This window comes from Papaver somniferum, unplaced genomic scaffold (assembly GCF_003573695.1).
Source record: "Papaver somniferum cultivar HN1 unplaced genomic scaffold, ASM357369v1 unplaced-scaffold_117, whole genome shotgun sequence".
Taxonomy (NCBI): domain Eukaryota; kingdom Viridiplantae; phylum Streptophyta; class Magnoliopsida; order Ranunculales; family Papaveraceae; genus Papaver; species Papaver somniferum.
The window spans coordinates 8,598,048-8,670,136 of NW_020620714.1; the positions used below are offsets into that span (position 1 = coordinate 8,598,048).

Genomic DNA, 72,089 nt, shown 5'->3' on the forward strand with positions numbered 1-72,089 from the left:
TATTAGTACTCTATAAATAAAGAGTCATAATGTAATTGTAAATCATCTCAGAATGTTCTGATGATCAATATTATTATTCACCCTACGGGGTTGCTTGTGGACGTAGGTCGAGTTGACCGAACCACGTTAAACATCGTCTCCATTATTGTTTTGGTATGTAGATTATTTATTCTTTATTGATTTATTTTATCATTGATTTGTTTTTATTATTTATCTAACATCAATGATATCCATCTTGAATTTGATCTACATATCAAAATTTAAGAATAGAGGTAGACCAATTGAGCTTGAAGATAAGATTAAGAAATCTAAGAAGAAGAATAAGAAACCAAGGAATGATGATTATTCGAGAGATGGTAAGTTACGCTGTATTTTGAATGTCCAAGACATTGATGCTTACTGGCTTCAGAGGAAGATATCCCATGCCTATGAAGAGATTGACCCACAGAAACTTGCTGAGGATGTACTTCAAATACTTGCTGAAGGTGACGACAGAGATGTAGAGAACAAGCTCGTGGTGCTTCTAGATTTTAAAAAGTTTGAACTAATCAAGTTTCTTTTGCAGAATAAGTTAAAGATTGTGTGGTGTAGTCGCCTTGCAAGGGCAGTAGACCAGCAAGATAGGGAAAAAATCCAGGAAGAAATGATGGGATTGGGTCCTGACTTGGCATCCATTCTTGAACAGTTGTATGCTGCAAGAGAAACTGCTAAAGAACGACACAAGAACATGGAGAGAAGTATCAGAAAAGAAGCTAGGCGATTGAAAGACGAGAGTAGCGATGGATTCGAGGATGGAGACAGGGTGAGGAGAGGTCCAGTGATTGATGAAGATTCAGCCAGTGGCTGGATGAAGGGCTCGTACCTCCGTATCCTTGAGTTCTAAGGAGACAGGAACCTAAGTCTGGTTGATGAATCAGGACCGTGGGTTCAGACTATGCAAGCAGAATTTTCTTAGTCTATAAATATATCTGAACACAAGGTTTTGGCTTCAACATATATTTTAGTTTTCAGTGTCCCTTACAGGATTCGAACCTGCTACCTTCTAATGGTATATATGTGGTATTCTCACCCAAGGGGATTCGGAGGAATCCAGACCCTCTTCTCATTTTCTTAGTCTGTGAAATTTGCAAACTGGGAAATGGACTCTAGCTTATAGTCTGTGAAATTTGCAAACTGGACAGGACCTTACTTGAACAGGATCTGTTCTATAGGCTCGTACCTCTGTATCCTTGAGTTCTCAGGAGACAGGAACCACGGTCTGGTTGACGAAACAGGACCGCGCGATCAGAGCGTGATTAATGGTCACAGGCCTATGATATAGGCTTTGTGGCTGTAGATGATCGTTCTCGGCTTGGCTTTGGCCTGCTGTGATGATCGTGCGGTTGTCTGACAGACTCCAAAAATCTTTTTGTTTAGTTTGTTGTTGGACTCGGCTAATGGGAGTAATGAAACTGGGGAGAAAGTTGGTGGCAATTTTTTTCTGCATATTAAGAGCTTGTTTGCCTGACCGTGCGTTGATAATTTAGGTCCGTTTCATACCATTTAACCTTACGTGGCTTAGAACAGAAAAAGAAAGAGAAGAAGAAAAATAAATTCATTAAAGTAAGAATTCGATATATTCGAAGGTTACGTAACAAGCATTGATGAGATCACAGAACAGATACCGGCCAGTAGTTTCAAATCTGTATTCCTCCTAGTCAATTCGGAATGTAATGATGAAGATATCATCTTAGTTGCATTCAAGCTATGCTCGCAGTGTACTGCGGACTGAGCAGCAACAGCCGCGTACTGTCCAAGCTCATAAGTATCCGAGTCCAAGTCGGCTAGGGCTGCCTCAAGTGCATTCTCTGCCTTTTGGTAATCAAGGCTACATTGTTTCAGACCCTCCTCCTGTGTTACACCGTGAGACCCATTGTTTGGATTATGATGATCAGTAATGAAGGATAGTGTGTTTGTAGCGTTGGTGCTTGCTAAACGGAAAGAGATATAAGCCAGTGCAACTATATTAGCGTCTGAAGCACTAGGATCGGTGTATATGGCATCGACACAGAACTTTGGATTTGGGGTTTGATTGCAGACTGAATCCACTTGCTTGTTCGATTGTTCCCCTGCAGTGCTATTAAACAGAGAGATTATAATGATCAGAGGAAGCACGAAAACAAAATTATGATTGCAGTTACCCATCTTGGACGAGTACTCTTAAGAATTCTATTATTTATTTATTTTTCTTAAGAAATTTTTTCTTTTCTTGAAGCACTCTTATAGAGTTCTGAATCTTATATTATTGTTGTTGGTCTTTTTTATCCTCGCGTTTTTAGGGGCCACCCGAAAGGATTTAGGGGCCATCAATTTATACCCAGCCAAAGACTCTAGTTAAGGGGTACCCTATATGATATTGAAGTTACATAAATGCCCTTCTGGTAAAACTGTATAAAAACCAAATCAACAAAAATTCTACTCATTTCAACTCTTCTTCTTCCAGTTTCATATTATCTTCCGATTGTGGAAGAAAAAAAAACTTTCCCTCGTTCTTGTGTTCAACCGAAACATCGTCGCGAATCGTAAAATCAAAACATCGTCGATTCGTTTATAAAACAATGGATAAGGGAAATGAAACCCACACACCTATAACCAAAAACGTTGCTCGGGGTATCGATCCAAAGATTGGGATTTTAGCAAGAAATAAAGAAATTGTTGCTGCAAATAAAGAAGAACGCGAAGAAGAAGTACCCGTCGATGTAGTCGGTGGTTGCGATTCCGATAATCAAACACTTCGTCAACTTCAAATATCCCCAATTAGGTAAGAATCTATCATTTTTGGGGTTTATTTCGCTTTAATTCGACGAATCGAGAAAAAAAATTTCTAGGGTTTTCGGTTATTTATCCAGATTCGGGCGATATTCATGCTTATTTACTTCCGAGTGTAGTCGTGTTTACATTTCTCAAGAACATCGACAGTATTCGGGAGAAATATTTGATGGTTATCGGCCGAATATTGTTGGCCATATCTTCCTGGATACAAACTGGTAATAATCGGTAGTTTAATGAATTTTTTGGCTCCCGAATATATTTAAGTAGACACACAGTATTCGAAAGTACACTCACTACCGAATATATATATATATATATATATATTGAAAAAATCTTAAAATTTCTAATATAGGAAAAATCGCATTTTGGGGTCAGTATTTATTCGGAAGACAATATAATGTTTTATACCTCCGATTGTGTAGGATAAAATTTTAGAGTTTCTGAACTTCAGTTGATAAATATTCGGTTGTAAACATGTTTAGTTATATTCCGATTGTTTTTCATTCGGGAAAAATATGTGTCTTCTTACTTTCGAATTTGTTCATTCGGGTTATAGTTTTGTACTTTTTCTTCCGATTATGTAGGATGAAAAATTTAGAGCTTCTGAACTCCAATTGATGCATATTCGGTTCTAAATATGTTTAGTTAGCTTTCGATTGTTTTGTATTCGGGAACAGTATGTGTCTTCTTACGTCCGAATGTGTACATTCGGGTTATATTTTATACTTTGTCTTCCGATTGTATAGTTTGTAAATATTGTTCCTTTCTTTGTTGTTTAGACAAAGTTGAGAAAGGAGGAAGAAAGTGACAGCTAGTGCTAGGAGGGAAAGGAGTGCCAAAGATAATTCAAGTGATCAACAAAGCTTACAAGAACAAAGCAGTCAACAAGGAGTGCAACCAAGTGCTGAACAAAGTGTAGAACAACAAGGCAGTGAACAAGGGGTGCAACCAAGTGTTGAACAAGCCGCTCAACAAAGTGCAGAACCAACTGCTCCACAAGTTACACCCCACCATGAAATTGAACCAGTTGATCCAGTGCCAAGAGTAGAAGAAGAAGGACAACCAAGTGGTACCCAAAAAGCCAAAAAAGGAAAAGATGGTGTAAGGAAGGATATTGATAAGAAAGCATCACATCTTGTCCCTCAGCACTTGAAGAAAAAGGGTATTCCAGCAGGCACAATCCTTGGGCTACCGACGGATGGAGGAAAATTGCTATTTGGATACAAAGACTCATGGGCCAGAGAAATATACGAAAACGAGGTAATAAAATTATTATTTTTTATGTATCGTAATATTTGTATTAAGGATTTTTTTATGTACTTTAATAGGATCATCAAGATGCGGTCCGTCTACTCAAACCTACCGCCGCACCAAAAAAAATGCTTGCGTGGCCTTTATCCGGTGAATGTGAATGGTTCAAGTCAATTGTTGCCAACTCGGGGTTAGCTAATGCCGCCGAGAATTCATTGTTGGAACATGATCGTGTGGCCATATCGGCGTTCGTGGAGAGAATGTATCCTGAGACCGATACTTTCCATATGCCGTTTGGGGAGATGACGATTACCCCGGATGATGTTGTGCAGATTCTTAACTTTCCCGACCAAGGCACAGCTGTGAAGTTTAACTACACAAAGCAGTTAAGTTGGGCACAACTTTATGCTCTATCTAAAAAGTGCTTAGGTTGGGATGAATAGACAACAACAGCAGAGTTTAGGAGGCATGCAAGTTACAGAACAAGACAGATCAACATTACAGCTTTGATGAATATGTTCCGAGGCACCTTGGAGAAGGAAAAGAATGGAGCGTTAACTGATGAGCAAGTGAACCACGCTGCCACCGCATATCTCCTTTGTGTATTGGGATGTGTCATATTCCCCAATACTTCTGGAAACCGGATCGACGCCAACCTTATACAACTTTTGGATCCTCTCCATGAAGTCGGTGACTATTCTTGGGGCACGGCATGCCTAGCATTCTTGATGGAAGAGTTGAGAAAGTCTTCGAGGCTAGGAACCTGCCAAGTTGCCGGGAACGTGGCTCTATTGCAGGTTTTTTCTTTAACTCTATAACTCACTCTATAGTTATTCGGTAGACAATACATATGATGCATATTCATAACTCCAAATGACGCATATTCGGTAGGAAATGATCCATCTCTTTTTCTGAATGTCGGGTATTCGGTGGCTAGGTACTTATTTTGTTTTCCGATTATATATAATCGGAAATATTATTTTGATATTAGAACCGAATATACATGCCAGAAAAACTATAGGTTACTGAACTCCAAATGACGCATATTCGTTAGGAAATGATCCATATCTATTTCCGAATGTTGGTTATTCGGTGGATAGGTACTTAGTTTTATTTCCGATTATATATAATCGGAAATAATGTTTGGAAATTACTACCGAATATACACAATCTATTTACTAAAACTTGGTTTCTTATGTATATAGGCATGGATCTATGACCACTTCCCTATCCTGAAGTTGGCCGGAGAGAACCCGGGGTGGTGCAAAGGTACTCATAGAGGAACAAAGTATATATTTGAAGACAACCGTTCTAGGACAAAAGAGCAGCAGTTGATTCGCATGAGGGAGATTTTGGACCAATTGAAGGCCTCATACGTATGCTTTGATCCATACAAGTAAGATTTATCCAGTGGGCATATAAATGTTCGGTCGGACTTGTCCCTTTATTTTGGACCATTGTGGCACCCCACAGGATATGTGATGTATAACCCCTCTAGGGTGATGCGACAACACGGGTATATACAACATCAACCTGTGGAGGAAATGGAGGATTACTACAAATTGGAGTTGGAGTTGTGCTCTTCTAGTGGTGACAATCTCATGATTGTTCACACAGGCCCACCTACTGTTCTTGATAACTGGGATAAGAGGAATGACTTCATTATCGACACTGGTAGACGAACCACCCGAGGTGATGAAAATTCTCCAGACTATATGAGTTGGTATAACAACGTATCACATCCTTTGGTTATCCGTGAAATCAAATCCAACACTACTGCGGCAGGTTCAAGTTATAATTGTATTATCAAAGACAAACCAGCTGGTTATGATAGACTGGTGCGCGTTCTTATATTTTTGTTCATTTTATACTATTCCTACAAATATTAGGTAATTATCGTTTGATGTTAAGTCATTACGTATAAAAAACAGGTGAATAGGTTCAAGCGTGTTTCCAAAATGTTAACTGCATGCCTAAAGAGCGGAGATCCCATGCCAACTGAGAAGATCAAAGAGGCTAGCGACCTAGTTGATAATATAGATAACGCAGATTATGCTGTCCAGTTTGGGGAGAAAGTCACGAAGAGGCATCCGCCCAAGGTGGAAGTATCAAAGACGGGTTAAAGAACTCGAGCTTCATCGAGCGCTGAAGGTGCTCCAACTGAAGGTGCTCAAACCCGTGGTCGTGCAGGAATGAGAGGTAGTCACGGTCGTAAAGTAAAGAAGAGCAGATAAATGACAATGATTTGTGTTGTACATTCGGGACTTTACAAGGGCCAATATAGAAGGTTAGACAACCCATATTCGGAAGTTTGGGTAACTGAGTTGACTTCCGATTATTTCAAGTTCAAAATTTGAAAAGTATCAGTTTTTCCCAAATTCTGATTTTTGGTCCATCGTACATTCGGGACTTTACAAAAAAAAAATTATCCTCCGAATATTAAAAGTTCAAAACAAACCATGCCATGGCTCTAGGTGGTTCCAAGGGCCAATATAGAAGGTTAGACAACCCATATTCGGAAGTTTGGGTAACTGAGTTGACTTCCGATTATTGCAAGTTCAAAATTTGAAAAGTATCGGTTTTTCCCAAATTCTAATTTTTGGGCCATCGTACATTCGGTACTTTACAAAAAAAATTATCCTCCGAATATTACAAGTTCAAAACAAACCATGCCATCGCTCTAGGTGGTTCCAAGGGCCAATATAGAAGGTTAGACAACCCATATTCGGAAGTTTGGGTAACTGAGTTGACTTCCGATTATTGCAAGTTCAAAATTTGAAAAGTATCAGTTTTTCCCAAATTCTGATTTTTGGGCCATCGTACATTCGGGACTTTACAAAAAAAATTATCCTCTGAATATTACAAGTTCAAAACAAACCATGCCATGGCTCTATGTGGTTCCAAGGGCCAATATAGAAGGTTAGACAACCCATATTCGGAAGTTTGGGTAACTGAGTTGACTTCCGATTATTGCAAGTTCAAAATTTGAAAAGTATCAGTTTTTCCCAAATTCTGATTTTTGGGCCATCGTACATTTGGGACTTTACAAAAAAAAATTATCCTCCGAATATTACAAGTTCAAAACAAACCATGCCATGGCTCTAGGTGGTTCCAATGGCCAATATAGAAGGTTAGACAACCCATATTCGGAAGTTTGGGTAACTGAGTTGACTTCCGATTATTGCAAGTTCAAAATTTGAAAAGTATCAGTTTTTCCAAAATTCTGATTTTTGGGCCATCGTACATTCGGGACTTTACAAAAAAAAATTATCCTCCGAATATTACAAGTTCAAAACAAACCATGCCATGGCTCTAGGTGGTTCCAAGGGCCAATATAGAAGGTTAGACAACCCATATTCGGAAGTTTGGGTAACTGAGTTGACTTCCGATTATTGCAAGTTCAAAATTTGAAAAGTATCTTTTTTTCCCAAATTCTGATTTTTGGGCCATCGTACATTCGGGACTTTACAAAAAAAAATTATCCTCTGAATATTACAAGTTCAAAACAAACGATGACATGGCTCTAGGTGGTTCCAAGGGCCAATATAGAAGGTTAGACAACCCATATTCGGAAGTTTGGGTAACTAAGTTGACTTCCGATTATTGCAAGTTCAAAATTTGAAAAGTATCAGTTTTTCCCAAATTCTGATTTTTGGGCCATCGTACATTCGGGACTTTATAAAAAAAAATTATCCTCCGAATATTACAAGTTCAAAACAAACCATGCCATGGCTCTAGGTGGTTCCAAGGGCCAATATAGAAGGTTAGACAACCCATATTCGGAAGTTTGGGTAACTGAGTTGACTTCCGATTATTGCAAGTTCAAAATTTGAAAAGTATCAGTTTTTCCCAAATTCTGATTTTTGGGCCATCGTACATTCGGGACTTTACAAAAACAAATTATCCTCCAAATATTACAAGTTCAAAACAAACCATGCCATGGCTCTAGGTGGTTCCAAGGGCCAATATAGAAGGTTAGACAACTCATATTCGGAAGTTTGGGTAACTGAGTTGACTTCCGATTATTGCAAGTTCAAAATTTGAAAAGTATCAGTTTTTCCCAAATTCTGATTTTTGGGCCATCGTACATTCGGGACTTTACAAAAAAAATTATCCTCCGAATATTACAAGTTCAAAACAAACCATGCCATGGCTCTAGGTGGTTCCAAGGGCCAATATAGAAGGTTAGACAGCCCATATTCAGAAGTTTTGGTAACTAAGTTAACTTCCGATTATTTCAAGTTCAAAATTTGAAAAGTATCAGTTTTTCCCAAATTCTGATTTTTGGGCCATCGTACATTCGGGACTTTACAAAAAAAAATTATCCTCCGAATATTACAAGTTCAAAACAAACCATGCCATGGCTCTAGGTGGTTCCAAGGGCCAATATAAAAGGTTAAACAACCCATATTCGGAAGTTTGGGTAACTAAGTTTACTTCCGATTATTTTAAGTTCAAAATTTGAAAAGTATCAGTTTTTCCCAAATTCTGATTTTTGGGCCATCGTACATTCGGGACTTTACAAAAAAAAATTATCCTCCGAATATTACAAGTTCAAAACAAACCATGCCATGGCTCTAGGTGGTTCCAAGGGCCAATATAGAAGTTTAGACAACCCATATTCGGAAGTTTGGGTAACTGAGTTGACTTCCGATTATTGCAAGTTCAAAATTTGAAAAGTATCAGTTTTTCCCAAATTCTGATTTTTGGGCCATCGTACATTCGGGACTTTACAAAAAAAAAAGTATCCTCTGAATATTACAAGTTCAAAACAAACCATGCCATGGCTCTAGGTGGTTCCAAGGGCCAATATAGAAGGTTAGACAACCCATATTCGGAAGTTTGGGTAACTGAGTTGACTTCCGATTATTGCAAGTTCAAAATTTGAAAAGTATCAGTTTTTCCCAAATTCTGATTTTTGGGCCATCGTACATTCGGGACTTTACAAAAAAAAATTATCCTCCGAATAATATAGTCGTGTTTAGAAATACCTACCTAATCGGTAGATAAAAATTTAAGTTCGCTACCGAATTTCCTATTCGGAGGGAATACGTGTATCGTTAGCAATCGATTGTAGTGCATCATTGATACGAAACCTCAACGGCCATATTTTCAGAAACCTCAACGGCCATATTTTCAAAAATTAGAGCCGTTGGAACTCTAATCTATATAAGGAGGGTAACCCCTCTTAGTTATTATTGAGTAAAAAAATCAGAATTAAAAACCTTTTCAATGGCAAGTCTATCATAAATCGACAACATACTTCGAAGATGCAAGCGAACAACTACATCAATTGCATCAATGGAAGAAGAAATACAAAAAAGGAACAAACAACCCAAAAAAATTAAACCATCGTTAGTGGCAACGAAGGAGGAGGAAGAGGAAATCAAGGCTAAGAAGTGAGGTCAAGAAAAATTCCATCAAAGAGAAAGATTAAAACAAGTTGAGGAAGAGACCGAATGGATAAAAAATTATTACATTGTGAAAGATCTACACAAAGAACAACAGGACGATCGTATATTTTGGATTAACGTTTCATTGGGTCCTTTTTTTGGTAAGTACAAGAAGCCACGCCACAATTATGAACCATCCCATGTTTCTTCAAGGGTGCACCATGTTATAAAATTGTGCACCGAGTAAAACCGTATTCTTGCTAGGCACAGAGACGACAGGTTTGCGGCACAAGATGCTTATTCCAAGTGGAGAGGAGAGTCGTTTCTACATTTCGAAGCCGCGTTGATTGTTGCATCTCGGACTGGCAAAAAAGAATAACATGTGATGTTTGAGTGCTGTAAATTCAAATTTTTAATATTAATCGGCGGTTTGATAAAATATGGAATTCCCGAATATGATTAATCGGATTGAAGTGTTATAATACTGTTGTTCCGATTACACAGTTTCAAAAAAAATTATAGTTGTGCCTCGAAATACCCACCAAATCGGTAGATAGATATTTAAGAGTTCTACCGATTATAATAATCAGAATCAAAACGTGTATCATTACCAACCGATTATAATATTCGGAATCAAAACGCGTATCAAAGAGACTGATTCCTACATTCGGGAGACAACATTGTATTTTTTGCGACCGATTAAATCATATATCTTCACAAAAAAGTTTCCAAAAAACTTGTACAAATTACATGTTCGAAAAAAAACGATCAAACATCGTCATCATCCGAGGGGTTCAATTCGAGTAACTCAGCGGGAAAGTTGTTGTCCATAAAGCGATCCCAATCAACCATGTTGGACTCATATTGTTTCACCCAATCCTTGCAATGGTTCATCGGGAAGTAATCGTGCCACTTACTCAACGGAGGTAACGGACAATCTTTCTTTACTCTTAAACCGATAAAATGCATTTCATTCACAAATGCCATTACGATTCTTCTATCTTTAACCGACTCGTTGCAATCCGTTCTTGTGGGTGCAAACATCATGTTAAGTCCATACATAGGAGGAACAAAGAAATGTACCACGCAATTCAAAACGTCCGCTAGGAGATATCCAAATTTAGGTATTGTCTTCAATCCTAAATATCCAATACTTAGGATCCAATACTTGGATATCCAATACTTGGATCCGATTGTCTTCAATCCCTTTCGGCACTTCACACGCGCAACTAAGTCTTTGAAATCTTGTTTTTTGCCGTATTTATCTCCTCGCCTCATCATCTCCATATAAAAACCCTTGTCCTTCACTAGTTGTACCGCCATCTTATTTCTTAAATATTGGCATTGGGTGGCATCTTCGATATCCGCCTCTCTAAAGTAAACCATTTGTTCCGTAGGAACGTGAAACCCACAATTTCCATCCCCATCAACCTCGTCGGTCGACAAAACAAATGGAATGATAAGTGGAGGGAGTTGTTCCAAATACTCTTTGTATATTGTATATGTGGATCGATTTGGTCTTCCATTAAGATCTCTAGGGCAACGAAGAGTACCTTTGTCCTCTTTTATAGTAAGAATTTCCATTGGTTGGGTTTGTTGCGAGGCGTTCATTTGCTCAACAACTTCTTCGACAACATTAGGTTGACTTACTTGAGAAGGCTGTGTAGAGATCTTTGGCCTTACTTGTCGGGTGGTTGGTTCACTTTGATCATTTCTTTGACGACCTCTTTTCTTAGGTTCCAACTCATTTTCAAATTAGGCTTCCGAACGCTCGTGCCTAGACAATATTCTTTTATTATACAAATACTTCTTCAACTCTTTTCTTTGGATGGTCCTCGACACTTTGGTGTTCGGACTACCGGTGTTATTTTGCTTAATAGGTTCATCAACCTCCCTTAAACAAGGGTGAAGGGCTTCCTCCAAATTATGCATCAATATTTGCATTTTGGTGCCGTTTGATGTAGCGTAGCGCTCGGCTATTCGTGCACACAATTCCGACTCCAAGAAAGACGGACCATCAACTACCGGGGTGTTCGGAGTGAAATTTAATTGGATGGATGAATATCATTGATTTCAATCACTTCAACATACCTACTCAACTTATGACGACACGGGAGTCCAATACCTATCATATCCTTGCAAACACAAACCGTATTCTCGTTATCATAAGTTTTATATAACTTCAATTGTTTCATCATGTGATTTATTGTCCATATTGAAACTTTATGAACAACTCCCCTTAGAAGCAATTTTTCCTTAATATGTTCCATCGGGAATTGGTGTACACTAAATTGCATACATTTCCTAATATTTACGAAATCACGATTGGTGAATTCATGGATTTCTTCTTGGATCGACACAACTCCATTTTGACTACCAATTAGTATTTTCTTTAGTCGACCATGAGACCCCTCCGCAATGCTTGTCTCCTCGTTCTTGAAGTTACGATATTCATATGTCCATGCAAACACAAACCTCTCCTTAATCGTTAACCATTGTTTTTTACAATACTCAACCGGTTTTGGGTAATCCGTGCCATATTCATCCTCAAATTTCTTCAAGTTACATTCGTAAATTTCCTCGGTCATCGACCAAACGATTTTGTCCCATGCTTTCATGAACATTTTCCAAATAATTCCATCCTCCTTCCACTTTTCTTCAAATAACCTATCATCTTCCTTACGTTCTTCCAAGGTTAATTTACTAATGCGCCCATCCTCTTCCTTTGACCTCTTGGTACCCTTCCTTGGTCTTTTAGCTTGGAAATGATGATGGCAATTGGTTGTGAGATTGCATTGAATGTTCCACGTACATTGCAAGTTTTGGGCTTCCGGAAACACTACCGCTATTGCATGCATTAAGGCTTGATCGTTATCCGTTACAATAACCCTTGGAAAATTATCACCTTTATAAATGGACCTCAACGTCTCCAACATCCAAATGAAACTCAAATTATTCTCATGATCCATTAAACCCCATGCAATCGTAAACGTGTTTTTGTCCGAAGTATGGCAAGCAATGTTCAACAACGGCATGTTATACTTGTTTGTCTTATAAGTAGCATATATCAACAAAATTTGATGAAAGCATTGAGCCAATTGGATCATTTCGGGATGTGCCAAGAAAATACGAACCACTATACCATCCTTTTCTTCCCTTCTCAAAGTGTAGCCGTGTAATTCCGCTAACCAATCCGACTGTTGCATGACCGTTCTACCATCCCATTCAGTCCTTTTGATCGTAGCTAGGGCCGACTTAATTGTAGACAAAGAAGACAAGTTGTCGGGGTCGTCCGCCTTTATTTTACTTAAGATCGCACTCGCTTTTTGGATCCGCATAGACCTCACCGTCTGCATTTGATGTGGTTTTAACTTGGCAACCATTACATGTCCAATTAAATCCAACGGATCATCATGGTTGTGACAACCGTTATCAACTTTATACATTTTATACTCTTTATCTTTAATACCATCGGGCTTATAGAAGACAATCTTAAATGGGCATCCTATCTTCTTGGCATTGCTTCAGTATTTCCTATTCGTCTTCCGTACGTACTTACTATTCTTTCCCTCGTGACTCTTTCGCGTCCCACCTCGCTCACAAATCATTTCAAATCGAGTGTCACTAACATGATTATTTTGAACTACCACGCACATGTTATCTTTTGCCTTGTTCATAAGCCATTCCTTTGCCTCCTTCTTACTTCCAAATGTCTAAACGTGCATAAAACAAAACAAATCTAATAAGCATAACTATTTAACATATAAATTTTGAAAAAAAAAATAGTAATGAGTATACCAAATCGTTTGCATAGTATAGGGAAGTGTCGGGCCTCGAATAGAATCATCAACAAACTCTTCAACGTCCTGCATATGAAAGCAACAAATTATTATACAATAATTGGGGGTTATTAAATAAGTCAAACTGCCGAATATACTATATTCGGAATATTATCGGTTACCCAAAACACCCGATTTATGCAAATGAATGTACACAGTTTACTCAGTGCAAAAAATGATATAATCGGAAGCTAAAATATATAGTAAAACAGCCGAATATAAATAACCGGGAGATAACTTTAATCGATAAACATCCGATTTTCAAGTTTTCGGCAGTCAAATAATGTTAAACTATTACCGATTGTAAAGGATAAGAATACTGAGTTTTGAAATTTTTTGAGGAATTCGTTTTTGGTGCCATTCGGGGGTAAATAACTCTACATAACTACCGAATGTAGATTTTTTTGGAAAACCAGTTTGGGGTTTTTCTCATACTCGGCAGTAAACTACTATCTTGGAACTACCGAATATACATATTTGGTACTCTGTGTGTTATATTCGTAAGTTTATTCGAGAAATTATCTACCGAATCTGGGTAGTTCATGGCATTCAATGCATGCAATAATCGGTTTTTCTTGTTTACAAAAGCACACAAACGCATGCAAATCGAGGATTTGAGTTTATTAACACAATACCTGTGTTTTACATGCATCGTTAGCTTCAATATCAGGCGATTCTCCATTTTCTTCCATGAAAGGGTCATCTAGGTTTTCCTCTCCACAAAAGTTTGGATCATTCAACATATGCCCCAAATCGTCTTCGCCATGATTCTCACCTTCTTCTTCATATCCATCCATTTTTGTAGTGATAAAATGGGTTTTCCCTTTTTTCCTTCACCTTCTTCTCTATAACTCTAACAACTCAAAAATGAAAAAGAAATGGAAAAAATGAAACATAAATCATTCTAACACTGCACCGACTACAATCGGAAGTCTGGGTAATATTTTGGCTTCCGATTTCAATCGGAGGATAAAAATGTTATCATATCCTCCGAATATATAAGGGTAATTTTTCCATTACGAATTACGCGAGATAAGGGCTGGCTACATTTTCCCTTTGTGAGACCTTTTTTGTTTTATTGTTGGCCCCTAAATTCTTTTGAGTGGTCCCTAAAAACGCGTTGTTTTTTATAAGATCATTCACCCCTTTTAGACCGCTCATTCATTCACAGCTAATGTGACAGGCAACATATGTGTAGGAATGAGAAGTTTCAGTTCTTATACACATCATCATGAATAATATCCCTGAACTACATTTTTTTTTTGTTTTTGGTCGTTAAGATGTGAAATCCATTCTCAGCCGTCAGAACTTAAACAAACAATATATGTCTTTGGACTCATCAACAAAGACTCAACAATTCTCTTCCTGTTAGTAATGACATGACTTTCACTATCCTTGAAATATGAACTGTACACACATAATGAAAAACCAGAGATTAATTTTTGACCTGGTCTCTGACATAGTGAAAATCAACGCTCAAACTCTTCATTCCCTGATTTGTAGAACGAACTCGTAATATGGTAATTCATTCAGGAAGTTTATTTGAAGAATGAACTCGTAACATTGGCAGTTCATTCCAGCAGTTCCTTTTGTAGCATGATAGTATTTGGTAGTTAATTCTAGCAGTTCATTTTGTAGGATAAAGTCGTAGTATTTTGCAGTACTCATTATAGCAGTTCATTTTATAAAATGAACTCGTAATATTGGTAGTTCACTCCAATGGTTCATTTTGTAGAAGGCTTTCGTGTGATAGTTCATGGTGTACCTTCTATGAAGAAAAAACCAAAAACTATAAGCCTTATTGTTCGGTTTGCAATGACAACAAGCTTTGATCAAATACTTTTTGCATAGTGTACCATTACTTCTATTGGACGTGTATATGTAAACTATAGTCCACCAAAAGCTGCGCCGTCAACACACACCTACGGTTAACCAATAAGAACAAGTATTCGGGGGTCAAGCAGTTGAGTCTGTATAAAGTCCGAGTCCTTTGTTTACTTCCTGTTGTCTTCAACCTATATTATCTGAGTCTTCCTGTATTATCTCTGAATCAGTATAAAAAATTTGTATATCGAGTCTTATAAATTGAATAAGAAAACAAAGAGTCTACACAGTTGTGTAAACTTACCAGTATATCTAGATTCTTAGTTTTAAGATGGTATCCTTGTAGATCCTAGGAACCCTAAATTTATCCCTTCCGCTTCATCTCTGATACACAATCCTTTTATCTAGATTCTTAATCATCATCATCCCTGTTTTATCACAATGCCTGAAACAAATCAATCCACGTCTCCTTCCCCAACTCATCACTCCGAATCATCCAATAACTCTAGGATTCTTGACCCTTATGTCATACATCCTTCTGACAATCCTGCAACAGTTCTCTTTTCTCCTTTAATGCAAGGAGATAATTATGGCGCCTGGGTTAGAGGAATAACCAAATCTTTGAATGCTAAGGGAAAATTAGGTTTTTTCGATGGTTCCTTACCACCTCCGGATGATGATCTCACACATCGCTGCTGGAAACGATGCGATGACTTAGTGGGAAGTTGGCTTCTGAATTCTTTCCACCCAGACATTCGTGCAAGTTGCTTATATGCAGCTTCTTCACATGCAATATGGAAAGACTTGCAGGTAAGGTTCTGTATCTCAAACGCTCCAATTTTGTTTCGTTTGAAGTCTTCCATAGCATCAATCAGGCAAGAGTCAATGCCGGTGTCCCTTTACTATACCAAAATTAAAACTTTATGGGACCAATATGTTTCACTTGTAACTTCCACTGGAGCCTGTATATGTGGTGCTGGGAAACAAATGATAGAACGCCTCGAGAGAGATCGAGCAATGGAATTCTTGCAGGGCTTGCATGACATGTTTTCTAATTTGCGAAGTCAAATTCTCACAATGGAACTCTTTCCAACGGCTTTACGCATTTTCAATCTTGTGCAACAAGAGGAGGAGCAACAACATATTACAGCCTCCCCACTGCCAGTAGTTGATTTAGCTTCCCTTAATACTTCTCGACACCTTTCATCGTCATCTCGTCCTCCAGCTAGCCACAACAAGCGTCCTCAGCCTCACTGTGACTATTGTAACAGACACAGACATGTTAGAGAAAAGCGCTACCGCCTCCATGGTTTCCCAACTCCAAACAACACTATGTCAGTTGTTGCTGCTGCTACAACAATGCCGAGTGAAGCTCAGGACATTCAACCGGCGATTCCAGGTCTTTCCGCTGATCAGTATGCACGTCTGCTGACTTTAATCAATCCCCTTGAACCTGCACAGCTGGAACCACGTGAAAATTTTGCTGGTACAATTCTTACTACCTCTTTTATTACTCCATGGTTTATTGACAGTGGTGCTACGCACCACATCTGCAATTCTTTGCAATTTTTTACTTCGTATTCTCATGTTAAGTCATTGATTCAAATGCAATTACCAGATGGTTCTTTTTCTGTGGTAAAGCATATTGGCGAAGTCGTTTTCTTGCCCACTCTGAAACTGTAGAATGTGCATCACATTCCTAATTTCAAATTTAATCTTATTTCAGTCAGTCAGTTAACTCGCCAATCAAATTGTATTGCTTATTTTTTTTGATAATATTTGTTTCTTTCAGGACCGTGTCACGAGTCAAGTGATTGGTCAGGCTAATTTTCACTCCGGCTTGTATCACCTTCAAGTCCGTCCGCAAATGCCAGAGACGCACATAGCCTTATGTAATAAAGTGTCTTTAGATGTTTGGCATTGCCGACTAGGACATTCTAGTTTAGATCGTTTCAAATTATTATGTGGTACTTTCGATTACGTTAATTCCAGTTCATCTACATTTTGTGATGTTTGCCCTCTTGCAAAACAGAGTCGATTATCATTCAATAAAAATAAAATTTCCTCTACACGTTGCTTTGAATTAATACATTGTGATATCTGGTGTCCATTCTCGACTCCCTCTACCACAGGTGCTCGATATTTTTTGACCATAGTTGATGATTTTTCTCGGTGTACCTGGATTTATCTTATGAATGCAAAAAGTGAAACTTTTAAGTTCCTCAAATTTTTTACTTCTTTCGTTGCAACACAGTATTCACACAATATTTTTTGTGTTTCCACGAATAATTCTGTTCTCTATTTGCCAATATTGTAGCGAGTGCAATCTGATAATGGGACTGAATTCTTATCTCGTGACATACAAGTTTGGTTTGCTGACAAAGGTATCCACCATCAACGTAGTTATGTCTCTACGTCTCAACAAAATGGAGTAGTAGAGCGTAAGCATCGTGATTTACTTAACGTAGCTAGAGCTTTACGTTTTCAAGAACATCTGCCCATTACTTATTGGGGAGAATATATTTTAACTGCAACTTACTTAATTAATAAGATGCCAACTCCGATTCTTTCTCATAAAACTCCCCATGAAATTTTATTTGGAAAATCACCTAACTATCGTCATTTGCGAGTATTTGGTTGTTTATGTTTTGCTCGCAATGCTAATATATCTTCCAAATTTGATCCCAGGGCAATTCCTGGTGTATTCCTTGGTTATCCTTTTAATCACAAAGGCTATATTATTTTAAAACTTGAAACAAAAACTACTTTTATTTCAAGAGATGTTGTTTTTCATGAGCATTGTTTCCCATTTAAAGATGTTAATGTCACTAACAAGGATTTCTTATTTTCCCCTCCACAGGAAGAGGCATATTATGATGATAGTACAACTTTGTCACCTGTCTTACAGCCTCTTATTCCTGTGTCAAACTCTCATCCAAAGACTGTACCTGTTCAGTCTATTTCCATACCTGAAAATACTTTGTCTGCAAGTGACTCTTCACCTTCCAATGCCGAGCAATCATCACCGGAAATATATCCTGCTGCTGTTACTCTACCACTAATGTCGGCAACCTGACCTGATGCTAATCTTCCACTAATACCGGCAGTTGCACCTGACATTTCTCAGTCTTCCAATGACCAACTTGTTAGGAGATCTTCTCGGCAAAGTCATCCTCCACCTTACCTGAAGGATTATATTTGCATAGTAACACAAAGTAAGTCCAATTCTCCTTATCCTCTCACCAATTATATTTCTTTCGATAAGTTCACTCCACAACATCGTGCGTTTCTTTCTTCCGTTATCACTAATGACGAACCTCGCAATTTTACGGAAGTTATTAAAATACCTGAATGGCGTGATGCCATCGTACAAGAACATTCCGCTTTGCAAGCCAATGATACCTTCACTACCACTACTCTACCTCCTGGGAAAACAACCATTAGTTGTAAGTGGGTATTTAAAATAAAATATAGACCGGATGACACGATCGAGCGTCGTAAGGCACGTCTTGTTGCCAAAGTCTATACTCAACAGGAAGGAATAGATTATCATGATACATTTCCCCCTATTGCGAAAATAGTATCTATACGTGTTCTCCTATCTGTTGCTTCCATTAATAATTGGACTTTACATCAATTAGATGTTAATAATGCTTTTTTACAAGGCGATCTCAATGAAGAAATCTACATGAAACTTACTCCAGGTTTTCAGAAAAAGGTGAAACTCGTGTCTACAAGCTTAACAAATCCTCATACGGCCTAAAGCAAGCTTCTCGACAATGGTTTGAAAAATTTTCTTCCGCTTTACCTAATGAGGGATTTGTTCAATCTCGTGCTGATTATTATCTTTTTATTTTTCATTCTGGTAATACATCTATTTATGTTTTAGTCTATGTTGATGACATTGTTATTACAGGTAACAATGAATCGGCAATTCAGGATCTCAAACATAAACTTGAAACCAAGTTTTCTCTCAAGAATCTTGGTCGCTTACAGTATTTCTTGGGTATTGAAGTTTCTCGATCTCCCAAAGGTATTTTTCTATGTCAACGCAAATATATTCTTGACATTGTCCGTGATTCTGGACTTCTAGGTGCTAAGGTTGCTCCTTCTCCTATGGAACAACATCTTAAGATTCTCCCAAATTCAGGTGATTCTCTTCGTGATCCTAGCATTTATCGACGCTTAATAGGTCGCATACTTTATCTTCAGGTAACACGACCTGACATTACCTACTCGGTCAATTATTTAAGTCAATTTATGCAGCAACCATGTTCTGATCACTTGGATGCTGCACACCGGGTAGTTCGTTATCTTAAAGGAACTGTTAGTCATGGCATTTTCCTTTCTGCAACTAGCTCTCTATCTCTTGATGGTTATACTGATTCTGATTGGGCGGGTTGTCCCACTACTCGACGTTCCACTACAGGATATTTCACAATGCTGGGAAATAGTCCTATCTCTTGGAAATCTAAGAAACAACCCACAATCTCTTTATCTTCTGCTGAAGCAAAATATCGTGCTCTCGCCAAATTAACTTCTGAACTTCAGCGGTTACATTATTTATTCACTGATCTTCGTGTTGCTATTCCAAAGCCTATTCGAGTTTATTGCGATAACCAGGCTGCTATTCACATCTCAGAAAATCCTGTTTTTCACGAAAGAACTACACATATCGAAATTGATTGTTATTTCGTTTGTGAAAATATTTTATCGGGTCTAATTAAACCAACTCACATTCCTTCCACAGAACAACTAGCCGATATCTTCACCAAACCACTAGGAGTGGATCATTTTCGACGTCTTACAAGCAAGTTGGGCGTTCGACCTCATTCGTCCACCGCTCCAACTTGAGGGGGGGTATTGGACGTGTATATGTAAACTATAGTCCACCAACAGCTGCGCCGTCAACACACACCCACGGTTAACCAATAAGAGAAAGTATTCCGGGGTCAAGCAGCTGAGTCTGTATAAATTCCGAGTCCTTTGTTTACTTCCTGATGTATTCAACCTATATTATCTGAGTCTTCCTGTATTATCTCTGAATCATTATAACAAATCTGTATATCGAGTCTCATAAATTGAATGAGAAAACAAAGAGTTTACACAGTTGTGTAAACTTACCAGTATATCTAGATTCTTAGTTTTAAGAACTTTTTTTTTTCGAAGCCTGCTTTCATGAGCCCTATGCTAATAAACTTACATACCATATGTACACACCATAAGTGTTAGATTTTACTATGCAAGGCTCTTGTTTACGAAGTTAGTTTGAGGCCTTCCACTAAAAAACAGAAGAAAAAAAAAGAAAAATAGATTCTTTTGAAGTAAAACCAAAAACCCTTTATCCAACTATTTCGTTAATTGCTAATTTGCTCCTCACTTATTAGTTAATTCTGTCGATTAATTGATGTTTAATCTTGTTAATTATGAAATTAACTAATATCTAATACATAATGTTTTTTTTCCTTGTAAGAGACATCGGACAAGATTCATGAACGTTGAGGGGAGAATAGTTCATAAATTGAGCAACCGGATTTCCTGGTCAGCTTGGAGCCTCCTTTTATTGCTTGTTTTAGATTCTGTTAGTGTGGTTTAGTCTAGTTTTATGGAGTTTTTGTTTTTGGTTAGTTTAGTTTATGGTGTTGGTCTAAACTTTGAGTTTGTTTGTGGAGGGCGCGATTGGAGTATTAGAATTAATTGGGGATATAAATTACTTCTCCCAACCAATAGTGTTTGTTAAGGGATGTTTTTTGGGGTGAAAATACGAAACAACCTTTTAAAACAATAAAAGTTAAATCAAACATAAAAAATACCCTACTCCTTTTCAAATTCGAAACATTTCTCACTCTCTTTCAAATTCCCTTCTTCTTCTTTGCGGGCTCCTCACTTTAAATTTTTTATTTTTTTACAATCGGTAGGGATGAAGACCATGCCGGTAGTGATGAATACCATGTCGGTACTGAGTGCCGGCATGATTATTTAGGATGAAGACCATGTCGATACTGAGTTCCGGCATGGTTATTCAGGATGAAGACCATGCCGATACTGAGTTCCGGCATGGTTATTCAAGATGAAAACCATGCCGATACTTGCTATTTCAGGCAAATTTTTTATGTATGTTTTTGTCCTCAAACCGGCATGGTTCATTTGGGAACCGACCATGCCGGCACCACTACCGGCATGCTCGATAATACCTTTACCATGACGGCACTGAGTTTTTCAGGCGTAACAATGGCGGATTCAATGAAAAAAATCAAATTTCAGTACATTAATACCTATACATCGGTAATTGGAGTACTTGTATGTTCAGCTTGTTTACTTTCCTGGGTTGGTTCTTTACCTAAAGCTTCATGATCATAAATATCTTGATTTAATGTTGTTGCATCAACAAATTCAACGTTAATGATTTATACTAATCATCATCAAAGGAACCTATTAACTTAACGAATTATAATTAATCATTAAACATGATTAGTGAGGGGCCGATTAGGAATTAGTTAAAATACATGGATAGGGGTGACCTTGTTTTACTATTTAAATCTCGTTTTTGTCTTTTTTCTCTATCTCCAATTAGTTTTAGTATCTCCCAATCGCGCGTTCTTTTTTGTGTTTTTCGCTTTTGCTTTATTTGTTGGATTTTTTTTGTTGTATTTTTGTTGATCATTTATTTTTGCTTTATTAATTTGTTAAGAAAAAAGAAAAAAATTAGACGATAAATGTGAGATACGGAAGAAGCTTGTGTGGGTTTGTTTTCTGTTTTTCTTTGATTATCAAAAAAAAAAAAAAGGGAAATCTTAAAGGCTTCACAAAAAAAGCGGAATTGATGGGAGTACTAGTACAATCTTCAGAAAAATGATGATAATTTAGGTCCTTAACATTTAACCTTACATGGTCTTAGAACAGAAAAAGAAAGTGAAGAAGAAAAAAAAGTTCGTTAACAAACAATGAGTAATAATTCGCGTGTATCAGAAAGTTATCGAACGAGCTTTGATGAGATGACAGAACAAATTCCAGCCAATAGTTTCAAATCTGTATTCCTCCTGATCAATCGTGAACGTACTGAAATCTGTTTCATCATCCTAGTTGAATTCAAGCTATGCTCGCAACGGTCTGCGGACTGAGCAGCAACAGCCGCGTACTGTTCAAGCTCATAAGTATCTGAATCCAAGTCGATAAGGGCTGTATCAAGTGCGTTCTTTGCCTTTTTGTAAGCAAGGCTACATTGTTTCAGACCAAAGATACCCTGAGGCCCATTGAATCGTTGATATTGAAGTTCTTTAATGAAGGATAGTGTGTTCGTAGCGTTGGTGAATGCTAAGCCAAAGGAGATATAAGCGAGCGCAACCATATTAGCGTCTGGAGCACGAGGATCTGTGTATATGGCATCGACACAGAACTTAGGATTTGAGGTTTGATTGCAGATGGAATCCACTCTCTCGTTCGATTGTTCTCCTGCAGTGCTATTAAACAGAGAGATTATAATGATCAGAGGAAGCACGAAAACAAAACTATGATTGCAATTACCCATTGGGAAGGAGTACTCTTAAGATTTTTTTTTTTTTTCGGAAGCACTCTTAAGATTTCTGAGTCTTATATTGTTGTTGTTGGCCTTTTTATAAGCACATCCACCCCCATTTTAGCCCGCTTATATTTAGCTAATGAGACTGGAAACGTATGTGTAGGAATGACAAGTTTTAGTTTTTATTGTTTGTCGTCGTTATTGGAATTATGATGTGAAATCCATTGGAAGCCGTCAGAACCTAAAGAAACAATGCCTTCGGAAGAAAACTTATAAACAAACACTTTACAACCCTGTTCATGTTAGTAATGACCTGACTTTCACTATCTTTAGAATATGAACAGTACATGCATAATGAACAACCAGAGATTTATTTTTGACCTACTCCCTGACAGCGAAAATCAACGCTCAAACTCTTCATTCTGATGTGCATGATCTTAGATGCCCAATGCAGAGAACCAACATTGTTACAGCTCAACCTAGGAGTTGTAGAGAGAAGGAAATGTAAGTCCTTGAGCAATCAACACACCCAAAATAGTTCAGCAACAGCAATACAGTAAAACATCCACATATCAATGCAGTTGGGGATTTAGAAATTTATTAATATATAAAGGTAATTAATTTACGGGACATATAGCAAAAAATTGTACGTACACCTGAAATAATCTATGCCGTAACGCGAAGATATGAGAAGGAATAATTTTTGCTTATAATAATTTTAATAATTACTGCAAACTATGATAAGACTTAAACTACAAGTGCAGAACAGTCTCCCAATGAAAGAAAGTTTGATTCATAATAAACCCTTTAAAAAATATTTTTCTCAACCAACTGTAGAATAAAATTCTGTTTAATGATCAAGCAAAGCTCATCCACATCCATAGAACTTCTACCAAAATCCATTCAACTCCTCTCTTTCAAAATATGCCACAAGATTACATAAATTAGGTTGTTCCAAATATCCTTCTTTCTCCCGGTCATCTTCACCGCAAACCAAGCTTTAAAATGATTCATGACATTGTCAGACACACTCCATTTTGGATATTATATATCCAAATAATTATAAATTCAGATATACTTGCAATTGATTAAAATAATAGTGTTTGATAAAAATTCAGGAAAATTGTTTTATTTTTCCCTTAAATAATAATCTTTTGTTAGATCATTATTCGATCATTATCCCAAAGATTGATAATCTTTGAACTAGTTTGTGTTGTATTCAGACCATTCTGCTGAATATTCATCTGATGAGCAATAAAGGTAATTACATTTTTCCAGAAATTTTTTCTCGATTGCTAGCACTATCATCATGTGTTCGTTATCCATATGTACTGGTGATTCCTCCGATATTATTTCATGTCGCTTCCATTGTATGTTTCTGCACAACTTCAATCCATTCTCTCATTTTCTTCATGAATCACTAATAGTTCCGCATACAGATGATGCATGAAGCATGGGTTTTCCTTTATTTTCCTCCTCAAAGGAACATAATCGTCTCAATTCCTTACGATATTCTTCAGCAGTCTTGATAAGTTGTGTTATCTGCTTGTCAGCTTTAGACTTAGACCTCCCCAACGGATGTCCAGGTCTAAATTCTGGCAGTAGAATCATTCATTTCGTGCCATCTCGGCTCACGGATTCAAGAGTTTGTATGCTTCATTGTTCACCGCATAATCTGGGCCGTGTACCCGTTGTCAACGTGGTTTCATATTTGACTTTTCCTGACTTCCTTCCGTCATCCAAAACATCTGGTTTGTCTGAGTTTCCGAACTACCACTGGGATCAATTGGTTTTTCCTTAGCTGAGATACACATTAAACGGTAATAGTCACTGTAATAAACCACAAAAATACTATACAAAAAGGATTTTTTTTTGTTGAAAACTTATTCTCTTCAAATTGCATCATCAGAAATAAAATTACCTTAAAAAAATTAAGAACATCAAAAACAAAAAATAAAGAAAACCCATATTGGAATTTTTAGAAAGCGATAGATGAGAAAACTAACCTGATATAGTCTCTGCACAACGACGAAAACATAAAACCCCAAATTGGTTCGAGGTTATGTGTAGATTTCTAGATAAAAGTTATAAATCAAAAAAATCTAGGATGGCCCATGGAGTTACAGTATTGATAATTGGGAAATGGTAAATTAGGGTTTTCCTTTTGATGTCTGAGTGAGATAATTAAAGATTTCGAGTCTTTTTTGTGTGTGATTTAATCTCGTGTAGCTTCCATTAATGAGTTTTTGTTTAAGGTGGGAGAAGATAATTTTGAGAAGAGAATGAGAATCGTTTTGTAGGATTATGAGTGCTTTTCTTTTTCCTATTTTTTTTCGGGAGATAACTAAAAGCGTTTTATCAGAAGATCTGAAAATTCTGGGTGCATTAACTAATTCCCGGGCCTTTTAGTGGGAAATTTTGCTTTCACAAATACTTCATTTTAAGGGGTGATTTAGTTTCAACAAAAAATTTAAGGGAGACTTGGCGCATGATCAATGTAGTCAATTTCCAGATTTTGGTCTATCTCGGTCGGGACCGAGACAGTGGAACAACGTTATATGAGGGATATTCTCGGAGAAAAATCTCGAAGTTACCATTAAAACTTCGTTTCCGAATTTTATACCTATAATATGTATATCAAACATTATTCATATATTTTTCACTCATAATTAATAGTGTATAAATATAATGAAATACCACCAATTTTTATCAAAAAAAAACAAGTCTCTTTTTAAAAATATTAGAAAACCCAATATCCATACAAATTTCAAAACCATTAGCCGAGGTTTCCGGCCGAGTTTACTAACATTTAACCAAAATTTCCGGCCAATTCCGACCAAATTCGGTCTCAGAAAAATTAGAAATTTCGTTATGTTAAATGTCAAAACCGGAATTTTCGGCGAAATTTCTCTTACGATCGTGTGGAGTAAAAGTCAAAAACTAAATGCCAAATCGCTTATCTTTACTGCATTGTTGTTCAGCAGGTTACTTGCAACTACAACTAATACTACCTTCGACGGAAATTGACAACACAAACATTTTTCGTTTAATGAGTCTAATCAATAGTTGGGACACAAGAGCCTGCTTTAGTGAGCCCTATGGTAATAAACATACAGCATGTACTGAACTCGCCATGATTATCAGGTTTTGGTACAGGCCAAGTCTCTCGTTTATCAAACGCTTGTAAACCCATTTCGTCAATAGGTTTGGGAGCCAGCTGGGCTGAATGGACAACTGCCAAGGGTAGTACTACAGCCAGTAGAATTGGGGGTGCGCAATGGATGGTTGGATGCCGATTAGGTGTCACCGGCATTCATGGAGATTTTACTTCTCATGAATCATGAAATGTGGTCCCCCGCTGCTTGGAATTTGTGATTTGCTCACAGCAGAACAACAATTATGGCTGCCGTTTTACCTCATACAGTCCTCTCATTCCAAGAACAGAAAAATAAAGAGAAAAGAAAAACAAAACAAAATTCATTAACAAAACATTAAGTAATAATTCGATATATTCGAAGGTTACATAACAAGCATTGATGAGATGACAGAACAAATTCCAGCCAGTAGTTTCAAGTCTGTATTCCGCCTAGTCAATTCTGAATGTAATGATGAAGATATCATCATAGTTGCATTCAGGATATGCTCGCAATGGACTGCGGACTGAGCAGAAACAGCCGCGTACTCTCCAAGCTCAAAAGTATCCGAGTCCAAGTCGGCGAGGGCTGCGTCAAGTGCATTCTCTGCCTTTTCGTAATCAAGGCTACATTGTTTCAGACCGTCCTCTTGTGTTACACCTTGAGACCTATTGGTTTGATCATGATGATCAGTAATGAAGGACAGGGTGTTTGTAGCGTTGCTGCTTGCTAAGCGAAAACAGATATAAGCGAGCGCAACTATATTAGCCTCTGAAGCACTAGGATCCGTGTATATGGCATCGATGCAGAACTTAGGATTTGGGGTTTGATTGCAGACTGAATCCACTCGGTCGTTCGATTGTTCTCCTGCAGTGCTATTAAACAGAGAGATTATAATGATAAGAGGAAGCACGAAAACAAAATTGTGACTGCAATTAGCCATTTGGAAGGAGTACTCTTTAAGAATTTTTATTATTTTTTTTATCTTTGTTTCTTAAGAATTTTTTTTGTTTTCTTGAAGCACTCAAAGAGTTCCGAATCTTATACTGACATTTACCCATTTTAGACCGCTCATTGGCACAGCTAATTTGATTGGCAACTTATGCGTAGGAATGAGAAGTTTCAGTTTTTATACACATCATCATCATGAATAATATCCATGAACTATATTTTTTGTTTGTTTGTCGTCGTTATTGAATTAAGATGTGAAATCTATTCTCAGCCGTCAGAACCTAAACAACAATATATATCTTTGGAAGAAAACTCATCAACTCTCTTCACGTTAGTAATGGCACGACAACTCTCTCAGAGCCGGGTTTTTTGTGGCCTAAAGCAATTTTTTCTTTTGTGGCCTCCTATTAATCAAAATAAACTATACAAAACAATGGAATGATCACGTATATACAAGCAATACAGAGAACCATATCATGTGGGGTATGATGCCAAAGTATAAAGGAGAAAAACAGACCATGGACTTTCACTTGTGAATATTATTCATTAATATGGAGTACCTGAACAACTTGTATATATCAAGTTATGTAACAAATTTAGCATACAAACTCAATCCAGACAGAGATAATATGATGGGCAACACAATTAAACTTGTGAGGAAAAGGAAGAACACATTTAAGACAACTCCATTTACCAAACAAAATCAACTCCATCATACAATTTTTCTCATAAAGATTTAAGCTTGTAGCATATACCTGCTAAGATCAGGATGATTCAACAAATGGATTAACACTGCCACAAACTCGATCGTTTCTAGGAGCAAATCGATTATACTTGTCCAAAAGTCAATTCTCTTTGTACATTCTTAGTAGCAAACTCATTAATAATATAATTGCTTATTCAATGGACAACATAGCTAACCCATTTAATCTTTCCTGTGACATGTTGGATCGGAGGTAATTTTTGATCAACTTTAACTTAGAAAACGCTCTTTCTGCAGATGCAACGGTAACCGGTATAGTTAACAAGATCCTGAAAGCTATCCACACATTTGGATAAGAAGAAGGGCCATCCATAGTCTTAAGAAAATTCAGCACATCTTTGGGGTTTTTCATAGAAGTTGGAATGATACATGTCAGCATATTCAATTCCAAAAACAAATCCATTACATCGATATCCTTTGAAGAGCCATGTTGCAGATATCCTTCAAGCTTTATACATGATTCTTTTAAGCATTCATCATCAATAGAGTGTATCTTATCCATATCAAATAAGAATCCAAAGTTCTCTTGGTAGATTTCAAATTGTTTAAACCTAGTACTTATTGAAGAAATAGCTTGATTAAATATTTATAAGAAATAGTCAACTCTAAAATATTCTTTAGGTGGTAGACGTACCTCGTTACTCGCACTTTCGCCAAATGGATACTTTTTATAAATGAAACGCTTCTCTTAGAAAACTGGTTGAATGCCCATTTTAGCAGTTTGGGAGGAGTACACTCTTAAGGAATGATAACGTGACTGGCAACATATGTGTTTCAGTTTTTAAACAGAGAGATTAATTACCTCCGATCAACGAACAAGAGGAGTACACTCTTAAGGAATGATAATGTGACTGCCCATTTTAGCAATTTAGGAGGAGTACACTCTTAGCCATTTTAGCCCGCTTATTCATTCACAGCTAATGTGACTGGCAACATATGTGTAGGAATGATAAGTTTCAGTGACCGCCCATTTTAGCCATTTGGGAGGAGTACACTCTTAGCCATTTTAGCCCGCTCATTCATTCATAGCTAATGTGACTGGAAACATATGTGTAGGAATGATAAGTTTCAGTTTTTATACACATCATCATGAATAATATCCATGAACTACATTTTTTTTTTTTGTCGTCGATATTGGAATTGAATCCTGATTTAGGGAGGGAAAGAATACAGATGACTCATCATGGTTATGAGATAGCTTTGAGGCTATCCCTTATAACCCAAAACACAAAACGTTAAATACGACCCCTAAGTTTTTCCGATCCCCTATTCACGAACGCGCGAAACCTTGCTGCTGCCATTGAATCGTTCAAATTCACTACTGTACTTCTTGACAAAAAATAAATAAATAAAAGTTAAAAATCATGAAACCTGAAAATAATTCAAGGGAGTATACAAATTCATACCTCTTTGCAAAGTTAAGATGTCTCAAGTAGAAATGCTCTATTCTAGCTGCAGAGGAAAGGAGATTATATTGAGAAAAGAAAGAGAGGAGACGCAACCAACTACCAGAATACTTGAAGGCTGGAGAGGAGAGGGATATAGACAAAATGCTGTAGTCCAATTTTTAATCAAAGGCTGCTGTAGAGATAGAGACTGACTATTCATCCTTTATCATAACCCATGTTGTCATATGTGTCTTACAGTCAGAATCACTATCCTTTGACTGGAGTTGACCAAACAAGATAAGTAAATAAAACTTAGAGCGAACGCGATGAAAATATGGGGAGGTTAAGGTTTTTGAATCATGCCAAATTTTGAGATGCTAACCAAGATTTTTCTAGTTTAAATTAATGTTGTCGATATCTTCTAATTCAGCTGTACCTTGATGATTACTCTCGTTATTTTATTCCCAATGAAGATGAGGTAAGTTGGTAATTTAATTATTTTGGTCGAACTAATTGTCTTAAATACACAACCACGTTGAAGTTGAAACAAATTTCTACTTGTAGGAATTCTACTCTGAAGAAGATGTTAAAGCTTCGTGTATTGGTAAAGAGCGTCAACAGAATGCAGTTGATGAGTCATTTTGGATCCCTTCTCGCAGTTTTAGTCCAACAGTTTATAGAAGAAGAGAGTGGGAATGCTACATCACCCACTCAAATTTTCAGTTTTAGTGATAGCGTGTGGTGGTTATCTTCTTCTGGGGTCATCCCCTATCGATGTGGTAGGTGTGGGTTTGAATTATTCCCCCACGTAATTCCTTCCCCTAAATCACGATTCAAAAAGAGAGGGGGAAAATTCCTTCTTGTTTTATATAACAGAGCAATGAAAGATTTCTTTCAGAATGTTGTTTTTAGGCATACATAAATCTTTTTAAGCATACTGAATAAAGATAAAAAGAGATGTCAAATAATAAAATTGGAAGTCTCCTTAGCTAATTTTTTTTAATGAAAAATATGCCCTTTATGTATTAGTGTTAGTAATCTGGATTAGAAATTAAAACTTTTATTTAGTGATTAAAATAATTTTTCAGAATTATAAAGGTTTGTGTAGATGAATGGGGAATTTTTTTTTTTTGGGAGGGGGAACAGATGACTCATCATGGTTGTGAGATAAATTTTAAGCTATGCCTTATAACCCAAAACACAAAACGTTAAATACGACCCCACTAAGTTTTTCCGATCCCCTATCAAACACGTTATTCGTCTCTGCATTTCCCAGGAAGAAGCGGCAATTAAAAAATCCTAGGTTAGTTTCTTGAAAACAGAAGAAGAAAACTACTTACCTAGATGCAGTTGAAATACCATCGAAACTAAGCATTAAAACAAAATGAAGTACTCAAAGTTTCGATCACATTAACAGCATCATGTCTTGTAATCGACAATTCTTTCGAATCCACAAAGCCATTACAATGAGTAATTCTGAAAATGTTGGGAAAGAATTAGAATACGAAAACAGTGGTGATTTTGTGTTAACCGCAGACAATGAAATGCGAGTGGATTGCAAAATTCCCAGGCTTTAAGTAATGAGAAAGAAGATTGTAGGGTTTCTTCGAGTGAACGCGATGAAAATATGGGAAGGTTGAGGTTTCTGAATCATGCAAAATTTTCAGATGCTAACCAAGATTTTCTCATTTAAATTAATGTTGTCCCTACCGTCTAATTCAGCTGTACCTTGATGATAACTCTCGTTATTTTATTCCCAATGAAGATGAGGTATGTTGGTAATTTAATTATTTTGGTCGAACACATTGTCTTAAATACACAACCACGTTGAAGTTGAAACAAATTTCTACTTGTAGGAATTCTACTCTGAAGAAGATGTTAAAGCTTCGTGTATTGGTAAAGGGCGTCAACAGAATGCAGTTGATGATTCATTTTGGATCCCTTCTCGCAGTTTTAGTCCAACAGTTTATAGAAGAAGAGAGTGGGAATGCTACATCACCCACTCAAATTTTCAGTTTTAGTGATAGCGTGTGGTGGTTATCTTCTTCTGGGGTCATCCCCTATCGATGTGGTAGGGATGGGTTTGAATTATTCCCCCACGTAATTCCTTCCCCCTAAATCATGATTCTTGGAATTAAGATGTGAAGTCCATTCACAACCGTCAGAACCTAAACAAAGCCCAACAACAACTTCTTTTCTATCTAGTGGTGGTATTTGTCCAAAAAGAGGGGTGGGGAATTCCTTCTTGTTTTATATAACAGAGCAATGAAAGATTTCTTTCTGGATGCTGTTTTTAGGAATACTGAATAAAGACAAAAAGGATGTCAAATAACAAAATCAGAAGCCCCTTTAACTAATTTTTTTTAATGGAAATCTTCCCTTTATGTATTAGTGTTAGTAATCTGGATTAGTGATTAAGATAATTTTTCAGAATTATAAAGGTTTGTGTAGATGAAAGAATTTGGGGAAAAAAAATCAAGTTTTTATTGAGAATGAGAGAAGCAGAAGGAGAAAGGGAGAAATTTTTTATCTTGATTCAATGGAGGATGAGGAGGGTCATTATACATCTAAAAAACCTAGGAAAATACACATCAACTACAACAATGATTCCCAAATGGCTGATTTCTTATATTATGAGAATGATGTTACACAAACTCAAACTCAAGCTCAAACTCAAACACATACTCAATATGATGATTTTTATGAGCCAAATCCAGATGATGAAGACATTGATGAGGAGACCAATGCTTCTAATACACAGGTACACTTCTATCCTATGCTTAATCTCACTCCTACAGCTCGAAATTATCAAAAGTTTGTATTTTTTCATCATGGTTCGGCGAACCAGGATGAGGTTCGGCTTAAATCTCTGAACCGAACCAACCCAATTGATGAACAGTTCGGCTAGCTGAAAGTGTTTACGGTATGCGTCGAACATATATTTTTCACTTCCCACCCATTTGCTAGACACTAGTTCGGCTTATATGAAGTTTCATAGAAAGCCGAACCTATTCGTGAGAGTTCTGGAATAAAAAATGTTAATGGTTCGGCTTATATAATGAAAATTGTATGAGCCGAACATACCATAAATTGTTCGGTACATAATTTGTCGATGGTTCGACACATATTTAGAATATCGTATAAGCCGAAACCTCTATATGTACAAGGTTCGTCACATTCTATGATTATCATATAATCCCAACCTAACTATTATTTTTCCTTTGTAGTATTTAACCTTGTGATATTCTTTGTAGATCGCGCTTGCCGGACCTGTACCGATGGAAAATCAACCTGATCCAGTAGACGTAATTCACGAAGATACTAAGGATCACTTCCAAAATGATTTGGTATGTAAGAACTTGTTGTTTACCTTAATGTTGTCGGAATATTCCGAAGTTTTTCTTACTAATTATTTGTGTTTGAATGAACGTAGAGATGGAAAACTAAACCCGAAGCACTGGCTTGGGCTGAGGAACACGCGGTGAAGATAAATTGCGTACTAGTTAAAGGAAGATAAACCGAGGGGATCGGTTTGAATTGATTTGTGAGCGGAGTGGAAGCGACCCTAGCAAGGTTAAAAAGGGTTCTGTATATGTTGGGAAGACCGGAAGAAAGAATAGGACAAAGACGAAGAAAACAAAGTGCCATTTCAAGATCGTTTTCACCTCAAGAACAAGAATAAGTCCTTGAACAAGGATGATGAATATTGGGTTATGAATAAATAAATGGATTGTCGTCATAACCACCCACGTCCACGTGACCTTCATGGACATGCAAAAGTAGCACGACTCAAACCCAACGAGATTCTAGAAGTGGATAAAATGACACAAGCACGTTTTCCACCGTCTAGGATTCTTAGTAAATTGAAGGCGGACGACAAGAATAACAAGTCGACTATGCAAACTATCTACAATACAATAAATAAGATTAGAAGACTCAATTTGCAAGGTAGGATGGTGATGAAACAAGTGATGTGGTTAGGGGTGAAGCATAACTATGCTTTCCAATAGAAGTTGGATGACTTTGGTCAAGTCACACACCTTTTTCTTGCCCACCCGGAATGCGTCAAATTGGATCTATGCTTCCCACAAGTTGTTATATTGGATTGCATGTACAAGACTAACAAATATGAGATGTCATTGATGAACATTGTGGGGCATACGTCGACAAAGGAACCGTTCATCGTGGATTTTTGTTTCTTGAAAAACGAAAAGAAAGAAAGTTATGTTTGGGGGTTAGAATAATTGAAGTTAATCTTCCCGGAGGGTGCTATTCCTAAAGTGTTCATTTCTGATCAAGATTCATCATTGATGTACGCTATTAACAAGGTATTTCTGGAAGCATTCAACTTTCTTTGTACGTTTCATATATGGTGCAATGTGAGGAAAAAATACCAACTAATAATTCAACCACTTAAGATGAAAGAATTAGAGAATATTGTTAAACTACAGATGGAGACACGATTAAAGAAATAGAATGAATTCTTGAAACAATATGAACATAATGAGATGTTATGGGCTTCTTTCCATGGCGAATGAAAGCTTTGGTATGGTCAATCACCGAGGATGTCTAAGAAGAAAATTTTAAAATGCTTATTAAGTATTGGAGGACCGACTACCCCGACGTCATTACTTACTTGCTCAAAGATGTGTTGGAACCTAATAAAGAAAGGTCCATGTCTTGTTTCACAAATCGACACAAACACTTCGACAACCAAGCCACAAGTATGGTGGAGTCGGCTCATTATCGGTTAAAGAAGAACCTTTTTGGATCTGTTAACACGTTTGTCACGGTATTTGACGCAATTGATGAATATTTCAAAAGTGATGTTGTGAGAATTAAAGCGGCGTTCGAACATAACCTTATGTTCATACACAAGAATTATAATAGTAAATGTCTACTGGGATTAACTCACTGAGTCTCCCATATATGCATTGACTTATTCATGAAAGAAGTAGATTTGATTGAGACATTAGGCGCCAACTTGGAGGAAGAGTGTGTTTGTAAAATGAAGACATCTATGGGACTTCCATGCCGCCAAGACATACTTCCATACAAGGATGGTATCATACCGTTTGAGGATATTGATCATTTTTGGAAACAATTAAGCTTCGATCCTCTCCCAACCGAGGACAACGAGGATGATCTAGAGATTTGGAACACGGCATATGGGAAAAAGTTGGCGGAGATGTATAGGAAGATGTTCCGAGCTCAAAAACAAATCCTATGGAACAAAATGATTCTGGTTATGTATCCTTTCACCCAAGAAAATATTTTGGAACCGGAGAAGAGTAAACCTAAAGGTAGGAAGAGTAAGAAAATGAATAATTTTCAAACTAGACAAGCCAACAAAGAACTATTGGCTACTCATAGGGATCCATCCAGCGTTGACTACCATGATGCAAGGTATGAAAAGGAAAAGAACGAAATTGATAAGGTGATGAAGGAGGAAGTAGTGAAAGTTCTAAGAAAACGTGGTCGTCTGAGTATTCAAAAAGCCGAAACAAGTAACAAAGAGGTCAATGAGAATGATTGTCCGTCACAAGCAAAGGATAGTAAAGAGGATGTCAAGGGGAAGAGTAAGATGTATCCTTCACAAACCAAGATAAAGGAGAAAAGGACCGTACATGAAATTGGAAGAATGAGAAGACCAAGAAGAGATAACTCCGGTAACTATGTTATATACGATAACAATGGAAGATCTATCACCGATAATTCATGAGCATATTGTAACAATGGACGACGTACAAGGTGATGGAAATTGTGGATATTACGTCACGGAGGAACAACTTGTCCCTTTTAAGGAAGGGAACAATCTGGTGCCCCATGAAAATGAAGTCAACTATATTATGCAACGATTGTTACAAACCCTACGTCGGAACAAATAATTGTACAAGAAAATGATGAGAGGAGGTCCAAGAGGAGATGCAGGGGTGGCAGCGGAGTACATTGCATTCGAACGTCGTTTACACGGGGATTTAATAATCACCCAAGAAAATTGGATGTCAATGCCAGTTTGTGGGTTTTTAATAGCGGAGACATTCGATTGCGTCGTACATTGTTTCGGGTGGACGGGTAATAGTTTTACTTACGCTCCTTCAACAAGACCTTTCCATTATGGTGTAAAAGATAGAAGACTTGTTATTGGATTTGTTCAAAATTGTCATTTTATCGGCCTCAAATTTAGACCCGGTTGCCCATTACCACCCTTGATAGGTGCAGCCTTTTGGACTAAATTTGAAAATAATTACGCGATGGATTGGTGTGCAGATTATGAAATGGAAATGAATCTTTGGCAAGCTTTGAATGTGTCGATACTAAGTGGAGAAGTAATCGAATTTTCCAGTGATGAGGATGAAGATGATAAGCAAGAGGTTAGTGAAGATGATGAGAAAGAGGTTAGTGAAGAGGATGAGATTCATTTAGGATCTCCATAAAAAAAAATTATGGATTTATCCGCGTATTTGTGTCTATTGATTTTCGTGTATGATGAGTATGATACAACATTAGAATTGCAATTACACGTACCCATCAAAACGAAATACTTAAATGATTTACTTTTTTGTTATGGAATGTATCGTTTTTTGGAACAACCTTACCATTTATTCATTCACCAACTAGTGAGAAATTAGGCTTGTATTTAATTGATATAAAAAGCCAAACCACCAAAGGAAACCAGAATCATGAACACAGGAGATGGTTCGGCTTGTAACATTAGTTCAAGGAAAGCCGAACCCGAAAAAATAAAAAAAAAAGAGTTTTTTGTCAGGTTCGGCTTGTAACATTATTTCAATGAAAGCCGAACCTGACAAAAAAAAAAAAGTTTCTTTGTCAGGTTCGGCTTGTAACAGTATTTCAAAGAAATCCGAATCTGGCATAATTCATGAACACAAGGATTAATATATCATTCCAAATAGACTTTTCAAATTCATTGAAAATGTGGATTACATACCCGTTACATAGTAGCCTTACAATAAATTTCTAATATCCCATACGGGTAATGAGAAACCTTATAAGAATGTAGTAGTGATCTTTGTATTCGAAATTCTTTCCTTTCCATCTTCGCATTCCTCCAGAGCTCAAACTTCAACCTCAGAGTTTCTTTCACCCTTGATTCGATATCGACTCACAACCCGAACTAAAGCTATAAAGTCGGTGACTTTTTTTTAATAGTTTCAATTCGTCAAAAGAAGGACGCGCTATCCCGGTTGTGAGCGAGGATTACCTGTTTCCGTGCAGAAGGCTTCATGAATTCTAAACAAGTAGTACATACTCATCAGACCCTTCACTCGTCGTTTTTCACCCTTCTTTGGATAGTATGCTACGTAATTAGTGCAAAGATAAAAATCTTCTTCTAGAGTAAACTCATGAGCTATGGGTGCCATTTTTTCAGTATAGGTTCTTTAGAATTTGAAAAAACATGTTTGGGTATATATAAGACAGGTTTACAACGGCTATATATTTCAAAAAACGAGTCGTTCTTAGATTTGTGTGCAACAATGCCAGGGTTCGTCTTATGAGAATTTTGCAACATAAGCCGAATTTGTAAAACTAACGGCTAGTTTTCCAATTTTTTAAATTTCTTCAAGGTTCAGCGTGCATAATTTTGCCCATATAAGCCGAACCAGAAACTGTTTTACTTGCCAATACTAATTTGAATGTAAACTAACACGATTACATTTTAATTAAAATCTTAAATAGAAACTTAAATTATCCTTACTACCATATTTTACATAGTAGTTGAATGGATCTTAAATTATCTCTAACGAATCTCGGCGTTTAGTTCTCTAATAAATCTCAGAATTTTTCTCCTCAACCATGTGTAATGCATTCCAAGCTCTCCATGGCGTATTTCCCAAAGGTTTTGAACTCTAGCATCCTTAAAAAAGAAGAATAATGAAGTTAGTCTTCAAACAAAAGCGTCCCTATAAGAGCGGTGGAATTTGGAATACTAACCTTCGCTTCATTAGTATCAGTGGGATGATATTGATTGACCCATTGATAAGAACGTAAGTGCGACACTTTTATACCCACATTTACACTAGCTAGATCTCGCTATTTTGTTAATAACATTATTTTAAGTCTTTTACAGGAATTATAAGTGAAATCCGTTCACCCGGAGAACTAATGGCCTAGAAGCTAAATTGGCGCTTGCGACTTGCAAGGCCAAAGGAGTCGGAGCTTGTGGGCTGGAAAGCCAACAATTTATCGGCCGCATCACTTAAGCCAGGAGGTAACAAAGAAATGATGTCCTCTACCAAACGTTTGAGCTGCACAAGGGGGCTTAGAAAGTGAGACGTGTCTCATTTTTCCTCCTCTTCTTCGTTCTTATCAAAACAAGAAAAAGAAATTCGCATTCTCAATCTAGATGGAGGTGAAGGAAAGGGGATCTGAGCACAAGGTTATGAACCTTATTGTGGTTCGAAGCATGAGAGTTGATGGGATTCAGAGTTCAAGATGAAGATGGAGGTGATGCTCAGATGGATAACGAAGACTCTGTTGAGCCGAAATTCAGGAGAAAATGAGTAGTCCATGGCTGATTGCAATGGGTTTAGGTCAGTGGTTGATTCTGAGCTTCAAGGTAGAAATGGAGACTGATTTGTGAAGTCTGCCATGGTATCTAAGCTGGGGTTTTGATGGTCCGAATGGAAACAATCTCAAACAGCAGCAATAGGTTATTAATGGCGGAGAGATGTTGGATGTATACCTAGATCTACAGATGTGAATGAGAACAAATTGGGGGCTTGGCAGTTCGTTGGCCGTTGCACATCAACTGGAAAATGAATTGCGGCCATCGATTCATTGTATGGAGCAGGGTTCGAAGCTGATTCAGCTGAAGATTAGAGGGTCAGCGAAAGGCAGTAGTAACTGGGGTTTGCTGGAGATGATTTTGGTTCGATTCGTTGCTTGAATTCCATCAAGAAGACAGAAGAGAATGGAAGGAACTGGTGCTGTAGCCATTGAGTTGGCTTAATTTGTCGGGGTTCGTTTATATGGAATGAAACTCAATGAAGAGAGCAACAAGAGTTGGAGTTCACAGGGAATAGAAGCTGGTGCTGATTGGTGTCCTTCGAATTGATAAGGAAGATGGAGATGTTACACAAGTAACTCTTGTAAAACGTTCATGGAAGCAGTTGTCTGCTAGGTGATGTTGTACATGGTTGAATGGGATATGGTGTTTGTGTTGTGTAAGAAATTGTTGTGATGTATTCCGGTTCTTAGCCTTGATTTGGTACGAGTTCTATTTACTCAACAGTATGGAGAGGACAATGTATTTGGAAGGTTCATCTGGTGCAGTCGGTGGTGGTGGCTTGAAGTTCAAGATGGTTGCAGCTGGTGCTTGCGTTGAACGATGATAAGATTGAGAAAGTGATGCTATTTCCAGACCTGAATGGAGATGGAGTTCGATCTCTCCTTTCGTAGTCAGATGCATCAACGGCTGTTAATGGACATGAGAATGATCTGAATTTGAAGATTGCAGCAGAAACATAAATTGATTTCAGGGATTTTTGGGTTGAACTGAAATTGGCCGAGGTAATGAATGGCAGCGAGTTCTCAAGCTGTGTTGGTCGTGGTGGTTGTTTGCGATTCTGCAGACTTGAATGTTCTCGACTAATAACAAATGCAGCAGCAACAACAGGTGAAGACGGTGGTACTACCTGATTGCAAGTGATGATGGTGGCTGGGTAACCTGTGGTGGTGATTTGTAAGATGAAGATGCTGGTGTTGGCTGCATCAGTTCAGTGGGTCTAAATGGTCGTGGCAAGTGGTGCTGACATGTTGTTGGACTGGGTTCAGGCCAAGGAGTTGGCTAGTGAAATTGAAGTTGAGTTTTGTTAGTGGATTGGGGCCTTTAGAGTGTGATGGAATGGTCCAAGTAGGGGTCTTTGCGGCGCCTACAAATAGACAAGGAGATGGACTGGAAGAGATACGCCGTAATTAGGGAAGAAATTAGGTTTTTGCATTTATCTTTTTTTTTTTCCGATTTGCATAGCTTGATCCATTTTCTATGGCTTTTAAGAAAGCTATGTCTAGCTAAGCTCCTCGTCAGGGTGAAAGATGAACTTGTAGGTTTAATTTACTTCTTTTCTCAAACAATGGTTTCAAAAATAAAAGCTTAACGTAATGTTTGTGTTTCTTGAGATTGGGTTATTTGTTTAATGAGTTTTTCATGTTATGCCGTATATTTCATAGTTGAATTCTTGAACATCACGCATATAGAACCTTGTGGATAAATGATTTATGATAATTCTATGACTATTTATGCCTTGCATGATTAGTGCTTAGGATTTCTACCTTCTAGGTTGAGAACAAACATATCCTCTTGATAATCCTTATCCACTGTTCTTAACTGAAATATCTTCTGTGTTCCGATAGCTAGGTTTGTTATTGGTCATGAATCAAATGAGACCTTTGTGAGAGACATAAGTGAAACTTTAGCTTACAATGAATTCCGTAACCCTAATATTTCTACATCCTTCATTACATTTTATTATAAACTTGCTTGAATCAATTTGTTATTATTTTATTAGTACAACAATCTTTGAAAATATTGAATTTGATAGGATAGGTCTTGATATTATTTAGTAGTAGTTTTCGCACTCCTTGAGGGAACGAACCGTGCTTGCTTTTGTGTGCTCTTTTTGACAACGTGCAGTTGCGGTAAAACAAAGTCGGTCTACCAACTCATCAAGTTTTTGGCGCCGCTACCGGGAAGTGGTTGCAAAACCCTATCTAATTGATATTTAGACTTTTTAGTCAGTAGTTTTGGATTTAATTTTATGAAGTTATTGCTTTGTTTTTACTTTTTCTTTTAGATTTTTGTTAGTTCTTTTTGCTAATTTGGTTTGACTCTTATAGGTACCTTTCTTGGTTAGTTGGATTGTGGCATAGGAAATGGTAACGAGCGAAAAGAGAGTAAGTACTTAATTTATTTGCAAATCTTTTGCAAGATAAGTATGAATCAACTCTTTGCTTGTGTTTGGTGTATGCAAGATATTCCGGTTGGTAGAAATCGATTTGCTCCATTGTTTATGGCTGGAACTGATGATGAGGGTGATAACCCTCCAGTTAAGAGTTTGAGAGACTATATGTACCCAACTAGAGTCTCTCAACCTCCACGCATTGTTTTGTCTGCTACTACAACAACTTATGAGATTAGGACCAATACCATTCAGGCTCTTACCCACTTTTATGTAAGGAGAATGAAAATGCTTACTATCACATTAAAGACTTTGAGGAATTGTGTGGTACGGTTAAAATTAAGAATCTGTCTGATGAATACCTTAAACTTAGGTTGTTCCCTTTCTCATTAAAGGATAAGTCAAAATCTTGGTTAGATGCATTGGCTCCTTTGTCAATTAGAACTTGGGAATACATGACAAAACTATTTTTGAATATATTTTTCCCTAGGCATAAGACTTCTTCTATCCATCAGAAATTGAATAGTTTTGTGCAACAACAGGGAGAATCTCTCTATGATTACTTAGAGAGATTCCATGATCTTTTGTTGCAGTGTCCACACCATGGATTTGATACTCCTAGGCTTACGTTGATTATTTATGAAGGATTAGATCATAAAACTATGACCACAGTAAAGTCACTTTGTGCTGGCAATTTTCAGGATAAAAGTGCTGAAGAGGGGTATGCATTCTTGCAAGAGGTAGCTGAAAAACCCAAGAGTGGGATGCTAAGGAACCAGTAAGGTCAATTGCTAATAGCAAAGGAGCGCACAGAGTTGATATTCAATTTGACTCTGACGCTAAAATAGCTTCTTTGACAAGAAGGCTTGAATCGCTAGAACATAGTTCTAAAGATAAGCCTTTTGTTGAGTCTCCAGACCAAGCCTTTTATGGAGAACAAGTCAATGCTCTCTATCAAGATAATCTTCATAAATTTGACCTGTATTCCAATAAGTACAACTCAGGGTGGGCAAGACACCCTAACTTTTCATGGTCTAGAGGTCAGTATGAAGGTCAGTCTAATAATGCTAGTGGGTAGACACGGAAACCTTCCATTCCTAATGATTCTTCTAGCCAAAGAATTCCTAGTATGGAAGAAAGTCTAAGTTTGTTTATGCAGGCTACTCAAAAGTCTATAACAAATCTAGAACAGACTACTTCAAGGTCCATAACAAGTTTAGAACGACAAATAGGTCAGCTTGCTAGTCAAGTGAATGAAAGAGATAAGGGACAGTTCCCAAGTCAAACAATGCCTAACCATAAGGGTTCTTTTGAGGTCAGCACATCTGGTGCTAAATCCTCCGATCAACTCCAGTCCGTTTCTTCCTTAAGAAGCGGATGGATCATTGATAACCATGTTGGTAATCCTAAGGAAAATGAGCATGCTAGGAGCACGCCCATTGTGACGCAGGTTACACCTTCGACACAAAAAGAAACCAATGAATCTGGAAATACTTATGTTCCTCGTGCTCCATTTCCTCAACGGTTATTACCTCGTAAGAAAGTAGCTAGTTCTTGACATCTTAGAAGTTTTCAAACAGGTTAAGATTAATATTCCTCTTCTCGATTCCATTAAACAAATTCCTTTGTATGCTAAGTTCTTGAAATATATGTGCACTGTGAAACGTAATTTGAATGTGCAAAAGAGAGCTTTCCTTCATGACAAAGTGATCTCTATCATTACACAGAAAACGCCACCCTAAATACAAGGATCCTGGTTGTCCTACTATTGCTTGCACTATAGTAGAACACAAGATTGAACATGTTTTGTTAGATTTAGGCGCTAGTGTGAATCTTTTTCCATATTATGTGTATGAACAATTAAGACTTGGTGACTTGAAACCCACTAATGTTACACTCCAATTGGCTGATAGGTCCACTAAAATTCCTAGAGGAGTGGTAGAGGACATTCTTGTGTCGGTTGATATCTTTGTTTATCCTGTGGATTTCATAATTCTAGATACACAACCTGTGGTAGACCCTAGTGGCCAAATTCCTATTATTTTAGGACGACCTTTCTAAGCAACTGCTAATGCGGTCATAAACTGTAGGAATGGTAAAACCTACTTTTGGTAGATGAAAAATTGAAGTGAATGTTTTTACTGTTGCACGTTCTCCTCCTGATTTTGATAACCATGAAACTGTTTGTATGATTGAGGAAATTGTTCATGATACTTTCTTGCAGAATCATCTAGAAGATCCATTAGAATCATGTTTAACTCATTTTAGGCAGGATACAACTGATGATAGTGTTATTTATGAAGTCAACGCTTTGTTAGACTCCACCCCACTGCTGGACACTAGTAAATGGAAGCCTAGAATTGAACCTCCTGTTCTTTTCGAGTCTCGACTAGTCCCATCAGTTGAGAAAGCTCTGACTTTGACCCTTAATCCATTGTCCGACACTCTAAAATATGTTTACTTAGGCTTTGAAAACACTTTACCTATTATTATTTCCTATAATCTCACATTAGAACAGGAAAGTAGGTTGGTAGATGTCCTTAGAGAACATAAGACGGCTATAGGTTGGTCCATTGCAGATTTGAAAGGTATTAGTTGTATGCACCATATATACTTAGAAGAGAATTCTAAAACTTCTAGAGAAATGCAACATAGGATAAATCCTAATACAAAAGAGGTTGTAATATAAGAAGTGCTAAAACTATTGGATACGGGTATCATTTACCCAATATCTTATAGTCCTTGGGTCAACCCTGTTCAAGTTGTACCCAAGAAATCAGGAATTACGGTAGTCAGGAATGATTTTGGTGAATTGATCCCCACTCGGCAGACCACCTGGTGGCGTGTATGCATTGACTATAGAAGATTGAATAAGGTCACGAGGAAAGATCATTTTCCTCTTCCATTCATCGAGCAAATGCTTGAGAGGTTATCTGGCCATAGTTCCTATTATTTCTTAGATGGTTACTCCGGTTATAATCAAATCCCTATTGCCCTTGAAGACCAAGAAAAGACCACTTTTACCTGTCCATTTGGGACATTTGCATATAAACGCATGCCTTTTGGGTTGTGTAATGCACCCGCCACTTTTCAGCGTTCTATGTTAAGCATATTTTCTGACATGGTAGAAAGGTTTATTGAAGTTTTCATGGATAATTTTTCTGTGTTTGGTTCTTCTTTCGATGAATATCTCCATCATCTCACTCTTGTCCTAATGAGATGTAAGGAAAAGAATCTTGTATGGAATTGGGAGAACAGTAACTTCATGGTTCAGTCAGGAATTGTTTTAGGTCACATTGTTTCTTTCATGGGTATAGAAGTAGACAGGGATAAGGTTGATTTAATTTCTAAGTTAAGACCTCTACGTAAAGTTACGGAAGTTAGATCATTCCTAGGTCATGCAGGTTTTTACCGTCGTTTTATTAAGGATTTCAGTAAGATCTCACGTCCTTTATGCAATCTTCTTGGTAAGGACGTTGCTTTTGTCTGTGATGAAACTTTTGTTGTAGCTTTTGAGAAGCTGAAGTTGTTGTTAACTTTTGCCCCTATTATACAACCTCCTAATTGGAATCTTCCATTTGAGATTATGTGTGATGCTTTTAATTTTGCAGTTGGAGCTGCTTTAGGACAGCGCAAGGATAAAGCACATCATGTTATTTACTATGCTAGTAAGACATTGAATGATGCACAATTGAATTACACCACTACTGAAAAAGAACTCTTATCGATTGTGTTTGCTGTAGAAAAGTTTAGACCTTACCTTTTAGGGTCTAAAATCATTATATTCTCTGATCATGCTGCATTGAAGTACCTTATTTCCAAGAAGGATGCTAAACCTAAGTTGATTACGTGGATATTATTTCTGCAGGGGTTTAACTTTGATATTCAGGAAAATAAAGGTTCCAAAAATGTAGTGGCAGATCACCTTTCTAGGATCGTTTCACAATCGTCTAATGATGCCTTACCTTTTCATGAATCGTTTCTCGACGAACAATTGTTTGTTGTTTCGCAATTACCTTAGTTTGCTAATATTGTTAATTATCTTGCTATTGGTCAAATTCCTAAGCATTGGACGAAACAAGATAAAACTAAATTTTTAGATGAGGTTAAGCATTTTTTTTGGGATGATCCGTATTTGTTCAAATATTGTCCTGATCAGATTATTCGCAAATGTGTGCCTAATGATGAAATTATGAGTGTTATCACTTTTTGCCATTCATATGCTTGTGGTGGACATTTTAGCTCTAAGAAAACTGCTGCCAAAATTTTACAATGTGGATTTTATTGGCCTACCTTGTTTCATGATACTCATGAGTTTTGTCGAAGTTGTGACGGGTACCAAAAGCTGGCAAGGATTACCAGGCGTAACATGATGCCGAACTCCATATTGATAGTGGAAATATTTGACGTATGTGGAATAGACCTAGATGTGTCAATCGAGAAAAGGAGGAGTCACTGCACGTGGAAATAATTACACGGAAAAACCGGAGGAATGTCGGATAAAAGAAGAAACAAAGCAATACGAAGAATCAACTAAAAAATTCTCACATTATTCCACTTGCAGAAGAACAACGCGAGAATAGGCAAAATGTAGGGGCGAAAAACCGCACAGAACTAATCCACAGCCTCGCCTTGACCAAGAAAAACTACCAACACGACGAAGAGAGAAATTAGGCGAAGAGCTATTATGCGACAAGGGGAAATAAGCACGAAGAACAACCACGCGACAAGCATAGCACGATATCCACCAAGAAGAGCACGAAGAAGCAACGCGAAATAGAGCGACATCTCCCCTAAGCCTGGCGAATAAGACAGATTGAACAGAGATCAGCTGGCATAGATCTTGCACGTGAACCTAGTTGTCTTTTACCAGGATATTTGACTATATAAGGATTCAAATAATGAAGAGAGGGAGAGGTTGAAAAAGAATTCAATCAAGTAACAAGAGTTGAAACCACCACTAGAAGAGAGAAAAGAGAGGAAGCCATTAGAGTTAGCTTTTACTTATCTTCTCCTTTGCTATATGTATGAATCTTTGTGATCTTAATAAGAACATCATATTCTCAATAAAAAACTTGTTTGAAGACCGTATTTAGTGTCAAGGGGTGTATAATATCATTAATGTTTAAGTTTATCCCCATGACTTAGACTTAGTGTTCTTATCGCTTCAGTGGGTGTAGTTGTGGGATTTTCCGGAACTACATTGTGGTGGTCTCTAATGGCGATGCTAATCGAGCTGAGAAGAAGAGATAGAAAAGAAGAAGAAGAAGAAGAAGAAGGGAAGAAAATGACGGTGGATAATGGTCAAAAAATATATTTATGATCTAAAATGCACCACCTGTTTAAGGCCTAGGGGTATTATCGCCTGATCAACAAAATTTTTATTTATTTATTACACACGTGATCTGCGCGTGAACTGCCAATTGAGTAGTAACGACTGTTATGACGGAAAGGGGGTTTTGCCGGTTAGGGATTTAAAAAGGGATAATGCAAAATAGCTATTTATTTTGAGGGGGAAACACAAAATCCCCCTATTATAAATGAGTACGCTTGGAATGGTAATTCTTCATTTATTTTTTATTTATAAATTTTGGTAATTCTTCATTTATTTTTTATTTATAAATTTTCAATCGGTTAAAAGATATAGAATAAGTGTTTAAGAATGAACACCAACTAGGGGATAGGTCTGGTAAAAAAAAGTAAAAAACTAGGGGATAGGTGAAATAATCGGGGGATACGAAATACTATTCCGATCTAGAGTTATCTGTTAAGGGATGTCATAAAAAATTTAAAAGACCAATGAGACACGGAAGAAGGTTGTGGATTTGTTTTCTTTTTTCCTTTGATTATCAAAAAATGATGGAAATTCTTAAAGACGTCACAAAATATGGGAGTACCGAGTACGCGTACAATCTTCAGAAAAAATGATGATAGTTTAGGTCCGTTTCATATAACATTTAACCTTCCATGGTCTTAGAACAGATAAAGAAAGTGAAGAAGTAAAAAAAAAGTTCATTAACAAACAATAAGTAATAATTTGCGTATATCAGAAAGTTATCGAACGAGCATTGATGAAATGACAGAACAAATTCCAGTCAGTAGTTTCAAATCTGTATTCCTCCTAATCAATCGTGAACGTACTGAAATCTGTTTCATCATCCTAGTTGAATTCAAGCTATGCTGGCAACGGTCTGCAGACTGAGCAGAAACAGCCGCGAACTGTTCAAGCTCATAAGTATCAGAATCCAAGTCGGCGAGGGCTGCTTCAAGTGCATTCTTTGCCTTTTTGTAACCAACGCTACATGGTGTCAGACCCGTTACACCGTTAGGCGGCGCATTATATCGATATTGAAGATTAGTAATGAAGGAGAGTGTGTTCGTAGCGTTGGTGATTGCTAAACGAAAATCGATATAAGCTAGCCCAACTGTATTAGCGTCTGAAGCTTGAGGATCGGTGTATATGGCATCGATGCAGAACTTGGGGTTTGGGGTTTGGTTGCAGATTGAATCCACTCGCTCGTTCGATTGTTCTCCTGCAGTGCTATTAAACAGAGAGATACTAATAATCAGAGAAAGGAAGAAAACAAAATTATGATTGTAATTACCCATTTGGAATTTGGAAGGACTCGTAAGAATTCTTTTTTTTTTTTTTTCTCGGAAGCACTCTTAAGATTTCTGAGTCTTATATTGTCGTTGTCACATTCACCCATTTTAGCCCGCTCATTCATTTCATTCACAGCTAATGTGACTGCTGGCAACATCTGTGTAGGAATGACAAGTTTTAGTTTTTATTGTTTGTCGTCGTTATTGGAATTAAGATGTAAAATCCATTAACAACCGTCAAAACCTAAACAAACAATGCCTTCGGAAGAAAACTCATAAACAAAGACTTGACAACTCGCTTCATGTATGTAATGACGTGACTTTCACTATCCTTAAAATATGAACTGTCCCAATGTTCTGATTTGCAAGGGTAACCACTGCAGGTGAAGAAAAGTTATAGTGCTCCACAAGTCACATGCATCTGGCAAGATGTTTACTTAAAAGCGGCCTGTACCCTTTATGCCTCACTTGATTCCTTTCTTAATTAGCCTTGGTGAAGAAAAGTTAAAAGAGGCCAGTATCCTTTGGTGAGTACATATTGTAGGTGTATCACCGTAGAGCTCACCAAAGCAGGCCCCTGAGTCCTGGGACTCTTGACTAGACTAAAGTTTTTAAACTTAAAAAATCTCTTTATGGCCTTAAGCAAGCCTATCGTCAATGGTTTGTCAAACTTTCATCAGTTTAGTTAGCTGAAGGCTTTACCAAGTCTCTATGTGATAACTCCTTTTTCACATATCATCGAGGTTCAACATCCATTTTCATTATCACTAGCACAGACGGTGACTTCATTTGTTCCCTCAAATTACGTCTTGCCTTTCACTTTTCCATCAAAGATCTTGGTCGCATACAAATTTTTTTAGGGATTGAGGTTTCTCGTTCTCCTAAAGGGATCTTTTTATGTCAATGCAAATATATCTTGGACATTCTAAAAGACTCTGGCCTCACAAAGGCACGTATCTCATCTTTTCCAATGGATACTCATCTCAAGCTACTTCTTACTGATGGCATGGACTTAGCTGATCCGAGTTCTTTTCATCGCCTAATTGGCTGCTTACTGTATCTTACTGTCACACGTCCAGATATCACATATGCAGTAAATTATTTAAGTCAGTTTATGCAACATCCTGGTAATGCTCATCTCGATGCTGCTCATCGTGTCTTACATTATCTCAAGGGAACAATCAGACATGTCATTTTCTTGTCCTCAGCCAGTTATCTTTCTCTACATGGTTATACCGATTTTGATTGGGCAGGTTGCCCTTTGACTCGGCGTTCTACTACAGGCTACTTTGTTACAATTGGTGATAGTCCTATTTCTTGGAAATCGAAGAAACAACCAACTGTAGCTCGCTCTTCCACTGAAGCTGAATATCGTGCCTTAGTCAACCTCACTGCGGAACTTCAATGGCTATGATATCTTCTCAGGGACATGCACATTCCTTGTCATCTCCCTATTCCCGCGTCTTGTGATAGTCAGGCTGCAATTCACATTGCTCAAAATCTTATCTTCCATGAACGTACTAAACACATTGAGATTGATTGTTATTTTGTTCGTGAAGAATTTCTTAATGGATTAATACTTCTGAAACATCTTTCGTCTGCTGATCAACTTGCAGATCTTTTTACTAAACCATTAGGAGCTCCACAATTTGGTTGTTTGGTTAGCAAGTTGGGTGTTCGTTCTGGCTCTACCGCTCCAACTTGAGCAGGGTATTAAGTTGTTGTATTCTATCCAACTTACACGGTTACCAGTCTAGTTAAGTTGTTGTATTCTAGTCAGTATTCTTCCATTTATTCTAGCTAAGTAGGTATAGTTTTCCTATTCTACAGAAGTCATATTCTTACGATTCATCTTGTTGTTATCCTTTGTAACCAATGTCACATGTATGATATATACATATCAATGAATCAAAACAATCTCGACACAGTTGTGTGAGATACCAAAACTTCTGTCCCCAGATTTCTTTATAAATACAAGTAGCAGAGGAATTTGAAAATTAAGAGGCCAACAGAAACGCCAAAGAAATGTGAACTTGTTGTTTCATGTGAGACTAGCTAAGTCAAGTTTTGGGGTTCAAATATTAGGTGCCTGCACGTTGCCAAACGGTAGGTAGAGAAGCCCGTTCAAAACCAAACCTAAGAGAACTACAATGTGTAAGAAATATTGTATAAGATAGAACATATCAAAGTAACTATGACATGGATGACTGGCATGGACAAGTTGTTATATGTAGTGATTTGGGAAAAGAAAACACTCGGTGATTAACAAATTCTTCAATCAGAGGATTAAAGCTCAAATTGGTGGGGCTTCATAAAATTAACCAATTAGTTGGTCGATTCATTAAGGGTTTGATATTTGAATTGATTACGATTGAATAAGAAAATCAGAACAAACAATTACAATAACAAAGGATTTGAACAATTGAACGGAACCCTACATTGAACAATTGAACATCGATTGATTCATTACAGCAACACAAAATATAATACAAATCCTAGTTTTCTAATACTAGAGAAGAGATGAGAGTATAAGAAGATTCATCAGAAGAAGATTTAGAAGGAGAAGATACGAACTGTGAGACTGGAGAAATAAGTTACTTTCCTTTCATACTTTTTAGTTTGTGTTGACGGGTATGAAGTATGTGAATGGGCTAAAGGTATAACGAAACATTGGGTTTATACGGATATTAACCTAACAGGAAATTCCCTCAACCGGTACCGTTACGTTAATAAATAAATATTCGATATGTTATGGGATTCGGATATCCGATTACAGATATGTCGGATGTTAACATAACAGATTCCGGATATTCGCATACGGCCAGCGGATATCCATTGACAGGCCTATGAACAACCACCAACTACATAGGATTATTGAGCTCATAACAGCTAAAACTAAACCACAAAATGGATCTATCAATCAGAAGTGACACTGAGATCACCATGAAAACACTTTTAAGTAGATTCGGTAGAAAAAAACAAGAATGACCAGTCAACTTAAAGATATGAACATTTCCAAAGGTACAAAAATTCCTTGAAGAACTTGAAGCTAGGAAAGAAGAATGTATATAAGAGCTTAGTTGAAAGAAAATGTGCTTCGTTTCTCAAAAAATTACTTCTTTCTATTCGAGACAGATATACCACCGACTGCAGCTGCAACAGTGTTCAAACTCAAACTCAAACTCACTACCAACTAAAAACTCGAACTTACTAATTATGGGAATATAATGAAAATCAATAATACCTTTGTGGTGTTGGCCACACACTCAAACGGAGCAGAAGTTGTATTAGACAATTAGTATCCACCATGATCCCATTGCTGTAAAAGATTGTCAAATCAGTTGTTAAACAACTGAAAAATCAATCTAACATGGTAATATAGAGAGAATGCATAAAGAAAACTCACTTATTTTTTAGGAGAAGTCATTATGACAATCAATCCATTGAATGATGCTGCAATGTGCACCTGTTCAGTGAAAGTTTACTCTCCTCGTCATCTTGGAAACCCCGATGACCTCTTTTTCTGCCGGAGATGCCAAGATTTTTAGGCAGCAATATGGTATTTCCATCAGCCCACTAACCATCCATCCGTCTGCCACTCATACACAATTAGATCCCAGGATTTGAGATTGATTCTGCTATTGTTGTCGAGAAAATGTTGGACTTATCTTTGTGGATGTTGTTCCTTTGGAAAGGATAAGACAGATCAGACAGTCTTTGTGTTTAAAACCTTGTCAACAAAATGCAAATGTGACGCTAACTACACAGCATTACAAATTCCCATCTCGGTTTACTCTAACACACTAGTTCTGACTCTAGAGAGTATTCAAGGTATCCCACTTGACAACCTAATTACACAAAAAGATGCAACTACTTCTTCTGCCAGTTTTAAAGGTAGGGAGCACAATATATGTTGCAGGTGCATATTAGGCTTCTCTCAACCCATCAATCTACCAAGAAAAACACACTATCGTCTCCAAGGCTGGGATATTTATAATTGGGCAATCAAAATGACATATGTCCAAACTACAAGTGACATCAAGCATGTTTTTCATAAAATCAGGTATTAATTAAGAATTTTTCGAAAATGCACTTTAGATAAACATAAATCGACCAACATAAAAAGGGTATGTTTCATGCTATTTGATCATGTGAAATTCTGAAATTTAGATACAAGAAGCAACCATACCTGAAGGAAATTAACAAGAACCCTCCATCAACATTTTACGGAAAAAGATGACATGACCGGAGCTTATTAACCAACTATTTACCCTCGGTTGTTAGTTTTAGCCTATCAAAAACAACATCAGATGCGCAGATTAGTTTGATGGACAGGATATCAATGAAAATCAAATAAAAATGTGATGTGAATACAAAGACACACTTCAGTTTTAAAAGCAGATATCATCATGCTATGATTCAATCAAAAGAAGCCACACCAGATTTGGGTTTGATCTTCTTCTTCATGCACAAACTAATTCCCGAGGAATCCATTGTGATTGCGGCGGCAGAACTCTATAGATAGTGAAGATAAAACATTTAGGGGGAGTTTTATTAGGAAAACGAGGGTGATATCCGACGGTTTAAACTGATTTTAGGGTTTTAAGAAATCTTAGTGGACGGAAGAGATCTCCAGTCAAATGATCGATCTCCAATCCAAATCAATCAGATGGACGGCTGGGTAGCTTTAAGCAATAATAAAAGAAAGGCCTACTACTGAAGCAGGTCCAATAAACTCAAATCCAGGCCCGTTGTCTGTTCAGTGTTAATACTGGGCTGGTCGGTGTATTAATATAGGAAAAATTAGGCGCAAGACCCCCAAAAAATGAATCGTTTTTTTAGGGACTATTCAAAAAAAAAAAATGGGGAACTACTTTTCTGTTTTGAGGTGGATATTTGAAGTAAAATCCCCCCAAAAAATGAATCATTTTTTAGGGACTACTCAAAAAAAAATGGGGAACTACTCTTTTGTTTTGGGATGGATATTTGAAGTAAATTTATGCCACTCCTTAACTTAGTTTTTTTCTAATACCAAACTTTCCCTTGGTGATTAAATTAATTAGAGTAATGATTTATTAATGTTAATGTAAGGATTGATTAGTGAGGTTAGATTAATTAGTTGGGTGTTTTTAAAATAATAATTTTTGAGAAGAAGGGGGTTTTCTATTTTCTTAAGGTGGTTGCTTTCGAAATATGGGTTTTGGGTACTTAGGTATACTTCAAATTTAGTTAATGTTGTTGACAAAAACTTTCAAAAAAATGAAAAATTTACAAACTGATTTTGACCATGGAAATGAAGTTCGGTTACGATATCCGAAGAACAAGTAACCAAACTTAGCTTTAATGGATTTTTTGCTTTCAGAAAAAAGTTTGCCTAGGAAAAAAAAAGTTGCGACGTATTTGAACTAAAAGTTCGGTGGGGAATTTTTTTTTCGACGTAACCGAACTCAATATATAGGTTTTCCGAAAAAAAAGTTGACTTATGAGAAAAAATTGCGACGTAACCGAACTAAAATTTCGGCTAGGAAAAAAATGAAAAAAAAGTCGCGACGTACCAGAACTAAAAGTTTGTCTGGGAAAAAAATTTGCGAGGTAACCGAACTTTTTTCTAAAAGAAAAAACTCCGTTAAAGCTGAGTTCTGCAGTTTGACAAACTATTTCACATAATTCCTAGTCGAACTTCTCTCTGCAACTTCCATTTTCAACTCATTTTGATGATTACTTCTCATTTTTTCAACCAAAAATGAATGATAAGTAATGGGTTTGTGAGAATATCTTTGTTAATGATTTAAATTAAGCTATATATATCGGTGGTGGTGGTGAGCGCCGGTGGTGAGAGGAGGTGGTGGTTATATATATATATATATATATATATATATATATATATATATATATATAGGTGGTTATTAGGTTGGTTTTAAATTAAATTAGGTTAAGGGTAGGTTAGTTATTTCCACACTTTAGGACACCTCTTATAAGTGTATGGTAGACATTCCTATCACAAAATAGTCCCCCTCCATTTTTGAGTAGTCCCCGAAAAACGGTTCCAAAAAATATTCTTATCGTCGGGCCCAAGTTATTTTCGGGATCCAATCACATCCAAAAAAAAATTAAAATATCAAAAACGCGCAGAAGTACTAAAGAAACCTTCAGTGGTCTCGGGCAGTTTCACTAACTCCCTGAAACGGTCACACCATTTATTTCTTTTCTCTTCCTTCATTAACTCCGTAACGGATCAATCTGCAGAGAATTTTTTTTTCTCAAATAGACAAATCGATGATAGAAGTTGATTAAACGCGCAGAAGTACTAAAAAGACCTTCAGTGGTCTCGGGCAGTTTCACTAACTCCCTGAAACGGTCACACCATTTATTTCTTCAGCCGTTTCTTTTCTCCTGCTTCATTAACTCCGTAACGGATCGATTTGCAGAGAATTTTTTTTCTCGAATAGACAAATCGATAATGGAAGTTGATTAAACCCTACAAATCAATTTTACAGCAGTTTACAAACCCTAGAAAATCCTAGAACTACTTACAGTATTTCAATCGAGATCAGTTCAACAAAAATGGATGAAACACCAACAAAAACACGTCTTCAGAAGTCAAAAGTTGCTAAAGTAAAGAAGTCTGGTAAGGCTAATCACTCTTAAGTTCACAATTTTCTCCAGATTATTGAACAGTTCTTTTTATGCTCGGCGCAATTGATAAACTTTAACAAGTCAGCTGTGTTCTTTAGTTCAAATTTGGAACCAAAAACTTGTCAAACAATCAGCGGCATTCTCCAAGTTAGATATCTTAAAATTAAAGAAGAGAAGTATCTTGGTCTTCCATTCTTTGTGCGTAGAAACAAGCGTATTCCTTTTTCTACGTTTTGTGATATTTGGAGCACAAGTTTTCTAATTAAAGTGGAAGCAACATGTCAGAGGCTGCAAGGTCTGTCATGATTAAGAATGTCTCTAATTTTGTTCCAATCAACCACATGATAAGTTTGAAACTCCCCGATGTTACTATCAAAAAGATGAGCTCTACACTACAGAAATTTCGGAAAAATAAAAAATCTTGTAAAGATTTTGATATTATTAACTCAGAAACCCTAAGAAGAAGGTGAATTGGGCTTTAGAGGCTTGCACATTTTCAAAAGGGCTTTGCTTGCCAAATCGGCTTGGGAACTTTGCTCTGACACCGACTCTATGATGACCAAATTTCTCTCGGCTAAATATTTTCCAGATGGAGACTTATTTAACTTGAATTCAATGAAGTATATTGAAGACTGCCGCATGTTTTGAAACACATAATCAAATATCATAGACATAATTAAAATCAATTTTAATGGATATGCACCTGCATCAAAAATGTATATAAAATACAATCAAAGAAAAATACATGCATCATCAAATAGTAAAGATATGAAAGGATCATATTTGAATGTAAATGTGAAAGATCAAATTAGATGGATTCGATCGATTCTAATTTTGTTGCATAGAAAAAACACGATAATGGGAGAACAGAAACAGAGAGAGAGGAAGATAGGCGTCAAACAATTAGGGTTAGCTTAAAAATAAAAATCGAAAGCCTGAGTGTCCTCGCAAGTCTGGTTACTTTCTTATCTGAGCGTGTTATTTCATTAAGGATAAGCATGGTACCTGTGATTCATTAGACGATTTGGGAAAACTATACCAGCCATTTTTTACTGAAGAAGAAAAGTTATAATTTCTTTCCCTGGTTTCTTCGTTGACATGAATATCGGCAAAAGATGAATAATCCAGTTTCCTTTCTAACACGATTTCCATACTAATACGATTTTCTCTAATTAAGCTGGAAACAAATAATTTCAACACTTCCATAATAATTTGGTTTCCTATTAAAGGTCCAATTAAAAGTTTAATCCAATCGGTGTTAAATTTTGAATGGAAAGAATTTACAAAAGTTTGACGGAAGTTTTATCCACCCGAAATGGTTATAGTAATGTATAGTTAAGTATTGGTTTAAACACGATGTAACAAAATTATTTAGGATAAAACTTTGACAACAGTATTGTCCATCTTTTTTTTTTTTGTGGATGTCGTTACTAACAAATGGTTAAGTACTTGATGTAAATAAAGTGTAACCCAATTTTAAATATTTTCAACCAATAAAATTATGCCAAGTATCATCATCATAGCTTCTATATTAGAAAAAATCTATTTCGACCAGTATAAAGCGAGAATTTCATCACCGTTCAACATGAGATCACTAAAACTTAAAATACACAAATTTTATTTAACAAAGCCGACTACAAACAAATTGCACCATAACTTTTGAACGCTTGTTGAAAATTTCGACCGACTCCATCACATATTGAAAATCCAGTACATCACTTAAGTTATTACCGAGTAGAAATCCCTTGTTAATTTTGCATTTTTCCGTTTAAATTTTTCTCTTTGATCTCTTTCCCATTGGCTGGTCTACTGAACCTGCAAGGCCTTCCGTATTAGTTTCCGATACAAAATTAAATTTCAGTGCCTTACCAGTTCTCCTTGAATAACTGGATAACAGAACAGAGTATGTGAACCGAAGAGACTATACCTTTTAAGTTCTCTTAAAAAACTTTGCACGGAGTGTGACTTCCCCCACAGCTTCTTCGGGTTGTTGGAGCTCCCCACATCAGTTGGGCCTTGATCCGGTTTGGCTCCATGCTCGAGACGTGTATCCGCCCCATCAGTTGGGACTTGTTTCCGTTTGGATCCATGCTCGGCCTCTTGCTTCCCAAGTGTTACCGACTTCTGCAACCAAATAAACTAGTATTAAGAAAACTCGAGAAATCTCAAAACATAACGCAACGAATCTGTAATTGAAAGACATAATTCAAAAAGTTATAACACTAATGAAAAAGTGTTGTAACTTAAAACATACATTCATCATTCGAACGACATCCGTGATGTATGGCTGTCCGTTTTCGGTTATGATGGTTTTGATATGCGACATCAATTGTTGAACCTGATCTTTACGCTGGGTCTCATCTTTAGTCCTATTATCAAATAGAACAACTCTTTTCTTGCAGATCTGGAGTACTTTCTGTTTAAAACATGTATCCAATATACCATTAACTTGTAGTTAAAATTATAATAAATAAATAGCCATAACATTCATAAAAATGTGTTCGAATACTATATCATAGAAAAACCTTTAATGAAGAGGGACATGTAGATAAGAATTCCGGAAAGTTCATTCCTGAAAGTTCATCACCACCGGTAAAAACAACAACCATGTAATCAAAGATCTTTTCTCCGAAAATCTTCCCTAAACTTTGAATAACCGTTTCTTCTTCAACCGTAAACCGAGTTTTAATAGAACAAACCAGAATGAACCCATGGATCCCATCCTTCGCAAGAATTATGCATTTCACCATCTCATCTGCTAAGTATTCAGGTGTATCAGATCCTCTTGACAAATCAAATAGCCCTGAAAAAAAGACTTATCATCTTTTTAGGTATTCTATTGTGAAAATATAGGATCATAAGAGAGAATTGAAACAAGAAATTATGGGAGTACATGTATACCTGGTGTGTCAATGACGTTGACAACTTGACCATCATCCAGCGTAGTTTTCTCCATTCGGCATTGAGTGGTAACACCACAAGCCGAAATCCTAGAAACAAATTCCTTCTTTCCAAAGATGCTATTGCCAACAGCACTTTTTCCATTCCCAACTCTTCCAAACAGAACTAAGGTTTGTGCAACTGGCACTATCGATTTTTCTGTTAGGTAATCGGCACCTTCCATCCTCCTAGCAGAGATCAAATTCATATTTATTAATAAATGAAACATACTGTAATCGATTAGTCAACAAAGTTTAGAGACGCATCTATCTTGAAGGATGTATAGTTAATTAATATGGTCCCAAACTAAAAACTAAATCGAGGTTCACAATAGCATACTGTTAACAGCGCAATGAACTATAAAATTTTCACTTGGAATTGTATGAAACATTAAAAAAAAAAATTAACTTAGTGCAAGCAAATGTTAATTAATCAGTTAATGGTCTTAGTCCTTCTACAGAATAACAATTTTGTTTTCTAGCAGTCAAGCCTTTCATCATCAGTTTTTCCATTTTTCCCGAATTCTAATTCCTTCAATTTCTTCAATTGAACTGACCAAAAATTTCCAACTTACTCTTAAATTTGATACAGATGATCGAATCTGCAGTTCGTAGTTTCGCTGATTAAGTTTGGAATCAATCAAATTAGAGTAATTTCTTCTCACTGTTTCTCAAATTCAGAATTAAAAAAGAAACTGAATTTTCACTTCTCTGCCAACAATTGAATTGATCAAAAATTTGTAATAAGAAGTAAGAGAGGAAAAGAGATGGATTATAGAAAGAGAGAGTGATCAAAGGCAAGAGGGTTGTAGCTTTTTCTGATAAACAAAAAACAGTCTAAGCAGAGGAAAAAGTTAAAAATAAAGAGAGAGGCGGGTAACTGTTTTTCTTTTAAAGTTAAGTCATATTTTCTTTATCGAAAGAGGCGAATAAGAAAGTATATATAAGGTTTAGGTTTGGTTTTGTTTAGGCGTATAAAGAAAATATCAAGTTACATCACCACATCACCCTTATCCTTACACGTCAACCTTGTCTTTACAATTACAATCCTCTTCGAATGCTTTTAGGCCTAGAAAGGCAAAAACCGTTCCAAGAAGTATTTGTGACAGTTTTCTATCTGTCCCTATTTTACTAATATTTTTCGGTCATACATTCATTTAGAGATGATCCAAAAATAACCTTAAATTAATTCTTATGTAACCCATAGGACGGTCAGCCCATTTACATCCCAAATAACCCTTTTTAGGGACGGTTTTGAAAAAATGACCGTCCCTAGAAGCCACATGTTTTGTGTAGTGATACTAAGCTGAGTTTTATTTATAAATTTCACAACACATATGCTAAACACACCAAAAAATTATTGTGAAAAATTATGTGAGAGGGAATCGGGGATCAAATGATCTTTACCCGACCCTAATTAGACAGACGTACAAAACAACAAAGTGACAAACACAAACATATAAATATTATGGCTTCTCTTAAATATAGCCCATGATTTTGTTAAATATAAGTATATAACTCATGTAAAATAAGTCATTTAATTCAACCAAATAGGTTCTTATGACCCATAAAATTATACATAGTTTTTATATATAGCCCAAAATAAATTATTAATGTCCAAATCAAAAAAATTAAATAAAGTTAATCTTGTAATTTTCATAATTAGATCTATGTAATACCTGTGGTGTATACAATTGATGATCTTAGAATACCAGTTTTATCTAATCATGATTGAGAAAAAAGAAAATCATCTTAAATTTTTTTTTTTATAGAATTATAATGCTTATGGAGTTTTATTAAATTTATTTTTGCAAAAGCAACAAAGCCCTAGTTGATTTCATTTCGATTGATATTGTTGTGGAGAAGTTTTAAATGAATACTTAGAATATATAACCTCAATTGATAATCATGATTTGGAAAAATAACATCATTTTATAGAAAAGTGAAAAGTTTGGTTTAATTTTTTTGAGGAAAAGTAAAAAATTAAGGTTTATAACATGGTGATTTATAAGAAAAATGAGAGAGCGATTAGAAAGAAATTGAAATATAATTTAGTTTGGATAAAAATAAAATTAGGGTTCATATTTTAATTTCGGAAAAAAGTAGGATTATTAGTTACAAAATTATGACTTGTTTGGTAATTTTGTTTTTCGTTCTAACTTAATTTTTTAGGTATAACTAATAGCATGGGCTCCATTTAACAGAGGCAATATTATATGGCTATTTTAACTTTAAGATTGTCTAAAAACGCAGTCAAAAGTTTATGATTCGAGAATAATTCAAAGAACTATAAAGCTTTTTCACCTCTTGAGAGTTCTATCCATCAGATAAAACTCCTCCGATAAAACTTCTTGAGAGTTATATCAGAGACAACTCCACAGATAAATACTGATCATGATTTTATTTTTATCACCACTATTGCTTCACTTTTCTAGGTGTGAAAAAGACAAATTCCCCGAAATATTTTTTTTTTTAAAACTTAAATCTTATTTATTTATTTATTTAATTTAGCCCCACCCATAGTTGTGTGTTCTTGCTGGTGTCACGTATCACATTGTTAAAGTGTTATTGAGTGATGATATCAATGATCTAAGTTCGAAACTTGCTAATACCAAATTCTCTGTCAACCAATAAAATAATAATATATTTTTTCATAGATATCTAAAATATAGAAATTATAACTTAAAATCAAATCAAATACGATATTCAACTTATATATAAATATTCTAAAAGAAATCTATGTATTTGATGGTCTTTCAACTAGAGATCGTTCTTCCCCAAATGATTTATCTATAAGATTATATTCTATAACCATCGATCCTAGATGTTGATAGAAGTTTACGAATTGTACTGGATTTGTGTCTGTGCGTAGCATCCAACATTTTTTTCTTCTTTTAATCACTTTTTTGAATTGTGGTGTGTGGGGCATCGTCCCGCCCCGTGGCGATGCACTTTTGATATGGTGTGGCGGGCGAATGCATTAAATCGGTGGATATAAAATACGAAAATTATTTATTTTTTTCTTTTATTTTTGTATAAAATATGTGAGAAATATATTAGGTACTCGACTTCCGAATTGAGTTTTAATCCTAGTTAGAAATTCAACGAATGAATCGCGAACTAATATGGGAACGAATTATACGCAAATAATTGGAACTCTGAACCCTAGCTAGCAAATCGATGAGCCGAAAAAATTCGGACCAATAAAAGTGTGCTAATTAATTGGCTAGTCCGGTCAAATATGCGGTCAATAATTTATGATTCCGTAAAAATGTGGAAATGCGTATATTCGTGTTCAATGCGTTTAACATATCTCAATTCATCATGTAAAAATCGGCATATATTTTATTATTTCCATATATTAAAATCATTTGAGTTTTTTTATTTATATTTTTTTTATTTTACATTGTATGAAAAACCAGGATCTAAATGATGCATATAAAAATTATAGAACATAATTACCAATAAATATATACGTATAAGAGGATATGATGGAATAACCATAAAATGAGGTTGAAATAATGGCCGAATTAATATGACAAATAGTTCGTGAATTTGCATAGTTAGCGGATTATTTGAAAATGCTAAAGAAAATCGCGAATATGATTCGAGATTGTAAAAGTGCGTGTACTAGTTCGTGTTCAGATAATTCGTGCAAAATCATTTACTTACTAATTAGGCTCCGAACCAAATACGTGTATATCATGGAAGTTCCGAACAATTCGCGAATATTCGAATACGTGTATAATTCAGTCGTCGGATACGGCTGACTTGCTTGCTGACTCATCGATTATTGTAGCCGAAGAGAAACGAACATGGGACGTGTCACATTATCATACTCCTCCATCCACCCTTGTTTAACATTGCACATATCTTAACGTGGTTTTAGAACATAAATTCATATATAGAGCATATCCCCATAAGTTAAAATGTTATTTTTGTTTCGTACAACATACACATGTATGCAAATATTAGTCTTTTAAAATTATAAATACTTGTTATTTTATTATATGAATGCCAAATTTTGAGTATCGAATTCATATCTCTAAAACTAATTGTATATGTATGCTTACTTGTTCCAAACTTCTATTGAATCACGAATCGCTGATCGGATTTGATTTATGTAAATACCTTTATGTTTGTCGTATCATGAATTGCTAATTATGGTTTGGACTTCCATAAAATTCTAAACAGGGTAAGTTAAGTTTTTCAATTATGTTAAGATTCTTTTAAGCAAATATTTGAATAGAAAATATTTTCATCGTAGCAAAATTTTTTATTGAAAAAAAGCGGAAGTATTGTCCACCTTAGACGGTGTTACTGACGTACAATTAAGCATTTAATGTAAACACGGTGTAAGGAAATTAACTAGATTAAAAATTTTACGGAAGTTTTATCCACCTTTATTTTTGTTGACTTGCGCTACTAACATGTGAATAAATACTTGAGTAAGCAGAGTGTAACCCAGTTTATAATATTCCGACCAATGGAGTTATGCCAAATGTCCTCAACATAACTTCTACATTAGAAAAGACATGTTTCTCCCAGTAAAAAGCGTTTGTTTTATCACTGTACAATGCGGAAGCTTATTTTGTTAAGGCCATTAAATAAAAAGATAAGGAGAATTCAATTTCCGAGCTAATGGATCGCTTATGGTTTTTATCCATGTCATTATTCCGTTTCTTTCATCAAGGATCGATTAACCCGGTTGTGATTCAAATTCTTTGTTAGTTATTGTATATCTTTTTTTTTTCTATATGGGAAATCCTTCAAATCACCTTACCGTAGAGACATGATTCATGAAATATATAGATACCTAGCAAAAAAATTGAGAATTGAACTTTTCCTATTTTGAACGAAATAATGCTAAAATTGATCGAGCCCAATCCATATAATTGATATTATGAAGATATTTATACTGGAAATTTCACTACACAAAATTTGGTGTTTAGCAACAAACTATAGTTGTTGCTGAATGGGGTTGTAACAGGAAACTGCCGAGGCTAAACACAATAATACATATTTTAGTAACAACACTACCTCTGTTGCGAATTCAGTCAAAAACAGAATGTCGCAACTGTTAGACCTGTTTGTACCTTAAATTTCTTCTACGCACAAAACACGATAGTTTTGATGATGATAAGATGAAATAAGACAGCAAAATAAACAATAAATAAAGGAAACCAGAATTTTACGTGGTTCGGAAAGTAATACCTACGTCCACGGATGAATCCCCTCGGGAAGATAAGTTTTATATTTTTACATAAGTATTACAATGGTTTTTCTCTTTATTAGAAAAACATATCAAAGCAGACGAAATGTGGTGGAAATGTGTAGAAAATTCTCCTCATCTTTGTCCTTTCTTGAGTTAGGATTTAGCCTATATTTATAAGCAGAAAGTAGATCTAACTTTAGGGATTAATAGTTATTCTAATAACTTCCCTTATCTGTATAAATCCAAGAATATAACCAGATTCATGATAAAATTTGTGATTTCCTCTAATACTTATCGTAATCTTTATTTATCTTAAATAATTATTATCTTGAATAATAATTATAACCACTTAAGCTAATTATCCTCTTTTTGTTAGGATTTTGCAATTATCTTAAATAATTATTATCTTGAATAATAATTATAACCACCTAAGATTATTATCCTCTTTGTGTTAGGATTTATCTGAGCTTTCATAATAAGTAAAAAAGGGTTTCCATGATAAATCAAATGGGCTTCAATAATAAGCCAACTGGGCTTCCAAAATAAGCCAATCATGTTTCCCTAATAAATAAAATGGTCTTCAATAATAAGCCAAATGGGCTTCCAAAATAAGTCCAACTAGGTTTCTTTAATAAGCCTTGGGTTTCTTTAATAAACCGAGTGGCTTCCCAAATAAGCCGAATGGCTTCTATAATAAGCCATGTGGGTTTCTTTAATAAACCGACGAGTTTCTATAATAAACCAAATGGATTTCTCCAATAAAACGTGTTTCACAGGCATGGAATAGATTGTGCGCTATGGACAAGCAACATTTTTATGGGGTACAAACATCGCTCAATCTTAATTCTCAACTTGTTGATGGCATAAGAAAAATACAATATTAGCTATCCACAACAAGGTATGACCAAGGCCGTCTTGATTCAATATTCACGTACAAAAATCTGAAATATTATGCACGTCTTTTCAGCGTTCCACATCCATTTTATGTGAAAGAACAACTTTTTTCGAAAATGCTATGTTGAGTAACGTTTGCATGTCGAGGGCACGTACAATAATGGGAACATTAACTTCTTCCCATCAAAATAACTCGTCAATATTACGTTGTTTATATTTTTAACAACGAGACATTATGAGCACATGGATAGCTTGAGAATAAATTCATTGTCATAGTAGCACGTGTATATATACTAAATTTTAGTTTAAAAGAATATGCGGACTCACTTTTCATTTCTCTGGACTCCTTGTAAGATTGTAACTCCATGGTCCTTTTGTATGCGACATTTTTAGTTTGCTGACGACCATCCCATAACGAGGTAGGATGCTTACAATGACTTAAATACTAACTTCCCCACAGTTAAGCACGTGATTACAGCTCACAATAGCGCTTTTGGGGGTTTATCTTTTCTTGGAGTTCAACAAAAAGGCCATATCTTGTCATGCTTTGACTCCCTTAGTTTGATCCTTGTAATTTGAGTCTTTAATTCCCAATGAAACATCAATTATTGGAGTTTTTTTCTTGCACTAAGATTTTGATCCCGTCTAGTATAAGTGGACGTACCAATAGGCTTCCTTTATTCTAATAATGGAACTTGAGGCGTGTAGAATAAATTTAATTCTTTTCCTTTTCTGCAGATGTTTTCTGTAGATGTTCTGTTTGTTAAATTTTTTTTCCTACCTCGTATTTCTTGTAGGATATTGCAAGAACTATTTGATTTTGAGTGACAATTCATTTCCTTAGTTTTTCTCTTTGATAAAAAAGTTCCAATTTATTAAACTAGTTTATCTCTTTAATAGAAAAACCATCAAAATTCTTTTCCCATTCATATAAACGGTGTTTGGATTAAATTAATAATTCAACTTGAACTTCGAGAACATACCTCACTCGAACGCAAGTTGCTCCTTATCTTGCCAGGCACATTGATTTCCCATATGCTCCTATCAATCCATCTTTTTATGGAATAATGTATTGTTATCATTCCTTTTGCTCCATCTTCCCTTCTCTTTAAGGGATTTTAATAGAGAAATTCGATATATTTCTTTTTGTTTTTCTTTCTTTTTAATCGAAAAATATTGCAGGCGCTTCTTTACAAGTGTTAATGATATGTTTTCAATTCTTTACAAGTGTTTATGATATGTTCTCCAAAATAATTGCAGGCAATACATGTTTAGGACTAATCTCATCGAGCATTCCAGCATTGAGGTGTACACCCAATTGTCATGCATGTTTGATTATTTCCGAATTGAACTTCTCTTCTTTGGTAAAGATGATCGTTGTCGGCATGTCATACACGCATATGATGTTTCCCAGATAAACTCGCAGACATGTATCTCCTCTGATACTACCTTGACCCATTTGGTGAGGTAGTCGGTTGTAAATATAAACTATTTCACGCCCTCATGTGCAGCGGGAAATGGACCTACAACATTCAATCTTCACTTGGATGTAGCTCTGGCGCCTCTCTCTTTATTAGAGGGCCCTGTAGCTGACATCTGATACATTCCTTGCGTACTCCTTTGCATCATTTTCTTAGGTCATACAATGCAAGTACGATTCCATTGCATTATTATTTTCACTTTATAAAGTTCAACCTCGATCAGAGTATATCTCCATGCATTATTTAATATTTTTATTTCGCCCATTTTTTAATTCCAACTTTTATTGAAACACTTTTTTTCGCCATTATCTTTGCTACAAAAACATTGCATTTATTTCCTTAATAACCATAATACATCTCCTTTGAATTTCTGCTAAGGCGTTCACTCGTTCAACCCTAGCCACCCCGATTACTTGAAACGATACTGAAGTATTGCTTTTATTATTCGACTTTTTAAAACAAGTTTCTTTTGATTGTGTGTTTGGCGACAGGCGTATTGCAAAGACGCCCCCAGGTAAGGAGAATGGATCTATTATATCCAACCTCACTTTCTAGATGCCAATGGGATTATGATCAGGTATATTTTCAGTTACCATTTATATTTCTAGGTCCATCATAATTTTATTTTTTTGGAATCGCCTCAAAATGTTGTCTTGGTGTGGGGTGTCCCTCGGTTTCGGACCCTTTCGTCCTACGTGACAACTTTTGTTTCTTTGCTTATCTTCAATTGAGCATGTTGTTGTCGAACCTCAAGCAATAAATCAAATGAAATTTGAATTCGATCATGTTGCTGCCCCAAGTGCACATAAAAGTACTTCAAGCACATGATGGTTTTCCTCTATGTTGTAGGGAACTGAAAGGCGGTTCTAATGAACCAAAAATAATTCAATTCGGACTTACAAGAAGAAGTTGTTGATGAAACAAGAAGCGTCTGTTGTTGTCGCAGTGCTGAATGGGTAATATGCTGACGTGTCACCACTGATTGGGACACTGTGTCATCTTTGCTGATGCGGCACTTGAACGATGCTAACATGGAACTGGCAACAAGAACAATTTGCTGACATGGACAGACGTGGTACTGCTGTCTGCGTCATCTTTGCTGATGCGTCACTTGAACGACGCTAACATGGAACTGGCAACACGAACAATTTGCTGATATATCTTTCAGAAGGTGCTGACGTGGCACCACCATGTCTCTGACTTAATAGTGACGTGGCAACTGACTGTCGTTGTCGTGGTTGCTGACTAGGATTAATCGTTGACGTGGAGGCTTCTGACTGTGCTTGGTTGGACCAGAATGGTTGAACCTAATTACTGGACTTGGTTGAACCGGTTCGGTGAACCGAGTGCTGGACTCGAGGCTGGACGGACTGTATGGATCATATCTTCTGAATCGGACATACCCCATTCCCTGGATCTGGAGCAGTACCCAATGTTGGATGGAGAAGATTTGGCAACGCTTACTTCAACTCTTTCAAAACAGTTTCTTCATCCTTGGTAATAGTTTCTTCAACTGTTTGACAACAATATCTTCAACTGTTTCGCAATAGTTTTATGAACCCTAACTGTCCTTTTTTTGTTGTTTTATGAATCAAAATCGTGTACGATTTGTTTCGCACCTTTCTCAATGGAAAAATACCTAGACTTATGAATTAGTATGATTTGTTTTGATAATTGGTGTAACCAATCCTAAGTAATCACCATGTGATGGTATGATCAATCCTTGTAATTGGTGTGACCAATCCTAGTAATTGGTGTCACCGATCATGAGTGTTGTGTGATCGATCCTTTTAATTGGTGTACCCGGTCCTGGTAACTGGTGTGACCGAACACAAGTACTACCATGTGTATATTGAACCGATTCTAGTGACTGGTGTGGCCGATCACAAGTGTTTTCATATTTAGGTATAACCGATCCTAGTGATTGGTAGAACCGATTGAACTCATGTATCTGATTTGGTATTTGATTAATCACATAGTAGTCTTGGAAATCAAGCGAACCAATTCGAAACTTGTTTGGAACTGTGGCATAACCGACTCCAATAATGCAAATACGTGTAATCATGAAATAAGGATTTGCAGTGAAAAGATGTCTTCTACTCTGAACACGATAAGTAACTCTTATCATTTATTGTTCAAAGATATTCCTTAGTACTCATGGTGATCATGTGCCGAAATAAATTAAGAATCTTTTAATTAATTTTTTGGTTTTATATGCTTTAATTACCAGCAATTAATGGATGTCTCTAGAGAAAGAAAATTAGTAACGTGCATTTACTAATTGGAAATTTTCCATCGAGAAAATTCAGAAATTGGACAAGCATTTATTGGGATTAGGAAAACCGAATTTTGCCATTCATTGCATATGTTGAGAATATCTTCGGTTTTGGAAATTCCTTGGTGTTCAAACATCATTGGTCTATAAAAACCTAAGTTTGGATTTCTAGCAAACTATCCCGAGGGCCAGGAAAACTTCATTTCTTGTTGTTTCTGGTGGATTTGTCTATCCGGAGCGGAAAGTATCTTAATTGGGTGAAATCTCTTATGACCGCTCGTTTAAAGACTTATGTGTGATCAAGAAGCTCTATGAGTACCGTTGGTGGGTAACTAAATAGTTGTAGTGTTGTTAGTTTCTGATTGATTTGATTAACTAATGGTTGTTGAAACTTTGGTTCCATCTAGCTTGTTTATACTTGAGAATCTTTTCTTCTGATATAAGATTCACTCAAACTAGATCAGAGTATCGACATGATCTTTAGAACTATTGTTAGATCTAACATATCTTGTGGTAATCTAATGTTAACAGACTCTGTTATGTGCGTGATTGATCACAATAGATTCAAGTAGTGTTGTGCAGGTTCTTGTGAATTGTATGCATAAACGTTGATAGGATGGGATCCAAATAGAATCAGTTTATCTTTGATAGATCTGATTGATTTTTTGCATGAGATCGACATTCTCTATATTTCTCTTTGAGATTTATATTGACTTAGTGTGAATCTATACTTGAATATTTCTTTAGTTAAATTCAGAATGATCTGACCAGACAAAGAAGTTTATTAGATTAAATGGAAGAGCTTTTGTCAAGGACTCATCTAATGTTGTTGCTAGATTGATTACAGTGGTTGACAAACATATTCTTCCTTTGTTGTTTAGAATACGACCCAAAGGACTTTTTATTCACGTGCGTGACTCTATATTCAAAGGTGCAGGGATATTGAGGGAACTAAGTTTCTAGGGGTAGTCTTCTTGGTCTCAACTATATGAAGTTGGTGTTATATTTTTTATAGCGGCTTAATTCTGAGAGTACTCAAAACTCGACTACGTCTCGAGGTTTTTCTGAATTTTCGGTTTCCACCTTAACAAAATCTTGATGTGTATTTTACTTTGATTTACGCATTATTATTGTTTATTATAATAAAGTAAAATATATGTATACGTTAACTCCGCATTACTTGATAGTGATCCTATAGAGTTTGGTTATTACCGAACCTATTATCAAGTAACACACTTTGTTGTAGTATTGTCTCGATCTTGTATCCATAATCAATCACACAAGTTATCTTGTTGTTGTATTTTCTTGATCTCGTATCTACAGACAATCACACGAAGTGTGAACCGAATTGTCATATTGTCTCGACTCTGTCCTTAGACGATCACATTGGGTAGAGGACTTATAGGTTGAAACAAAAACATTGTGGCGTATTTTGGTACCCTCGTCTTTCCAACCCTATATTTTGATTCCATCGAATCTATGTGTCTCTATATTGTCTAATCATCTGTTATAATCCATAGTAAAAAGATAACTACCGATTAAGGCTAATTTAGGATTCAGTATCAACTAACGTTCTACAATCGAAAGTAAACTTAAAACTATATCACCCGGTTATGATCGATATTATTGAGGAACGAAGAACACGAGCAGAATCGGAAGTTTAAAAACAGATCTAACTCCCGATTTTGTGAAAGAAACCAAAAACCCTAGAAATTCATTTCATCAATTTTTCGAATTAAAGCAATATAAACCTAAAAAATGGTACAATGTTACCTAATTGGGGACATTTGAAGTTGATTGAGGGTATAATTATTGGATTTACCACCACCGCCTACATCGGCGGATTCATCCTCTTCATTTGCTTCATGGTCTTCGTGTTCTTCGTCTTTTTATTTGCAGTTACAGTCACTTTGTTCTTTGATCTTTCTCCGATTTTTGGATCGTCACCACGATAGGAGTTTTTCACTCGAGCCTTTTTGGGTTCATTAGTTCTCGTCATCGTTTTATAGAACAATCGACGGTGTGTTTTTTTCAGCGATGAATTGAAGTTGAAGAACAAGGGAATTTTTTTTCCTCTCTATAATCGGTAGTGAAAAATAAGAGGAGTAGAATAGTTGAAAAAAAATCAGAATCAAATTTGGTTTTGGGTGGTTTTATTCGTCGAAGGTTGTCAACGAAAATGGCGTTCTTCTACTGCTTATATATTTTTTTGTCCCTAGAAAACATGAGTCTTACTCTTTTGGCCCTAGGATCATAGAAATAATTATGAAAATTGTTCTCATCATCTTGAAACAATTGTTATTACGGGAAGACCAAAATAATTTTTTTGTTGTGAATATGTCCTGCATAGATTCTAGTTGTGCATATTTCTTTCAGACATTTGACTGATCATGCATATTATTTTGCGCATATTTACTTGTGTACATATGTTGCACAAATTATTGAATCAAGAGAGAGTCTTTTTCTTTTAGCTCCTAATATGCATATTATAGTATAAACAAGGACAATTACAATATTGTCATACTTTTGTTTTTGGTTTACAAAACAGTCATAGTTTGGCCAAAATGACAACTGGGAAAAAAAATGGGGTTACTTGTGTCCAAAATACCAACCCTGACAGGTCGTTCCCCTTGTGATTAGAAGGAACAAAGTGATGGAAGGTATATCCACATTTTTATGTCCTATGACATGCAAGGATACACTTGTAATTGATACCGTTCTTTAACCTTATACTTGGATATACCAGGAAAATGTGATGATGAAGCCTTGCAGCCGGTAGTAGTGGTGTTGTTGTGCCATACTTTCACCCAAAAATCTTTGAATCTCAAGCATAACCACAGACCCTGGTAGCATCTTTTTTTTTGGCTTAGTTGAAACAAACCCATTCTCCCAAGCTTTAAAACACAAACCATTTTCCTGCTGAATGAGTTCTCATCCAACCTGTAATTCCAATTAGATATCAACCCATTTTCCACTCTCCCGAACTTTCAAACACACAAAAACAACTTAAACTTCTATCATTCATCATCAAATATAACGGCATTAGCATCTCATTCCTGACTGTATCAACGGCATCAACTTGAGTATGTACCTTCTCAAGTTAATCAAAACAATTATCACCCCAGAGTACTTTTCACAAATTCTCTGTAGACTTTAATACCCATTTTTTCTGTACCAGAAACTGGATTTCTAGAATAACCATAGTTCACATCCAAATTACCAAAACATAACCTTATCAGTAGCACAAATTCACCCTAAAACTTCTAATAGGATTCTTCACATATTTCCTGCAGTGACACATAACAAAATTCAATACAGAATCAGTTAGTAAACTATAAAATACCAAATTTTCCCTAATTAGAGTTTATTTAAAAACAACAAAAAACTAAAATCGTTAAATTAGGGTTCCTCAAATCTAATTAGTAACAATACCCAGTTTTCCTTAATTAGGGTTCATGAAAAAACAATCAAACAAAACAAAAAAACGAACTAAAATCGTCAAATTAGGGTTCCTGAAATCTAATATGAAATCGACGGGATATAGTTATGATAACGAACCTCGTTATTTTCGCGAACATAGTGACGATCTCTTCTAAGAAAACCACCATAGTGAACAACCAGTTACCTTCTTTGCTTGAAAATCTTCACAAAATACCAAAACCATACACACGAACTATCTAATCTGTTAAGAATCGCCAGATTCAGTGAAAGTGACTCGAAAACTCTCCAAATTCAGTGAATCACAATGTTTTTCAGAGCTATGATAATAAAAAAAGGAGAGAGAGAAGCAGATGAAAAAAATGAAAAGTTTATGAAACCCTAAACTTGTATACACTGTGTTTTGTTCAACCCTATCTTCTCCGGATCTACAGCTATGATAGAAATGACATCAATTCCATTTAAGAAAATACTCAAGATCAATATTAACAAGATTCATGGATACAAATTTAGTGTAGTTAGGGCTGTCAATATACTTCCGAAGTCCGACATCCATTTCCGAAAGTTCGACATCCTATAGGATTTAATCCTTCGGATTTCGAAACCTGACATGTTATTGGAATTTTCTTCTTAACCTTATCGGAATCGGATTAGACCCCATCCGGTTGGTTTATATCTGACATATGATAATACCATATTAAGTGTCTATAAACCCCTCTTCTATTCACTTCACGGAAATCAGATATTCCCATTCGACTATCCAGGTGTCCCCTGTATGTGTCCCATAATACCTATCTAGGTTTCCCATTTCTTATCTTTTTCACTAAATTTCTAGATTTGAAAGGTTTTGACAGAACAAATCTTTTTCTTTCTACTTCTTTTCTTCTCTTTTCTCTAACTCGTGAAATGAATCATTCACGTTAATTATATGAGGTGCTCAATCAAGTCAAAGTCAAAGAAGAAAATTAATCCAATTGCTCCAATAAAACCAGAGTTTATGTGAATTAGAAATTGAGAAATTGTGAGTCTAAGATGGGTGTTGATGACCGAGTTCTTATGGAATTCTAATTACTGGTAATAACATGTACAATTCGTGTTGATGTGGATGATGGGTTTGAATCAGATTTAGTTTTGAGTTAGGGTTTGTTGCTCCAGACAAATCAATTGGGGACTTTTTCTGAATCGAGAAAAATGAGGATGTTGGTTTTGATATGACATAGAGATAAGTGGTGATTAGAGAAGAGAAAACCGTGATCTATTGTTTGTTATTAAGGATGTTGGGTTTGATGGATTTAGGATCTGTTGTCAATAAGATGAGGATGAAATTGCAGTGGTGGTGAAAACTGAAGGCTCAATTTAATGAGGATTTAGGAGTTGTTGTTTTGGTTGAATTAGAAAACCAAGACGGATTGCAGAGGGATGAATATAAGGTTTGATGCCATGAAGCTGTGAAATTGATCCCGAGATTAATGGATTTCAGCATTTGAAAGGATTGAATCTGCTTCATCAGTAACTCAGTAAAGATACTTGTTATCGATTAATGGGTGTATGAGTTAGTAATATAGATATGTATGTGTATGTCTAGAATTGAAGATGAATTGTGCATTATGTAAATACGTTGAAGGAATGGTATGAAACGGATTTTATCGGAATAATATCTGATATCCGATAGCTAACCGTAACAGAATCATATTAGTTTTTTGAGATTCCGTCGGATTTTATCGTATATCGGATTTTCGATAAACCTTAACCTAATCGGATTGGCAAAAATTCGACGGGATTTTACCCGTTGACACCCCTAAGTGCAGTTAGGTTTGGGATGGACTTGTAATTTTACCAGGTCAATTAACCCTGATTTGGTGGGCCACCTGAGTTACCCAAACACATAATGAAAGTGTGACTCTTTTGTAAATTTTTTGTAACTATATAACCATTTTGTAAATGGGGTCCTGATTGTAGGACTCTTTTGTCGATCTCCCCATAAACAATTGTGGAAGGTTAATTAATATTGTGGATAATAATTGCACAATATAAAAATACTGCGAATAATAGTTGCACACTAAAAAAAGTTATGATAATGTCCTCATCCTAAAAAAACATACTATGAATAATAGTTGTACTTTAAAAAATTCATTGAAAAATATTTGTACACTAAAAAAGCAAGGAATTATTATTTTTTAAAACATATAAGGAGTAAAAAGTTATAGAAAAATTTGTGAAATTCTTATATATGATTTGTGAAATATGTTATATTAAGTTGTTTTGACAATTATATCCTTAAAGAATAGAATTTATGTCAATTATATATTTACACATAAGGGTATTTTTTTCCATTAAAATGTTTTATTTAATGACATTCAAACATCTTTATTCCTATGACCCTCCTGTTTTTAGGGGTCATTTCAATGAAGTGGGTTAAAAGAATTTCTAAATGTATTTTAAAGCCTAGACCATTCGAGTAAGACAGAGAGGTAAGAGTGCCAAACACATAATTCACACTATTAATCAATTAATAATATAGTTTCAGGGAAAATTAATATGTTGTGGTTAAAAGCTGAACAAAGCTCTCTTTTTTGAGCATACGGCCCAACCAGAGAAAATTTATACCAATAGAAAATAAGAGTTTCTCGCCAAACCATAAAACAATTTCTTAAGTAAAAAAATCTTACTGGCCCCATCCGAAAATAATTCCTTAGTACCTTGAGTAAGAAAATCTCACCTCACGATTAAGTTTTTTTTTTTTTTTTCTTTATATCTGTTTAATAAAATAGGGAATTCATTAGGTGCAAAAATAAAATATATCTTCAATAAAA

At 36.1% G+C, this 72,089-nt stretch overlaps 6 protein-coding genes, 1 long non-coding RNA gene and 1 other non-coding gene across 10 annotated transcripts; 3 read left to right on the forward strand and 5 right to left on the reverse strand.

The window, feature by feature from the left end:
- The first annotated feature begins 1,179 nt into the window (after nt 1-1,179).
- Nucleotides 1,180-1,396, forward strand: LOC113330292. Its single transcript, XR_003350158.1, has one exon. It is a non-coding gene; the product is annotated as a small nucleolar RNA U3 (small nucleolar RNA).
- A 230-nt stretch (nt 1,397-1,626) lies between these two features.
- Nucleotides 1,627-2,184, reverse strand: LOC113329793 (cell wall / vacuolar inhibitor of fructosidase 2-like). The gene has a single exon (XM_026576621.1). The coding sequence runs from the start codon at nt 2,182-2,184 to the stop codon at nt 1,627-1,629; it is 558 nt and encodes a 185-aa protein (XP_026432406.1).
- A 19,907-nt stretch (nt 2,185-22,091) lies between these two features.
- LOC113329794 (cell wall / vacuolar inhibitor of fructosidase 2-like) lies at nt 22,092-26,714 on the reverse strand. Its single transcript, XM_026576622.1, has 2 exons — nt 26,161-26,714; nt 22,092-22,578 (listed from the first exon to the last, which is right to left on the reverse strand). The coding sequence occupies exons 1-2, from the start codon at nt 26,712-26,714 to the stop codon at nt 22,092-22,094; spliced, it is 1,041 nt and encodes a 346-aa protein (XP_026432407.1).
- A 14,210-nt stretch (nt 26,715-40,924) lies between these two features.
- Nucleotides 40,925-43,816, forward strand: LOC113329796. The gene is made up of 4 exons (XM_026576623.1): nt 40,925-41,319; nt 41,523-41,808; nt 42,020-42,383; nt 42,924-43,816. Exons 1-4 carry the CDS (start codon nt 40,925-40,927, stop codon nt 43,814-43,816), a joined length of 1,938 nt encoding a protein of 645 aa, XP_026432408.1.
- Nucleotides 43,817-45,849: 2,033 nt separating this feature from the next.
- On the reverse strand, nt 45,850-46,556 carry LOC113329797 (cell wall / vacuolar inhibitor of fructosidase 2-like). The gene is made up of 2 exons (XM_026576624.1): nt 46,502-46,556; nt 45,850-46,328 (listed from the first exon to the last, which is right to left on the reverse strand). Exons 1-2 carry the CDS (start codon nt 46,554-46,556, stop codon nt 45,850-45,852), a joined length of 534 nt encoding a protein of 177 aa, XP_026432409.1.
- Nucleotides 46,557-47,368: 812 nt separating this feature from the next.
- LOC113329798 (uncharacterized mitochondrial protein AtMg00810-like) lies at nt 47,369-47,812 on the forward strand. The gene has a single exon (XM_026576625.1). It carries the CDS (start codon nt 47,369-47,371, stop codon nt 47,810-47,812), a length of 444 nt encoding a protein of 147 aa, XP_026432410.1.
- Nucleotides 47,813-49,251: 1,439 nt separating this feature from the next.
- On the reverse strand, nt 49,252-50,912 carry LOC113329470. 2 transcript variants are annotated; one of them, XR_003349901.1, is made up of 5 exons: nt 50,783-50,912; nt 50,588-50,689; nt 49,805-50,083; nt 49,643-49,717; nt 49,252-49,551 (listed from the first exon to the last, which is right to left on the reverse strand). It is a non-coding gene; the product is annotated as an uncharacterized LOC113329470 (long non-coding RNA). The 2 variants fall into 2 exon arrangements; XR_003349900.1 differs by having other exon boundaries at nt 50,838-50,904.
- Nucleotides 50,913-54,533: 3,621 nt separating this feature from the next.
- Nucleotides 54,534-56,894, reverse strand: LOC113329466 (immune-associated nucleotide-binding protein 9-like). Of its 2 annotated transcripts, none has more exons than XM_026576339.1 (6): nt 56,549-56,894; nt 55,936-56,162; nt 55,560-55,837; nt 55,289-55,450; nt 54,962-55,155; nt 54,534-54,849 (listed from the first exon to the last, which is right to left on the reverse strand). In XM_026576339.1, the coding sequence occupies exons 2-6, from the start codon at nt 56,156-56,158 to the stop codon at nt 54,783-54,785; spliced, it is 924 nt and encodes a 307-aa protein (XP_026432124.1). In that variant the 5' UTR covers nt 56,159-56,162; nt 56,549-56,894; the 3' UTR covers nt 54,534-54,782. The 2 variants fall into 2 exon arrangements, with proteins under 2 accessions (XP_026432124.1, XP_026432123.1); XM_026576338.1 differs by having other exon boundaries at nt 54,962-55,158.
- Nucleotides 56,895-72,089: the final 15,195 nt, after the last annotated feature.

Bases quoted from the DNA above. Each gene is read 5' to 3' on its own strand.
- LOC113329796 (XM_026576623.1), top strand. From the start codon at position 40,925: ATGGAAGAAAGTCTAAGTTTGTTTATGCAGGCTACTCAAAAGTCTATA. The intron at 41,809-42,019 runs GTAGACCCTAGT...ACTTTCTTGCAG, and splicing joins TTCTAGATACACAACCTGTG to AATCATCTAGAAGATCCATT. The intron at 42,384-42,923 runs GTATTAGTTGTA...CTGACATGGTAG, and splicing joins GTCCATTGCAGATTTGAAAG to AAAGGTTTATTGAAGTTTTC.
- LOC113329466 (XM_026576338.1), bottom strand. From the start codon at position 56,158: ATGGAAGGTGCCGATTACCTAACAGAAAAATCGATAGTGCCAGTTGCA. The intron at 55,838-55,935 runs GTATACATGTAC...TCTTTTTTTCAG, and splicing joins CAACGTCATTGACACACCAG to GGCTATTTGATTTGTCAAGA. The intron at 55,159-55,288 runs GTATGTTTTAAG...ATTTGGTTGCAG, and splicing joins ATGTCGTTCGAATGATGAAT to AAGTCGGTAACACTTGGGAA.
- LOC113329794 (XM_026576622.1), bottom strand. From the start codon at position 26,714: ATGGCTAATTGCAGTCACAATTTTGTTTTCGTGCTTCCTCTTATCATT. The intron at 22,579-26,160 runs GTAACCTTCGAA...TCTGTTTAATAG, and splicing joins ATCTCATCAATGCTTGTTAT to CACTGCAGGAGAACAATCGA.
- LOC113329797 (XM_026576624.1), bottom strand. From the start codon at position 46,556: ATGTTGCCAGCAGTCACATTAGCTGTGAATGAAATGAATGAGCGGGCT. The intron at 46,329-46,501 runs GTGAATGTGACA...ATAGCACTGCAG, and splicing joins GAATGAGCGGGCTAAAATGG to GAGAACAATCGAACGAGCGA.
- LOC113329793 (XM_026576621.1), bottom strand. From the start codon at position 2,184: ATGGGTAACTGCAATCATAATTTTGTTTTCGTGCTTCCTCTGATCATT.
- LOC113329798 (XM_026576625.1), top strand. From the start codon at position 47,369: ATGGATACTCATCTCAAGCTACTTCTTACTGATGGCATGGACTTAGCT.